Raw genomic sequence first — 58743 nt, forward strand, 5'->3', positions numbered from 1 at the left:
TTTTTTGAGTAAATTATACTATGTAATCACTTTAGAAGAACAATTGTTAAAAATTCCATTCATTTTCAGTGAAAAGGCAAAAATTTATGACGATAAAAATAGAAAATTTTAGCTGTTTATAAACTTCTGCATGCTACTGTACATTACATACATACATACATACATACATACATACATACATACATACATACATACATACATACATACATACATACATACATACATACATACATACATACATACAAGGGAAAGAGAAAGATTCATTTTAAAAAATTGATATTGCACATATGTATACCTTGGCTTTCTTTAAATGAGCTATTCTTCAAATTATGCTCTTTTAATGCTGCGGATAACATTGCTTTTTTACAGTCTTTAGCTCAGTTCATATTTAAAACTAAGAAAAGAGAAATTCATATAATAGCTAAAGTGAAAATTTTTTAAATTGGATTTTAATTAGACTGATGTGATTTATTAACAGGAGTGAAATAAAAATGAATATGACTAAGAATTTTAATCTTTAAGTATAACTTTTTTTAAGATAATATTTTTTAAAAATCTATAGTTAATTCTTTTAATTTGAAATAAAGAACAAAATAATTATAAACAAAAAAAGACATCTCAAAGAGGAGTGCAAAAAAAAACAGAAATACATATCAATTTACAGCTAAAATTTAGTGTCTATACATTAGTTTGTTTAAAGTTGTATATAGTTATATAAATATCTTTATACTTTTAAGTTTATAGTAATCTGTTCTGTTTTATTAAATAATATATTATAAACTTCTTTCTTCATTTAAAATCAGGGTTAAACATGTTTCACTTCCTCTGATGTTATCAGTATTGAAAGCATGATCAGGATTATGCACTTTACCTTCTTGAGAAGTTGTTTCTAAATTACTATTTTTTGATTCAATATTTGAAACAAAATCTTCAGAAGAATTTATTGAGGAATAATCGACATCTGATGTTGTTGAAATATATTTAACATTGGGCATACTATCTATGCTTTGTTCAATGATTTTCCCATCTGTTTCAAAGTTGACTTTGTTATTACACATTTTAATGTTAAAAGGAACATGCTCTAAACAAAAATTTGATTGTTTTTCTGAATTAACAGCTAACTTTTTTAAATTTTCAACTTCACATGTTAGTGCATAAACTGCAGCAACTAAACTTTCTTGATTCATGAGAACAGCTTGTATTGACTTCTGGTGCATGGTATCTTGATAATTTAGACGCTGCTGGAGAATTTTAATGGGAAGTTCATATTTAAACTTTTTGATTACTTTTTTATTAAGATTTCTTACTGAATATCCCCTCCAAACTGCTTGTATCTTAATGGCAGATTTATGCCTTAGTAAAATTACCTTAAACTTTTTTTGTTGCAAATACCTCTTAATATTAACTTGTAGCAAAGATGCTGCAATATTTAAAAGCTTCATTGCTTCTTCTCGAGTCATTGTGATAGGAACAGGCCCAATGTTCTTATTACAAAAATTCTTTTGTCTATCTATCGAGATATCCAAGTGTGAGTTATCGTCATCAACAGAAGTTATGTTAAATTTCGTATCATCATTAGCAGCAAACTCACTGGAAGTTGAGTAATCATGAAACTTAAATTTTGATTCAGAAACGTCAATAAAGACTGAATCAGAAACTAGCAATGAGGAGTTCATTTCAAATTTTGTTAAGCTTGAAGAGGATAGAAACAAAACAGATAATAGACATGTAGATGCGGTTGGCGCGATATATAATTAAAATAACAAAAGTACTTCTCGGTTACAAATCGGCAGCGGTTGCCGTAATTATAGTTACTTACGCTTGTTGTCGGGTAAGCATGTTTATTGCATCAAAAAAGCGCATTTTTAAAAACAAAGCTACATGAGCTTTATTTTTTCTACAAGCTATGAAAGTGGACATAAATTAAAATTAGGGTGATGTTTCCCTAAAAAAAATCTTACTTGATATCATTATGTAAAGTAAATTATTGCAAAGTTTTTTTTGATTTCTTTTGATTTCCGAGAAAAAAGAAAACACTAAAAACAACAACTATTCATACATTTATTTTTAAGGTTTTTTCCCAATACCTATTCGAATTAAAACTGGATCCAAAAAAAATTATAGAGCTTGTCAAATATTTAGAGAGCCCGATTTACTTTATAGGGTAAGGTTGCCAATATTGTACCCCCTAAGACAAAACTAAAAAATGTAGGTAAGCTACTGAGTGAAAACATGGATTTTCAATAGGATTTCATAATTTATGGATTGTTTGTTGTAAAGATGTTAAAAAAACTCAAAATTTAAAAAGCGTTAAGTCTCGAAGAATCAAATTAAAAAAATAGCGCTAAGAATACAATTAAGGAAACTAGATCCTTAATTGTACCATGGTAATCCAATATTGTACCACTTTCTTGATTTCAATTACTTTACAGCTTTGCAAATATTTTATGATTTTAGATTTAAGGGATTTAAAGAACTGATTAAAAGGAATGGTTTTTATAGAATCAGCAATTGGAAATATTCTGATATAACATAACATAACATCTAACTGCCCATAATATAATGAAATGAAGTTTTTTATTTAACAAACTCTATGCAACTTGAATTTTTTTCTCCTGGAAAATGCCGAAAACAGGTATCACCACATATGGTACAATTTTTATTTAAGTTGTATGTTTATCAATGGGTTAGCTAAGATTAGATTAGAGGAGGAAGGTAGGTATTAAAGAAAGTTATACTAAATAATGTAAAACAATATATACTATATCTGTTTTAAAAACAACCACACTAAATGTTGTAAAAAAAACTACATAAAAACATTATTTTTGCCAAAAGTTTCAGATATATTGTGTCTGTTTTTGATTAACACCTGCACAGCCATAATGACACCAGCCTTGACATATTGGTAAAACTGAACTAGAGAGTGCATCTTTTTAAGGACTGCTTGTCAATACAAGAGTAATACTAAAATTTTTATTTTTTTTGTTTAAGTGGTGAAGTTCGTATTGTAAGTATGGATATTTCTCTAATTGAAATCTCAAGAGGGTTTTGTTAAACTTTACACGCGTTTTTTTTAGCGGTAAGAATGGTTGCGTCGGTACAATTTAGGACATGCCTTGAGGTACAATTTACGCAACTAATCTGACATTCAGTTAATTAAAAAATTTGACAACTAAAAATAAAATTTTTTTAAATTCTAAGTATTTATTTTAAATTTAGATAAATTATGCTTTAACATAAGTACACTGAAGAAATCATATCTTCTGCTTCTTTTAGTGAAATACGCTTAGCCATAAAAACCTAAAATAAGAAATCTTCAATAACAAACCAACAAGAGCTTATTCTGGGTTTAATTAAGTTGGATGACAAAAAAAAACAGTTCACTGCTTAATTTCATTCAGCAAAGATAAAAAATAAGTTAAAAAATTTTTTGTGGGTTGTAAAAATAACGAGTTATGTTAAAAGTACAATATAGGCATCGGTACAACATTAGCAACCTTACCCTATGAGTTATGATCATAAAAAAACTAAACAATGAAGAATTTTTCAATCATTTGCAAAAAAACTACAAGTTTGAATTAATAAGTTTGCATTTCTCCACAATTAAAATAAGCTGATGCATATATACTTCAACTTTACTTTTTGCTAATAACATCCTTATGACATAAAACACTTTCACAAAGAAAATCCATTAAATCCTCAATAAATCCATTTAAAAACTTAAAAGATAAAATTGAGCTCGGTAAAATGAACCTAAAAAAAAAAATTAAAAGTTTATCGCCATTCAGTTGAGAAGCCCCAACAAAGGAAAATGGACAATATAAGTTTTAGTTTTGTTAGTAAATTTTTTTTAAATCTTGTTTAAAGCTTCGTTATTGCTGTGTTACATATAAAAGTTATTACTGTCCCTCGCACCTTTTAAAAACTTTTAAGATAATTATAAAACAGCTTTAACTTAAAAACCTTTATCATATATATTATTATATATGATATATTTATCATATATATTATCATATATACTATTTGTTAACAAATGTGGAATATGCTTGTTATTTTGTTCTTATTTTTATGCTATTCTTTTAACTATTTTTTTTATATGAATACAAAGCAGTAAAAAAAATAGTAACATTTCAAAACAAATGGAACTTACATCTAAATACTGTTAAATTGTAGAAATTTATTCGTAATCTAAAAGGACAAACAAAGAAGAGTACTCCTCGTACTAGTTGTAAAATTATTAGATACATGAAAAAGAATCCATTTGCTAATGCTAAAGATACAATTTGCATACTGGAATTCAATATTTCAGAAAAACCTTTACCTCGACATTTAAATGATGCAGGGTAAATTGGATTAACAATAGTTATGTTTTTTTTCAAATGAGGTTTTAAAAACTTGATTATTTACCTACCTACCGAATCGGAATATTTGATATTCCGATTTACAGGTGCATTAGCAGGAGTTCTTGGTGATGTTTTAACTTACTTTATGACAGCAAGAATATTATACTTAGTCAAATTAGCGTTTTAAACACTGAGGATGAACAGGACACCTTCTTCTAGGCATTAGTTATCAAATTTCTTGTAGAAATGAGGTATGCAAGAGAGCATTTTTTAAACAGCTCAAAATTGCCAATAATTAACTTCACAACGGTCGCGTAAAATCTGCAGGGTCTAGAAGCAACGTTGTGCTACCAAAACCTTGTACATCTTTTATACTAATAAGCCGAAAGAAATCTTTTGCTATTTCTTTTTTGAAAAACGAAATGAACAACGAAATCTTTGTTCTGACGAAAAAAAAAAAGATGGCTGTGCAACATTCTTCAAGGATTTTTGGTCTATTCCTCAAAACTTTCAATCGATTCCTTAAAAATGAACACAAAAGTTGAAACAATATATACTAGCAAAGCTTTCTAATAACTGTTGTATAAATCTTTTTTAAAATTTAAAAGAAAATTATTACAAAATTAATAAAATCCTTCTTTTAAAGTTAATATTCTTTAAATACATAACAATTCATTATGAAAAGAATAAAATCTTGAAAGAATAAAAGCTGCGCTCTTATGGTTTATCTGAAATTCTGTTTTTTTGCGTTCACTAAAAAAAAGCTTTAAAAAATCCCTAATTTTTTTAGCTGTTTTTGAAATTCGTAATTTAGTTAAAAAATTACTCTGGCAAGCTCCAGAAAAACCCTTTGGTAGGAGCAATTTTGAAACTTTCCTGATCTCAAAACTATAAAAACTGAAATCATCCATCACCGTCCGTGGAAGAAATTTCATTTTTAAATTTTTGCTTTATAAAAAACAGCAAATGACAGCATTAAAAGTTTTTGGCATTTTTACAGGAGTAGTAACCTTAAATTTTCATATAGTAAACAATTAAAAACATATAATCTGGTTAGAGAAACTAATTAGAGTCTAAAACTGCAAATAATTTCATTTTTACTAAATCTGAGGATGAGCAATTGTTAATGATTTACATAGCTCTTTTGTTACGTTAACTTTAGATATTCAGTATAAAACTTTGCGATCATTAATTGAATATTGTTTGTAACTTCCATGCTGTAAGTTAACCAAAATTAAAAAATAATTTTTAATTTTGAAACTATATTACTTTTACCAAATCCAGGAAACAGCAAGTATCATTTTTAGATTTATGCTGTTACTCAAATTTTGAACTGTGTACTTAAAAAATCTACATTTCAATATTGTTATAGAAAAAAAGAATTTTTTCAGTTTCTAAACCTAAATTGAAGCAAAAAAATGTCAAATCAAGCCAAATTACACAATGACTGCAGAAAAACCGTCTGTTTTCTCTGCATGAGAAAGAGCTCAAGGTATTGTGTTATTTTTCCTTTTTCTTTAATACTTTGATTTATTTATAAAACATTTATTTCTTCACTTGAATATTTAACGTAAAATTCTTTTGATATACATTATCTGATGAGCTTTATGTAATGTTTTCAGAGTTCTCACAAAATCTATGATGGATGAGGTATTGAGCATACTTTCACCAAGTCTTGATTTTGCTGACAAAATAGTGCCTCTTGGAATATGTGATACTTGGCGAATCACCATAGGAAAGAAGAAGAATGGAGCAGAAGTCGGTTTACCACCTCTTTTTGACTTCACATCTGTCAAAGTTCGACCTTCAACAAGAGACAACAACTGTGACTGCCTAATCTGCCAGATTGGTCGAATTTAGAGTTAAAAAAATTTAATAGCATTACTATGAATGTCATACAATCAAGACAATAATGTGATGTAATGATAACTTTCAGATTCATCAAGAGCAAAAAGACTCTTTGGTGATGCTCCTATATTGAGCACTCAGGATCTTGTGCAGTGCAAGTCAACACAGGCCTGTCAAACACAAACATGAAGAAGTTTGCTTCAACCATCAATTATGTGTCCAAGGGTCAGATTTTGGAGCCTAACTTCCATGAAAATCTCCTCTATGATGTTCTGTTGAAAAGACAAATCTATTCATCACACATTTTAAAGCTTGGCCTTGATGGTGGTGGTGGTTTCTTGAAAGTAAGTTTAGGCATTCAAGAGGCAGAGCAGAGCATGGAGGCAGGGTCACCACCAAGCAAGAAAACTTTAGCTACACCAACTGCCAGGGACTGTGGAGTCAAGAAGCAGCTGCTAGTTGCAATTGCTGAGGATGTGCCTGAAAATTACAGTAATATTAAAAAGATCCTCAATCTTCTTGAAATCGAGAAAGTTGACCTCCTTCTCTCAACAGATTTGAAGTTAGCCAACATTGTTTGTGGCGTTCAGTTACATGCCAGCTCTCACCCTTGCAGATGGTATGATGCCTCTCACAAGAATTTAGCCCAATGTGGCAACCCTCGAACATTTGGCTCTTTGAGACGATGCTTTGAGGATTTTATTGCAAGTGGTCAGTATTTGAAGAAAACTAAGCTATTCAAAATGTTGTCAACTTGCCACTTCTAAATGTACCAGACAGCACACTTGTCTTGGACGTCATTCCACCAATGGAACTCCACTTACTACTGGGTGTTGTAAACCATCTTTACAATATTCTAAGGGAGTCTTGGTAAAAGTCTCAGCTTGGCTAAATGATCTACATATCAAACTACAGCCTTTTCATGGTGGGTAGTTTGCTGGAAATGAATGCAGGAAAATGCTGAAGAATGCGGATCTTCTTCAGAGAATGGCAGAACAAGATTGCGCATTTGACATCTTTGATATAATTGAAACACGACGAAAATTTGATTCTGTGGTTTCTGGATGCTTTGGAAACAAATTGGAGCCTGACTATGTAGAAAGAATTGATAAATTTCACACTGCATACTTGTCTCTGACAAGAGGAAGCATCACTCCAAAGGTTCATGCAGTACTTTTCCACGTTAAAGAGTTTATTGAAAAACAAAGGGAACCACTAGGAAAATACAGTGAGCAGGCATTAGAGGCTTTGCACTACAACTTTAAATTACACTGAAGTAGATACAAAAGGCCAATTGATCATACTGAGTATGGGAAGTGGCTGCAAACCTGTTCGGTTGACTACAACAGCAAAAGCTTGTAAGAAAGAGAAAAGTATGAATACTAGAAAATAGTGCACATTTTCTAATACTTCAATGAGAAAAACTGCTTTTTTCACTCTTGGATATCTTGTTGAGTAAAAGCTGTTTACTCAACCATAGCTTAAGGATCATTGATGAAACTTTCAAAGATGCAATTTTCCATTGTAGTTTCTTCTGATTTTGCAGATTATTTTACAGCAACTATTGAATATCTTTTGTTTTAGAAAAAAATAGTATTTAAAAACTTGAGTTGTTATATAATCTTTTGAAATTTTTTGTTAAAAAGTTACCTTTTGTGTTTTTTATGTCAATCTAGAATAAAGAATATTTATAATACTGTAAAAATGCCAAAAAATATTGAATGCTGTTATTTTAAATTTTTTAAGAATTAGCAAAATTTTAAACGCACTTTTCTTCTGCGGACGGTGATAGATGATTTCAGTTTTTATAGTTTTGAGATCAGGAAAGTGTCAAAATTGCTCCAGCCAAAGGGTTTTTCTGGAGCTTGCCAGAGTAATTTTTTTCTTCTACCAATGGGTGTGTGATGTAAACTTTTACAAAATGTCAAAACTTTATCTCACTCTCCTTTATCAACGACAGTCGTGCATTTAGGATATGAGTCTCGTAGCGGGATTTTTTTGTTATTATTCTCGTAACATTTTAATCAATCAAATTATTAGCTTGTTTTTTTTTCTGTCAAACTCCGTTATTAGGATTTACTTAATAACTGAGGTAACATAAGAGTTGCCAGGTTTTAACTAATACTCGTCAACACTAAAACTCGTCAACAGCGAGACTCAGATTGCATCTGAAAATTTTACAAAAATATTATATATAACCTAACCCTAACCCTAACCTTGTTGATTTTTTGTCTAAAATCTTTCTGAAAAAATAGAGAAAAGGGTGCTTCACTTCGCAACAGACAAACAATTAATATATGAACAACTAATTGTTGTCGATAAACATGGCGCTGTCCAACAGCGCCGTTTTTTACTGATTTGTGAAGGATTCAAAATAATTACAGAAAGACTGGGACCAATAACTAGCAAAAAAAAAAACAAACCTAAACTGAGTGTCATAATGTTTTCAATTGTTTGACGGATCAATAGGCACTAAATTTACCTGCATTCACCAATTTTTCAAATGACTTTAAGTAAAATAAGTCTGGAGATTTTTACTACTCAAATAGTTTTTAAATGATACGGAAGAATCATTTAAAAACTCATTCAATTTATGAAATAAATTTTTTTTGAGCAAAGCCTTTTTTCAATAAAATTTAAACATTTAAAACTGGAAACGTGATTGCATCATAGTCTTTTTGAATCCTTTTTCAAAAATATATTGAAAACTAGTGATTAAGTTGTTGAGTAAACTTCTTTTTCTAATCGTTTTTTACTTTGCATATTTGAAATTTACTGTTAGAAATTTATTGCAATTTTATGGTATGTAGCAGTTAGCTGTTAATTTCATCGCTATCTTTTCTATTGTGGTATTTCACAATTTTTCTATTGTGGTATTTCAAAACTTTTAAAATCACTTAAAAGAAATTAATACATCTCATTACAGCAAAGAAAGAAAATAGTTTTTTCAGTCCGAGGAAATTTCCTTAATGAGGAAATCGATGGATAGAGATTTCCTTGGTGAGGAAATCGATGGATATAAACAATGTTTTAAATAAGCATTGGAAATAACGGTGATATGAGTATGCTTTGAAGATTAGAATCGTTATAATGCTAAAAACATAAGAGATGAATTGATCTGTTTAACGATTAACTCCTTGAAGATCAAATTAAAAACAAGTAAAAACAGATCAAGTAAAAAATTCGTATTTCAATTCTTTAGTTCATCTTTTTTGCTGGGAATTTTGATAATTGTTTTACTTTTTCTGATTTAGTAATCAGCATTCTACCTTGCTTAGCCAAAGAAACTTTCTATCTTTAGTGCGACTCAAGATTAAAGAGATTAAGATAAAAAACAGACAACGTCATGCCTATTAAAAAAGCTAAAGAAATTTCCAGCATCATCACAAATACTTAGAATTCGACTGACAGGACGTTGAAAGTACTTTAGTCCATCAGATCTAAACAGCATAAAATATCACTTTTAGAATACATTGTGTGCCTGGATGAATCTGAACCCTGATGAAAACACCCCAAAAAACTTTTTTTTTTGTTGGGAAGTTTTTGAGAAATGGCCCTTTAAAACTCGCAAAAACAAAAAAAAAGCCATAAAAACAGGATAAAAACTACTTTTTTTATCTAGAGTGTTGAATTTTAAAAATATACATTTTTTTCCCTCCATTTTATTACATTTTTTCAGAAATTTACTTCCTTTAATTTATTGTTATAGCTCCGAGTTTCAATAACAGAGCATTTTAAGCCCTAACTAGCAAAAAAATGAGCTATTATTTAATAGTTTGATTTTAAATATATATATTTTAAATTAAAACATAAAAACAATTAAATATATAAAATTTTATTAGGTTAGTAAATATAACTAAAAAATCAAACATTATTTGTGAGCTAATTACAATGCCTCCAAAATCACACGATGAAAACCGTGCACAAGTTTGTGCGATTTGCTTTTGCACAAGGGGAAAAAAAGCAAACAGACAAGTTACTAATACACAAGAGGTTGAATTGAAGGCTCATTTGGTGTCAAACTATTCACTGCAAGATCCAAGGTTTCCATCTAGGCTTTGTATTGACTGCAGATTGGACTTAAACAAGATAAAAAATAGAGATTCTACAGTCAATCTATCAATAGCAGAGAACTATGGCCTAGAGCTAAAAACTATAACAAGGTATTTATATATAAAATTGCAACTTATTTTTTAACATTTACCTTGTTAATTTTTATAGAAAATCTATCTTTAGGTAAGAGGTAGAGGAGGTAGAGGAGGTAGAGGAGTATTTGTTGTTTACTTTGTATTATTTTAAATGAAATGTTACAATTGGTTGTTCAAGTAGGGGAGGTAGGGGAGCATTGGGCAATCCCAAACTGGCTGAACAGAGCAGCTATAAAACAATAAAATAAAGAGAGAATCAGGTAATTCAGTCATCTCCATTACGTCCCCTAATGGTGGAAAACCTTTGATACTATTGCCGGAAGAGAACAAGGAAACAATAGCTGAGGGATTTCTGACTGCAGAGAATGTCTCTATAATACAACAGGAAGCTATGCTGACTGATCGTCAAGTTATTTCAGTTCTGAAAAACTTGAGACTTAAATGAAAAAGAAAATAAATTTCCAAAGATACCTTTCTAATCTCTCATAGCCTCGTATAAAGGAGGCTATGAGAGATTAGAAAGAATAATGTCATATGCATCGAAATATCCATGCTTATACTGTGAGTCTCCAAATGGTGAAGGAAGTGAAGCCTGGTAGACAGATGCTACACTTAGAACATTCGAGAATATTAAAAACCACAAAGAGGATTGGAAACCTCCGGAGGAAAAAAGATCAAAGCAAAAGAGTATACTGTGTGGCGACTCCTTTGCTCTTTCTTGAAGATGATCCTGATGACAGCTTGGTGATCCTTAAGAGCCCACCACCAGCTCTTCATCTTAAGTTGTCCCTAAATCATGTCCTTAAGGAGCTACAAAACATTTGGCCAAGACTTCAGGATTGGTTAGCAGGACATTCTATTCTCTTCGAACCATACGATGGTGACACACTGGAAGGCAATGAGTGTTTTAAGTTTCTAAGACTCCTTGATAAATTGGAGAAAGTACTTCCTATGGAGCTGTCTGATTTTTTGGATTACATGCATGATTTTTCAAAGGTCATTGACTCTACATTTGGTGTGTCTGTAGATCCTGATTATAAAAATGTTTTAAAAAACCTAAGGATGTCTTTTAGGTCTTTACAGGAAGAGTTTGGAGTGTCTAAAACCCCTAAGCTTCATGTAATACACACACATTGAACAGTTCATCAATATAACAGGAAGGGGACTTGGTCAGTTTTCAGAACAGGAGTTGGAAAACTTACATTCAGCATTCTTGGAGGTTTGAGAGCGACACTTGATAAAAGACATTTCTTCACCTAGATATATGGAAAACTACTCAAAGGCTATTCTAAACTTTAATGCTAATAAAATTTAGTTACGTAGTGTGCAATTATGTATTTTATGTTTTTATATCTAATTAAATTGTACTTAACTGTAAACTATACTTTGCATCACCTTAAAAAAAGATTTTATACCTTTTTTTTATATTTGCGGGTTTTTAAGGGCCGTTTCTCAAAATTTTCCCAACAAATGATTTCATCTTTATAATTTTTATAACTAGTATATGTATGTCAAAGAATGACATAATACATCTTTTTGGGTGTTTACATAGAGGTTCGGTTTCCCCCAGGCACACGGTGAATATTGAACCTATCTTTTGATAACGAAGGTGAAGATTGGCAAACTCAATTTAGGCAATGTGATTTTTGTAGGAAACCGATGGTTTTTTTTTGCAGGACGCTTCCCAAATAATCCTGAATCACGCAGATGTCGTTTTACAGTTCCAACATTACGACTGATTCTGTTTTCTTCGCACAATTATTAAAAAGATTCATTAAAGCGTAATGGATGAATTGTTTTAATTCGTGAAGTTCTCTTTAAATGTGTTTTAAAATTGTAAAATAAAAATCAAGTATTAAGAACTACCTACCAAAAAAATTCTAATATTTCTATTATTAAATTAAAACCAAAAAGTGATTAAAAAAGAGCTGGTGTCATCCTTTTGAAACTTTTTATACTGATGCGTCCCCTTTAGATTTCAGAACTTTTTGAATGATAAATATGCATATAGATACACAGAAATACGACTCAACCGAAGCTTGCGGTTAAGGATACATTAAATTTAATTTAATTCATCTTTTTCCTACACAAAAAAAGAAGAGGGGAATACGAAAGAAAAAAGTTTTCAAAGAAGAGAAATACTTCAAACTCATAGATTTAAAACAAAGGTCCCTTCTAAACAGTTATCTTTAAAATAAAACAGCATTAAACGTAGAATATATATGAACATTAGACTCTACATATTATTGACATTATCAGAACATTCATCATGTAGACTTAGTACATCGCATTAAGATTATTACAAGGGCGAGGTTTCTTTATTTTCTCATAGTTCTTTGAAACCAAATCCAATATGAGAAGCTAAGAAGAAAAAAAAGAACTCATTATTTAAAATTAGATTTTTAATTTATCAATTGTTAGAAATTCTATTTTTTTATTTTATCGAATCGACAAAGAATTCTTAGAGGCTTGCAACAAAGAGATCGAAACAGTTCGAATTAGTTGAGGTCTTCAATGTTGATTTTAAGAAACTTTAAATAGTGCCTTTTATCTAGCTTCCATTTTCTCTGTTTACTCAATTCGTGTATACACACTCAATGTAAATAAAGCGAAATATTATAAACGCATACAGACAGAAATATTTTGAAATACAAATACATTACAGATGAATTATTATTATAAAATTACAGATGAATTATAATTATAAAATACATATATATAGACGAAAATATTATAAAATACGTAACATGCATACATATCATAAAATACATATATATAGAGAGACGAAAATAACATCAAAACAAGTACTTACATAATTGCTTTTCAATTCATTTATACCAAATTGAAGGCTCATATATTCTTTATCATCTATTTCTTTAACTGCTCGTCTATAGTCACTCTAAAAAATAAACTCAGCTTTTTTTAAAAAATTTAGATTATCATTTAGACTCGATTTTTAATAGCATTAAAATATATATATATATTCTTGATCAGTTTAACACAGTTTAGTTCCAAAAATCTACAGCACTCCAGCAAATAATTTTTATTTGATAAAGATAATTGATACATCTGTTGCAAAATGTTGTAAAATAAAGATTTCAAAGAATAAAAGAGACTTACAAGGAATGGGTATTTAACAATTTTTGAAGCAATCTTTGCTCTTGTGATATAATAGCTAGAGAATGAATTATTAAACATGTATTGAGAACATTTTTCACAATTTCATTATTTAAAATAACATCTAATTTAAATGAGCAAGAACATAAATTGTTCTTGAATAAAAAAGTTCATCATCAAATAGCTGAAAGAAACAAATCAAGGCTGCATATAAACAGAGCATATATTTCTTTTTACATTTATCATGTATAATTCATTATGTTAAAAAGAAAAAATAATATATTCACCGTGCAATTGAGTCCAAATAAGTTACTGAATCACTTTGTATCCGATGAATTTCATTTAAAACCTCTTCCTATATATATATATATATATATATATATATATATATATATATATATATATATATATATATATATATATATATATATATATATATATATATATATATATATATATATATATATAAACTATTAAAAAATATTTAATAACAAAAAAATATATATATAACTTAAAATATTAGCAAGAAAATTAGAAAAATAATTTAGCAAAAAGAATAAAATAACTTCTATTCATTTACTTGAATAGAAACTCCAAAGTTATTTCCATCTTCAATCCTTGGTATTAAAAGCTGAATCCACATCTGCATCTAAAGAAAAATTTTCTAATTTCATAATAAATAGTTGTTCCTAACTCTTATTTGCTGAGATATTCAAATGGGTGGATAATTTTTTGAAACTTTTAATACCTTTTCACAGATTTCAACCATATCTTGGACTTCTGGTTTTATAAGATCTATTAACTTTAACAGCCTCTAAAATTTAAAATGCTTATTAAAAAAAAAACAGTCCCTAAGATTACATACATACATACATGCATGCATACATGCATGCATGCATACATGCATACATGCATGTATGTATGCATGCATCCATGCATACATACATACATAACATACATACATACATACATACATACATACATACATACATACATACATACATACATACATACATACATAACATACATACATACATACATACATACATACATACATACATACATACATACATACATACATACATACATACATACATACATACATATAAACACATACACAAGGTTTTCACAAGAAGAAAAATTGGTTTGACTACATTAAATTCCAGAAATTTGATATATACACTAAAATGATTGATATACTAAATTTCATAATAGCCTAATATACAACTTCATGACTTGATAACTTTTTGAGTAAATTTTAAACGTTCTACTTTTGCCAAGATGTAATCATATCAGATCATAAAATTGGAATTAATTTACTTATTTAACACTAAGATCTTTTGGAAAAAATAGCTTTACCTTATTGCAAGGAAAATTCTTTTTTATATGGGCAAGGTCTAAAGAGAATAAATGTAAATAAAAAAAAACTTAACAAAATTCTAAAACAAGTGCTATAAGAAAATCTTTGCATGCGAGGAGCAGAGCATTAAGAGAGTGGTGAGAAGTGGGATAGTTCACTTTTTTATCTTTTTGGGGCCAAAGTTATGACATCATTTTGAAACATACTTCTACCAGAACTTCAGTTTTTACTTCATTTTGGTTTCTTTAGATTTGTTTGTATTGAAAAGTTATCAAAAGAAGATTATTTTGCCTTTTCCTATTTGTTAGTCACTTTTTCGATCTTGATTAGTATAGTGTTAAGGTAAGCTTCTCTATTTGCTGATGTAATGAAGTTATTAGTTTTTGATTTGTGCTCATAGAAATGAATTTGTAAAGGATTTAGTATAATGAATTAGTTTTGGTGAGAAGTGGGACAAGCAATTTTTAATGCAAAGTAGTTATGATCAGTGAAAAAATTGTGTTGGTCCTTAATTTCTACGACAATTTTTAGGTTGTCATTGAATATCTTTTTTTCTATGACTGTTCACTTCTCCTCTGACTGTCCCACTTCTTACCACTATATACAAAATGTTTGTTTTGTAAACTATTACAATAAAACATAAGGTAAACTAACATGTAAAACCATAAACAATAACATGTTTAAATTATTAAAGAAGTTAGAGATTATTTCTAAATAGATGGAAGGTAAAAAATGCAGTTTTTGTCGATATACAAGTTCTTTGTCCCACTTCTCACCACTCTCTCCAAAGTTTTAAACCATGAAACATTTTTTTGATCAATATTACCATCTTGATCATCTTCATCTAGCTTTCTTTTTTTGCAGTTCTAAAAATATTTTTAAAAGATTTTTTTTGTCAATCAACATAGATACTTTTGTAAATAAGTCAATAAAAAAAAATCACTATGAATAAAAATAAGAAAAAGAATTATAACCAATAAAAAATCTGTAATAGCTCAATTTAATTAAAACAATAATTTATTAAATAATCACCGAAGTGATGCCATCATTAATATAGTCGCTATGATTTGAGTTTGGGACAAGATTTTCATAAGGATCCAAATCTAAATTTTGTTTCACAATATCTTTCACCACCAAAAATTCTTCCTGCAAAAAATTTTTCATAACAAATCTCTAAAAAGTTTCCATTGCTCTCAATAAAATGTTGTTTTTTTAAATTTGATATTTTGATTGTTAAAACTGTATCTTACCATTATAATTTTATCCAGAGCAAAGATTTTGTCAGGTATAGCATTTGTAACAAGTTTTTCTGTCTTTAAAGAAAATATTAAAGCTTTTAAAAATTTTTAAGGACAGACAACATTAATTTTGATTGTAAGTAATAAAAAAAAAAATTATTCTGAAGGCTAACTATCTAATAATAATAAAATTTCTTTTATCAGCAGCTAAATGTTGAGGCACATTGCATAAAAATAAGCTGATTCAATATAATGAAAAAAAAAGCTGTTTAAGATTCTTGTTCTTTAATAAAAAATTTTAAATACCTTAAATCTATTCATTCAAAACATCCATAACAAATAGGAAAAAAAAACTCACATCAACAACTATCTGTGCTGCGTAGTCAGATACCTAGTTTTAAAAATGCATAATTTTATAATACATGATCAAAATTTATATTTATTTTTAAATATAAATTTTGAATAATGTCTTTATCCATGTTTTTGAATAATTTTTACCTGAAGGTAGACAAGGATTGTTTTTCATATAAAACTAATGCAGTATAAATTATATAAAACATACCTCTTTTGCATTCTTCAGGTTCAAATTTCCAAACTATAGAAATCAGTATATAAGTAGAGATAAATTTAAAAGTTCTTGTCATGACTTGTGGATAGAAAAACAACTTATACCATGATAAATGCTTACAAAATTAAACTCTTCACAATAATTAAATAGAACTTTCTTTCAAAAAAAATTTCAAGTATCAATCAGAAAGTTTGCAGCTGATTTATTACATTTAAAAATAGCTCTTCTAAATTAAACTAATTAAATCGTAGATTTCATAAAAAGCAAACCAACAGCTACAACTTTTAATGGAGCATATGCCCAGAAATATTTTGTTAATTTTTGTACTTTTATTGAGCTAAACATTAAAGTGATAACTTAACTTTAGAAACATTTTTAAAGGGGAGAGGCATGGAGCTCTGTAGTTTTAGAAAGTTCAAAAATTCACCTTAAGCAAAAACATCAACTTTTTACCATATGACTATAAAACTAATTACATCACAAAAATCTTCTAACAAATTTAAATACTTTAAATAATTTACCTTGTAATCGTTTGATGACATGGCATATATTTACAAATATATATGAAAGCAAGTATATATGTACAGACACTTGCTGAATACTAAAAATTGAAAGCTGAAATTAATATTCTGGTTTCTATATATACATCAATAATACAATTATCAACTTCTTTTTTAATCTTATCACCTAGAATTTTAAATGCTTTTAATGACACTAAACTAATAACAATTAATTAAATACAATAATTATACACCAACAAAGTTAAGTTTTATGCTTTGCTGAATAAAAATTTAAAAGTTATATAAAATTTATTTAGATTTTTTCTTAGACAATACTTTGAGAGAATACAGCTGTGTTTGAAAAGAGTTACTTTTTTCCTGGTTAATAGAAAGAAAAGTAAATAAATTATTGTATTTTTGAAATTAACTTAAACAAATAACTTAAGTCGCTTTAAAACTTAGTATTAGTATTTAAAGTATAAGTTCTAGTAACTTTTATGTTAAAAATAAATTGACCTTTTACTACTCAGTTAAGACAACTTACGGTACTTACTATTGCTTATTTTCTCACACTATTTAAAAAAAAACAGAGTTAGTTATTTGCATTCTAAGGTAATATTAAACAACTAAAACCGTTTAGACTCATTAGATGTTATTAAAAGAAACTATTGTTTTTTATAATACTTTATGTCAGAACTAGGCCATGCTTTATTAACGACGCCATTCTTCAGAAAAATGAAAATGAATATTAAACAGAACAGAATCTTATATTTCAACGCGGGATATTCGTTCCTGTTATTCGATGGCTTTATCTAATACTAACCTTTCCCGAGAGAATAGTTAAACGTTTTTTTCCTCTCTATTGATGCCTTTCATGAAAGATCACTAACTGCATAAAACTGAGCATCCTCAAAGAGTATTAAAAAAAAAAACAACTTAAATTGGATTGATTTTCATACGATAAAGCGATAGGTCACAGCTCAGTGTTAATACGTCGAAGTTTTCTCAAAAACGTTATTTTATTAGCGCTAGTGGGGTTTCAATCGCTTACACTTTTATTTTATCAGTAGCAATAATTGCAATAACCTTGTTTAAAATGGAAGGTTATCTACTGATAAGAATAAGTTGATTTGTGTTAGCATTACATATATTAATATAAATTTCGTGCCAATAACGATAATATAATACACAAGTCATTGCGGATAGTAATTATTGTACTAACTGCAAATAAATCATATAATAAAAATAGAAATTTAGCTGATTTACATAAAAGTAACACAAGTAAAATAGGATTTTAAAAGAGATACTAATAGCAATCAAAAATAAATATGAACTTATATATACACGTGTGTATATGCACACAAAAAATTAAAGGTTAGAAATTAACAATCAAGTTAATCGTAACGTTTTGGTGGAAATAATGGGGGTGGCTTTAAGATTCTTGTACTTAAGAACAAAATGTGTTAAAATAGGTTACACTGTATATATTACAGTGTAATGAAGTAATGAAGTTAACTCTTACGTTTAATTATCAACTCAAATGGGATGGTTAAGTTGTTAGGTGATTGATCTCAAGTTATGCCCACATCTAGTCATATTACTAAATTATTTATGAAGAATGGTTGGAAGGAGATTGTGTTGTTGATCCCAGACAAATAAACAATTAATACGTTTGATGCCGACTCCGTGTAAACTGATATCCCAAAATTTATAAGGCAATAGCTACGAGTTAAGTCGTAAAACATCCTTTGCCACATATGGTTAAAACCGTAGAAGTTTATGTTCTTTGAATGTATCAAGCGTCAGGGATGAAAAATAAACACAACAATTAAGCGCAATTTTAGAGATTTATTATAAATTTATAAGTAATTAGAAAATAAGTACTACATAAATTACTTTATTGTAAAAGGTAATAAGGAAGCTATTTATTTATTACAGTTGAAACCAATATATCTTATTTGTAGTAAACTTTAATTTTCGACACACAAGGCTTCTCAGTAAGTATGGATTAATGATATCTTATTTCTCTTTGTATTTTTTAATATTTTAATTCAATAAATTGACGTTGTGGACCAGTTTTTTGAAAACGAGTGTTTTGAATGAAAGTTCCCATCTATTCCAACACCATGATAAGTCTCATTTCTTATAAAGTTCAAATTATTAGAAAGGTTGTTATTAGTTTTCTTAGAAAGGTTAGTAGGGGAGAGGTGGGTAGCACCGAATACTTAAGAATATCAGAGATATTACCCATAAGCAAACGGAAAATATAGTAAACAAATTTTGATTAAAGTAGAAAAAATTTGATTAAAGTAGGAAAATATAGTAAACAAATTTTGATTAAAGTAGAAACACCTATTTATCAAATTAAAAACAATGATAGAGCACTTAACAAAAGCACAAAACTCAAACTAAGTTATATAAGAAAATCAACAACTTTCAAAAATGGAGGTTAGCCCCGGACACAATCTTTATACATAACTTCAACTCTTTTTTTACCAATGGGCATATGTTTATTTATAATTTAAGTTACATAATGTTACTCAGCCATCCCAGTGATTATAATCTGTGGTATTATAATATTAAAACGAATAACTTTTATATAACTTTTATGCCTAATATCTCAGGATTATGGGAATATTTTCAGATTCAGGGTTGAGGGGTTATAAAAGTCATGAATATGCGAAACATTAAGTTTAATCTGTCAAATTTAACGCAATCTGTATCCAAATCTGTAAGAATTATTTCTGACAGTTTTTTACCTTCTTTTTTTTCTCTCAAAAAATCCCCACTCAGTTCTCTGCTAAACATGGTTGGCATATTATTTGGGATGCATTCATTTTCAAACCGCCATCGTTTAGAATTATATATATTAGCCATTTACTAATTAAAAACAAATTGAAAAAAATTGAGCTTGAAGTTTTGTTGTTTATAAGTGAATGCCGCTTTCTAAGTTAACTAAGTAAAAAAAAATGACGAAGTACGATATTCAAGTTGAATGTAGCCCCAGGCATGCACATAAATCCTTCACTTATAAAATCATACTTTATCACTTCATAAATTTCATTATGTGAAAAGTTGTAAATTTTCATCAAAGGATGCGGTAGCGATTTGCAAACATTTTAGAACATTTTTCAAAATGAGTTTTTAAAGCACTAAAAAATTATACTCATGGAATATAAATTAAAGAAAAGTTAAAGATAATACTTTTCACACCTTAACATTCAATCAGGTCTCCTTTTTTTTTTTTTATCACTGCTTCAAGCCTATGGACAAAAGGACTAGCAGGTGCTGATTATATAGTCCCTTAACATTGAGTTCCAAGCACGATTAATTGATCACTTTAGTGACTTGAAACTTGAGTGGGCATTTTTGCAATAAATACGAATCACTTTAGTTGTAGGCCAACCCGCGTGAATCAAATTTAAAACTTCAGTCCTTATGGCTTCCAAACTTTTAACAAAAATATTTTTTGTTCACAACTTTATTCAAATCTATAACGCTCATTGAACATTAACCAACAAAAACAAATTTCAGAAGTTTTTTTATTTACATCACAAAACTTAGCCAAAAATTAGTTCGCGAATCGCTGAGGCACCCTGTATGTGAAAAGGTGTCCGGAGGTAACTTCCAAACATGTGTCCAGTAACACCCAATTATACTTAATTTACAAAAAAAAATTACTTTTATAAAGTATTGTGAATTAAATTTGATCACAAATTAATGAAAAGTTAAAGGTATAAATAAAAATTAGATACAGCATTAAGTAAATCAAATATGATGATACGTAGTTCTTCTGATGGTACCAAACAATATTTCGCACTCCTAAAAGAGTGCTTTGGTGCAGTGGGATAGATATTTTGCATATGCCACAGCTTTATTAAACGAATCTTTTTGTGGTACTTAAGATTAACTAACTTCTTTAGTTTAAGCTATACGTTAAGTGTCTAGTGTTACCCGCCGTCCGGGGTACCCGCCTCTCCCCTAAATTGGGTCTTAAATACTACTATTTCTCTTCTTTTTTTTTAGTATTTAATAAGGTTTTATTTGCTTGAAACCATTCAGCAAGAATGGCCATGTCCTAATTAATGTATTTATTTAGTTTTTGAGAAATTTATTTAAGATTAGCATCACAAGCGCGTTTGATAATAAGAAATAAGAGAATAATGAATAGAGCACTTAAAAACTAAATAAATATGTTGATGACTGGGAAGGTATGGTTTAAATCAATGTAAGGGCAGTAAAGAAATTTTTAAAGTGGTTAATGATAGGTTTAGTTAACTTTGTCGCATTTATTATTAATGAGTTGGGCAGTTAGTTTTATAAAAATTAATGTTATCTCTTTATAAGAATTGATGTCATTATCTCTTAGATTCTTTTTAAGTGTTTTTTATATTATGATAATTTGACTTAAATATTTTTAATATTATGACTAAAAATGTTTGTGTAATATTTCTGTTTCACTAAAATTTTAAAAGATTTGTTTATGCCACTACAATATTGTTTAAATTTTGTAAAAAGTAGATTTTTCTACAGTTTTCGATTTCATAAACTTTTTATGAGTTTTCTTTTTTTGTTATTGACTCCTTTATTTCAATTTCTTCGGCTAATAAATTTAGATTTAAAAATTTTTTTTGAAAGATGTCCGAAGATCCCACTTAATTTAGAATGGGAATCCATAAAAAAGCTCTAAATGTTGAGTATATTTTAAGACGCGGGAGGATATGATTGGCTGGTATAATTAACTTGTGAAAAGCTGATTGGTTAATGATGTAAACAAATGGCTCCTTCCACGAATTCAATTTTGTTAAACCCGCAGACTATTTTAAAATACAAAATGGTGAATATCAAAACGTGTCTCTGTCTACTACTGTTCACTTTGTTTTCCTCCACTCAGTGCGAAGATGTAGCTGGTAGTGAAAAATCTGAGGAAGCAGTAAAAAATATAAAAAATGAATCTGATGAGCCGACAGAAGAAGACCATGTAATTGTTTTAACAGATACCAACTTTGATCGTTTTATTAGTTCTCAGAAATTAACCTTAGTAGAGTTCTATGCACCATGGTAAGCCACCCACTAAGTTTTTTTAAGAATCAAGTTGGTTTTAAGAAATTGATTTCATAATCTATGTAAACAACCTTTAGCAGTAATATATTTGTATATGTATGTACAATTTCATGTTTTAGTTGTGTTTATTACATTATTTAGTTGTGTATTACATTGTCTGTTTAAAAAAGTGGTTTTTAAATTAGGTTTACCACAAATTTGGTTATTTTTGACTAGGTGTGGTCATTGCAAACAGCTAGCACCTGAATATAGTCGAGCTGCTGAAAAATTAAAAAAAAATGACCCTCCAGTATTACTAGGTAAAGTGGATTGTACAAAAGAAAGTGAACTGGCAAATCGATTTAACATACAAGGTTATCCAACCCTAAAAGTTTTCAAAGATGGAGAGCCATCGGATTATGATGGTGAAAGAGATGAAAAAGGTAAATAAAATAAAGCTATTTGAGTTACAATCTAAGATCTCTGAAGTTGTATTCCTTAATGTGAAATTGGCTCTATTTTAGGTATTATAAATTTCATGAGTCAAAGAGCTGATCCAAATTATGTTCCACCCCAAGATTTTGTTGTTGTACTTGGAAAAGATAACTTCACTGAATTAACAGAAAAGGAGGAAATCATGCTTGTTGAATTTTATGCACCTTGGTAAGTTTTCTATTTCAATAGTCATACTAAATATTAACATTCAAATTTGTTTAAGTTATTTTTATTTTTATTTTACAATTTTTGTTTTGTAAAACAAAATCAAAGAGATATAAATTTTTTTCTAAAGGTGTGGTCATTGTAAAAAAATTGCTCCACAACTTGAGAAAGCAGCTTTAAAGTTACAATCAAGAAACCCTCCTATACTAATTGGTAAAGTTGATGCCACTATAGAAAAGGAGCTAGCTGAGCAATATGGTGTTACAGGATACCCTACTATGAAAGTGTTTCGTAATGGAAAAGCAACAGACTACAAAGGGCCCAGAGAAGAACCAGGTATCACTTTAAAATCAAATTATTGCTATAATTTGCTGGTAGTTTCTGCTTCATTTTTAAGTTTCAGTGATAATTTATGTGAATAAGATAATCAGGTTTTTATTTTGTTGTATTTTATTCACTTATCACTTAAAAAGTTAAATAATAAGTATAAATAATATTAGTAGGTTTTTTCTAAATTATCATTTACTATATTCTGTTAAAAGGAATTGCTGAATATATGATAAGTCAAGCTGGTGATCCAACTAAACTTTATGAAACTATGGCTGATGTCAAGAAATTCCTTAAATCTAACTTAGATGAGCCAGTAATATTAGGTGTTTTTGAAAGCAAGGAAGATCCTCTTTTTAAGTTGTACATTGATTCAAACAATGCTGTACGAGATGATTATAGTTTTGGCCATACTTTTGCATCTGATGCTAAGCATTATTTTGGATTAGAAGCTAGCAGTATTTTAATTGCACATCCAGAATACCTTCTTACTCAATATGAGCCTAAATATCAGCTTTTTGATGTAAGCTATATTTTCTTTTTCTTAAATAATATCTTATAGATGGTTTCTCTTAAATGTTATTCAAAAAATGTTTCTTTTTAAAAAACTTTATCTTAGGACGTATCAAAAGGTGAAAGCCAAGTGCAAGCATTTTACAGAGAACACTGTGTGCCTTTAGTTGGTCATTACCAACAGCATACTGAATCAAGATTTTCAAAGCGACCATTGGTTTTAGTATTTTACGATGTAAACTTTCAACCAGAGTACAGATCATGTAAGTAATTTATGCTTAGGTGCAACAGGTAATTTTATTAAATTAACTGTTGCGTCTACCTTATGTTTAATTTGTTTTTAAAATGAAGATTCACATGTTTTAATGGAGCATATTTTTCAGTTTCAGTACTTGTTTAAATTGACTTGTAAAATTTTGAAGCTTTATTTTCATAGTGACACAGTTTTGGAGGAACAAAGTTGTGCCTGTTGCAAGGAAATACCCTAATGCTCTGTTTGCTGTTGCTGACGAAACCATGTTTGAACACAAACTAAAGGAGCTTGGTCTATCTGATTCAGGAGAAAATGTCAATGTTGGCATTTACAATCAGAAAGGGCAGCGTTTTGCAATGAAAGATGAAGAATTCAATGAAGAAACATTAGAGGAATTTGTTAGTGATTTTTTTAAAGGTAACCTTTGGTTTATTCCTTTTTCAGTTTTTCTTGTAAAACTATTTGAATTGTGCTGTTTTTAATCACTAACAATTTTGTGTTACAAGAGCCAAAGTGAAAATTGCTGACCTGTATGCTAAGAAAAGACCTGTTTTTATTAAGGTAAATTAAAACCTGTGATAAAATCTCAAGCTGTTGCAAAGAAGGCACAACCAGGCAAAGTCCAAGTTGTTGTTGGCAAATCATTTGACAATATTGTTATGGATGAATCAAAAGAGGTTTTCATTGAATTTTATGCTCCATGGTGTGGACACTGTAAAAAACTAGTAAGCTATATTTGATGTATAACTATTTTTACTTTAGCAAAACATTACTATGTTAGTTTGATAAATACCTTTTTTAAAGATATGGTTGGGTTTTTTTAAAATTTGTTTGCTAAAATCTGTATACAGCCACAAAATTAAGCATTTCAATTCTTTTTTTTTTTTTTTACAGGAGCCTGTTGTTGAAAAATTAGCAAAGAAATTCAAAAACGAAAAAAATATAGTTATAGCTAAAATTGATGCCACTGAGAACGAAGCACATGCAGCTTATGAAGTGAGTGGTTATCCAACTATTTATTATGCACTTCCTGGTAAAAAAGATAAACCAATTAAAATGGATGGTGGAAGAGAACTTAGTGACTTAGTTAAATTTATTGAAGATAATTCTGTGGTTTTGAAAAAGAAAGATAAGCAAGAACTTTGAACTTTTTATAATCTTTAATTAGAAAGAAATGAAGACCTTACTGGTAAAAATACTTTAGTCACACTGTTATCAAAATGAAATTTAACAAGTCTTAACTGGTTTTTTTAAAAAAATACGAAAGCTTTAAAATACTTTTGTACCTTTTTTAACCAATCCCTCTACAGGCTTTCCCAAAACGGTTTTTTTATGTTAAATGCTTTACGTACTAAGGTCTTCAATTCTTCTTGTTAGACCTTTAACTGCTAATGAGAATATGCAGTACTGCCACAAAGTCAAGGAACAATTTATAATATCTTTATAACTCACTCACAAAAGAAATGTTTTTTTAAATTTATTTCAAAAAGTAATCAATAGCTCGTTAATTAATTAGCTGATTACTGACATGATATTAGGGTAGCAACAAAGTTGTGTGAAATCTGATTGTGTAACTATAGACTAATGTATATAGCTAAACATACAAGGCTAAGGAAGTTCTAAAAAAGGTTTTTTGATTAGTTATATCTTTAGAAAAATAATCGTGTACAACGATAGCAAGTTACATACACGCTCAAATCGGCTTTTTTTGTTGTTTAAAAAGGGAGTTAACAATTTATCGCATTTTCTTGTTTATGAGTGTCCCTTAACTATTTGAAATGTTATTATAAAGGTAAATCTAATTAAAAAAGAAAAGACACTTTCATATCTTATGAGTTAAAAAAATATATAGTTCCGTACTTGAGTTTTAAAGCTTGAAAGTTGATTTTGCAAAAATGAATGCGGCTCTCGTAACAAAGTCTCGCCATCGCTGTAATATTTCGCTCACGTATTCTAAAATTTTACTCGTAATTTTATTCCGAAAAGTACTAATATAACCACATTAGTCCCAACTTAATGTTTACTAAATAACAAATGCTCTAGCAATAATATAGTAGTTTCTTCAGTACACATAATAAACAGGTTTCGTTACTTAGGTACCATTTCTCTTTGTAAGTTATTATGCGTGCATTTTTAAGACCATATGTGAATAATCACAGCTTTTCCTTAAAAGTCATATAATTAGTGGACAGTTGTATGAATAATGCGTTTCATTTTCTTTCAAACGTGCTAGCCATTCAGCTGGTATAGCTTCCCTCCTTCCACTTTAGCAGTAGAAGAAACGGTCATCAATGATTAGTTAAGAGCATGAGATCTTTGCTAATCAAGCTTCCCGCTCAGGAAACCACACTTCAGCTCATCATCATGGCTGTTGTGGTTGTCTTTGTTGAATCACAAAGACGGGACGCATACTATAGAAAAGATCCTAGTAAGTACGGTCTTGTGTAATTAAGGTTTTGTTAATTTTTATATATATCACATATTCTGTTACGCTTGTGGTTTGTTTAAGGTACACTAAACAAATATAAAACACTAAATAAATATAAAAATGAAATAAACCTCCAAAATAAAAATACTTTTAAAAATAGTTTACTCAAAAAATTTAAATAAAAAAAAACAAAAAAAGATTTTTTAAAAAATACCATTAGGACCATAATGGCGGAAAAACTATCAAAAATGGGTTTTTGGACTAACACCAAATAAATATAAAAATGAAATAAACCTCCAAAATAAAAATACTTTTAAATATAGTTTACTCAAAAAGTTTAAATAAAAAAAAAACAAAAAAAGATTTTTTTGAAGATAGCATTAGGACCATAATGGCGGAATATTTCAAAACATAATATCTAAGACTATGCATTATCATATGACCTGATATTTTGTACTCTTAATCTAAACACGATTTTCTTCCATTTAACAGATAGATTTTTTAAATATTAAACTAAATGATGAGTTATTTAGATTTTCCTCATATTTCATTTATTTTTAGACGTTTTAGAGAAATCCAACACTATAAAAAAAAAAAATTACTGATCATAAAAAAAATCTATCTGTTAAATGAATTTTGTAGGTATTTCGAGCAAGTGCTGAAAATTTCAGATCAAATGAACATTGCTAACTCAAGAAACTGTGTTTTGAAGTTTTAGCAAAAACTAAAAAACGCGAACTGAGATAAACAGCTTTGAAAAAGTCTTGATATATTATTTATATAATTTACATTCATTTATATCTTAAGAAAGATAAATTATTTAGCTCTGAAACTTTGGCTAAACGTTCTTGGATTGATTTAACACATATTTTATACAAAATTGAAAAACTCAAAAAAATTCATAGTTTCCTTGTTTTTTTGGTGTTGTAACACCTTAAAATACCAAATATTTGTTTTTCTTTGTTAAGATAATTTGGAAAAACCAAATTCTAAAATTGAATTTTTTTAAGAACTTTTGTTAACAAGAAATACCTCAACAACTATTATAACATGAGGAAATTAACCTAAGTTCACAAACACATCAGTTAGATGATATAGACCTAACCTCCATTACTTCATATAACCCTATATTTTCTGAGATTGTTTTCAAATATCTTAATATTAGGTACTAAACGTCTATTAAATCAATCTTCAAAATTTAGCAGCGTCATCTTGTATTCTTAATTTAAAGCGAGAAAAACAATGATAAATGTTTAGGTAAAAATTAGAGGTTTTTTAAAACAAAATAAGGGAAACTAGAGATTATATAAAGGGTACGGAAAAAGTTCTGGCAACTTTGTATTTTGCTGTTTTTAGTATAAGTATAATGTTTTTTAGTCACACATTTTGATTTCAGTGGATTTTAGTTGAAACTTTGATCCAAAAAAGTATTATTAATCTATTTGTTTTTAGTTGTGATAACGTTAAGGTTCATGAAAATGAATGTATTTCAATCGTGGAGTTGCACAAGGTGGGGATACGGACGGCTGACATTGTTCGAACAACCGGGGTTCAAACAGCGAACCATCAACAACGTTATGAAAATTTACAAGGACACAGGAGAGACTGCGAACCGTCCTTGAAGCGGCCGTCCAATCACAGCGACCACTCGGGAGAACATCAACAAGGTGCAATGCCGAATTCGTCGGAATCCTGAGACGTCAATGCACAAGAAGGTTTAAGATCTCGATGCCTATGAAAAAACGTTCGTCACATCGTCAAAGAGTGGCTGGGACTTCTCAGTTTCAAGGTTGCTTGTGTCCATTTCCTAAACGAAACGATGAAGGCGAAACGGCAGCCGAAATGCTGCCGAATGCGTCGGCTGGTCGTCGGCGGTCGTTTGTCTTGGGTGCTCATCATCGACGAGAAGATCTTCACGATCAAGCTGTTCATAACTGTCAGAATCAAAGGCAGCTTCTCAAGAAGGATTAGTAGAAGACCGTGGAGGCAAAAGTCATTGGCCACAGTCATTTTCCGGCCTCAGTGATGGTGTGGGCTGGGATCGACTACCGGGAAGACGCCGCTGGTCTTCATTGAGAGAAATTTCAAGATCAATGCCGCTAACTACTAACAGCGAGTTTTCCGCGACGTACTGGACTTCTAAGCAAAGACGCACTTTAGCCCAGAAGGTTTTGCGCTTCATCAGGACTGGGCGCAGGTGCATTCTACCAATTCGACAATTGCCATCTGAGAGGAACTGTTTTTCGGCTTTTGAGGTAAAGAGGTCTGGCCGCCTAATTCGCCAGATCATAACCCGATGGACTATTCCGTCTGGTCCATTCTGGTGAAAAAATTCTCGGGAAAACGATACACCACGTGGAAATACTCAAAACGGCTCTGAGCATAGCCTGGACCACATAACGGCCGAACAATACGCGACCATCGACGAAGATTTTCCAAAGCGTGTAAAAAATATATTGAGGTTGACGGAGGCAATTTTGAGTATTTGTTGTGATATTTATCGCTCTAATAAACTTTATTATTTCTTGAATTGAATTATTTCGTTATTTATACAGTATTTTCGTGCTTTTGTAATTTTTGAAAAAATTGTCAGAACTTTTTCCGCACCCTTTAAAAATAAAAAAAGAATCATATCTGTAGTATTAAATGATGAAATTTTCTTCAATTTTTATTTCCCTTTATAGTAATTAAATAGAAATTTTGTTAATCAGGAACCTTGATTCAAAATTTTTTAAAGTTGACAAAAATTTTAAAAGTTGACAAAAGTTTTAAAAGTTTAGAAAAATCGTTTCAGCCAGATCAGAGAAGTTCATTTTCTTACACGCTAATAAATGATGTTGTTGTTAATTAGTTCCAAGAGAGTAGCTAGAAACCGTAATAAATATAGTGTTAATTGTATAACGCTCTTTACCTAATAACAAAATTTTGTTATTAGGTAAAGTCTAAATGTTTTATGACTTAATGTTTAATGACTTAAGTCTAAATGTTTAAATACAAATAAATAATTTTACATAGAAATAAATGCAAATAAAGTTTATCAAACTTCAAAATAATTTGCACCACAATTAACACAAAACTAAAATGAACGTTTCGGAAATTTAAACTATGAGTCAATGTTCTATGCCAAATAATGTTTTTAAACTTTATCTAGCCGGGCGGGTAGCTCGTAAGGGCTGTCTGCCCATGTACCTGAATGGAATAACCTAACCTCTGTAATCCTCACTCACTACCTAAAAAATCATGCGTTTTCAGCTATCACTATTTCTATTAGGAAAAATGTCGTTGTGACCCTACTTTGCATAAGATATAACAGTGATTAATTTTTCGTTAAAATAATTTAGTTGCGACAAATTCAACACAACGAACAACTTGATTTTTAGATGTATGTAGATAAAAACTTCTTAACTCCAGTTTTTCTTCTTAAAGCAATTTTTTAATTTAGTAATAAATTGATTTTTAACTATTTCAAGTACAATTTGGTACAATATTTAATAATAAATAATGTTAAACATTTAAAGCTTCGTAAGCAAAAAAAATATTTAGATCTACAACACCATTTTAAAAGTCTCAAAACGTTTTGTTTTTTTTTGTTGAAATGATCGGTTTATAGAGCAAATGAATTCTGCAATAATTTTAAAGTAATTAAGTTCTTTTCATTTTTTCAAACATAACTGCAACAACTGTATCTAACACCTCTCTATCAGCAAAACAATTCACAAGGAAATCGCAATCAAGATTCACATTGTCACAAAAATGATTTAGAACATTATTACTAGTATTAACCACAGCATCGACATTTCTACTTGAAATTTCAGACGCAGGGTGATTTTTTTCTTTGGTATTTTCTAGCATATTTACTGATTCTTCTAAGTTTTGTAAAAAATCAGACTGTTTGTTTACGGCAGTGTATTTTTCGCACGCATTGTTCCGACATGCTTCGGAGTCTTTTCCTTCAAATACTTGCGTCTCTAATGACTTTACTTTAATAGAAACAAGCCGTTCTTTTAACGCGAATTGTAGTAGCTCCAAACAATCAGAGAAAGTCTTAGGCAATTCCTGTATGACCAAAAATTATTTTATTAGACATAGTTAAACAAATTACAAATTTCAGCTATTTTCTATTTAAAAAAAAGCAATAAGTTCCATTCAAAAAAAAAGGTGACTATTATTCTCGAAAAATATTTATTCATCAGAATCTGCTTTGTACCGATCAAGGTAATCTCCCTCAGATATAATACACTTGTACCGTCGCTTTTTCCAATCCTCGAAACACTTCTAATATGAAATTTTTGGTATGGGCTTCAGTTCTTCCGGCAATTCGGTGTTGTCCTTCCCAAAAAAGGCAAAACGCAGTCCTTTTATGGCTTTTTTCAGTTTTGTTTTTGGCCAAAAAACCACTAACAAGCAATGTTAGAAAGCGGATTGTCATGATGCAAAAGTCATGAACTGTTTTGTCACAAATCCGGGCGTTTTCATCGCATTGCTTCAAACAAACGGCGCATAACTTGAAGGGAATATTCCTTATTGACTGTGTGATCTTCTGGCATATCTCATGATGCACCACACCATAGTACTCGAAGAAATCAGTGAGTGAAACATTTCATGCCCAAAAAAAAGCGAAACATTTCGATAGCAAAAAACATTCGATCGAACATGACGTCATTTTTTCTGTCTTGGTTCTTTTTGACGCTTTCATTGGGATGATTGAGCTTTGATTTTGACGTTATAAACATATACCCTTTTTCGTCAACAGTTACGACCCGTTTGAACGTCCTCTATAACCCATCTTGATCGTCATTGAAGTCATTCGATATACCGACATGCTAAGCAACTTCTCTAATAGTGATTCGACGATTCTCAATAACAATTTTATTTACAGCTTCAATGCTTTCATCGGTCGATGACGTAGTAGGGCGTCCAGGTAGGGCATCATCATTAACATCTTTGTACCACTTAAAAACTCTTCCTTTAAGTAAACTCGCGAAATGCACCAGTCAACATTTTTAGTGCGTTGGAGCACTTAATTTTATTTTTCATACAAAATTCAATACAAATTCTTTGATTCATTTTTTTCGATAGCAAAAAATTGCCGAGCACCTTTATATCTGTCAAAAACAAGCTAAAAATGCAAAATGGCTAATCATGTCAACATATGTTGGGAACATGTCTAGCAACATAACAGCAACAAAAATCGAGAATCGAATGTAAACAGCAACAAAAATCGAGAATCGAATAGTTCGCGAAATTCGAAGTCACCTTTTTTTCTGAACATACCTCAAATGTATGTGTACACAACTCACTTCCTTAGGGTTTAACCACTTATCTAAAGATGTTCCCTCGCATTTTTTCATTGAGAAAACCTAAAAAAAGAGAAAATTATGAACTTATTTTATGCGGGAAGTTCTGTAAGTAAAGAACATAAATGAGTTAAACTTCATTCATTTTTCAAAAAACGTTAGAAGTGTTATACTTGATGTAACTTACCACGAGCTTTACTAGAGCTTCACATATACGATCGTAGCTATCACTCTCCTAAAATAATGACATGAACTCCACGCAGTTACCAAGATTAATATAGACATGACTGTAATGCACAAACATACTTAATAGAAAAACATTTTTCAAAATTGAACACAGACATCAAAAATTATTATTGAAACATAACATTTATAACATAATTTACGAAATATATTTAAAAAATAAAAAAAAAATATATTTATATAGTAGTTAATGAACTATAAAGAAAAATGAACACCTGTTCCAACCATGTGTTTATGCTAATGCTATTTGTTTCATTTTTGACATAATGCCACCAATGCTTTGGTACATACAGGACTTCACCAGGTTGTAGACGAATCTAAATATTTTCCTCAGAAAGTTATTTTTTTAATGCTTATTTTGTTTAATATCAGTATTTAAAATTTTAATGAGATCTTTTTTGTGTTGGTTTTTAAAATTTAATGGGATCTTTTTTATGTTAGTTGGCAACCAAAAAAGGTCACTAGCATTTTATGATGCATGTTCAGTATCAATCAAAACAGTGAATCAACATAGAATCCAAGTACAGTATAATGGAAATGGTATTGAAAATGCTTTAGCAATTTTTAAAAATATTTTTGAATTTTAAAGGGTAACATTAATAATTTAACAGTCCTCAAGTAAATTTTAGTTGAAGCTAAGATCTGAATGCAAAAAACTATAAAATTACATGAAGAACCTGTATAAAAAAGTTGATGCCTGTCTTGAAACTGAACTTCCAATTTAAAGTATTATTATAGTTTTGCTTAAAAGTTAAGTCATTGAAATTCATAAATTTTTTAACAAACAATTTTTTCCTCAAAACATTTTTTCAACCATTATCTTTAACTTTTGGAAATTTCACATTAAATCATAAGTAATATTTTTTATGTTAATCAACTATTTATGCGTTCATATTTACTGAATCATAGCAACTATTTTTATCAAACATACTTTAACACCATATTGTGAATATGATGTAACATCTGTCTTACTAAAGATGGTAGATTCTTCGTAAGGTATACGAGTTGGCTGCAAAAACTTTGAAGAATTTGGAGGAAACAACAACCATTCCTTAATACCCAAAACTTGTGCAACAAGATTTGTTCCGTAAGTATCCTGGTGACAAGGTGTAAACGAACCTATACTGCCAAACCAAAAGGTGGATTGGGAACCATTATATTCAGGATAGCCAAAATTTCCCCAGTTAACACCTTTCAGAACATGAGGGTAGTCTTTGAAAAACTCGATCATGTAGTTATAATCAACATAACCCCAATAATTATTGCTAAATATTCAGTAAAAAGAATCTTCATTAATTATCCCTTTTATTGATTATATATCTAAAAAAAAAACAAAAAACATGTCAATCTGAAAGATTTAAATCATCTTTATTGTATTTTACTCATCATATGATACAGTATATACATGTATACTCCAAATGTAATATTTTACATAAATATCAAAAGAAGTTTACTAGGAGAATGCAGCAAGTTCCCCCTCTACATCTTTCTCCATTATCCAGTGAACAAACTGTCTAATTGAACACTTAACATGAAAACAATCAGTTTCCATTACCACAACAGAATCAAATTTTTGTTTCTTTGAATCAGATTCTGAATTTCTTTTGTAAATTTTAACACTTGTCTCTATATTCCCAAAATCTTCAGCGAATTTTTCAATAGTCCAATTTATCACCGGCCAATTCTCTAACATATTTGTTATCACAACAGGTTTTTTATGAGAACGAAGGAAAGTTTTCATCTGAACTCCTGAAAAACCTGCTCCATTGATATACTGTACAGACATTTTATATATTATTTTACATATTACTAATATTTCTATTCAAAATAAAAACATCTATTAAAAAAAAAATTCTAACATCTTCTTGCATAGGTAATGAATATTAAAAATACACTATTGCAGATAAATAATATTGCAGGCTAAAAAGTGCTCATTTTAAATAAAGTGACAATTTCATATAAAAACAAAAATAAAGCAAAAAACAGCAATATGTAAAAACATATTTAAAAAATAGGGTCTAATTTAAGAAAAAAAAAATTCAGATCTGACTCCACTATTCTATTTTTTAACAATTAACACTAATGGACCATGTTTCATTCAATTATATTAATATCAACTGTACCCTGTTTCAAATATATCAACATTTACTGGTAGGTCAATTAGGTCAAAAGTTGTAAAAAGATATTTGAATTTTTTTCCACGAAAGTAAATTTGATTCATTCTATTTACAAAAAATTAGATATCATTAATATCTTTTTTTATAATTTTAGATCTTTTTTTTTTATGATCTTAGGATTAAATTAGTCACTAAATAGCTATTATAGTTAAGTTGTTGTATTTGCTGCATTGTTGATAGCTCAGTATCAAAATTACCTTTTAGGTTTACACTTGCAATTGTGAAGAGAATTACAGTGATTATAGGATTGTTTATTCTCCATTTTATTCATAACTAATGATATTAGGGATTGTTAAAATTATTGTCATACTAAAATATAATCTTTTGCATGATGCCATACTAAAATGTAAATACCATACTAAAATGCAATCTTCTGCATACTTTCACACCCAGTAGTTGTGCACACTATACTCATTAATCATTTAGTATAGAATATTTTAATGTGACATGGCAAGTAGAAATATGGTCTGTTAAATAAGAATTGTAGACTATAGAAACTAGAGAAATGGTGCCTAGAAGTAAACTTTAACAAGTATTAATGCATTTCTTTTATCATTAGGAACAGATAGATGTTAAGAATGCATCTTGCAGAACTGACTAACTGATGACAGTTAACTGAAAGATTAGAGGATCTGTTTGATAGGGCCCATACAATAATCTTGTTGGGCTCTGACAATAATCTTGTTGCCTTTAGATAGAGCTCCTTGCACAATTTCTCAAAGAGAGAAAAAGAGAGGCATGGTAGCGAGAAGACAGTTGATCAGGTATTGGCACAGAAAAGCCTCTGTACTTTTATGCAAAGTTAATTGGGATGGTATGCATTTAGATGTGCACTTGTTTTGATTACTTCACATAATGATTTATAGCAACACTATGAAATTGAGACCACAAGAAAATTCACAATTAATGTTATTTAAATGAAATCCTTGTCAAATTAATGTCAGCATTACAGCTTTTTAAAATAAAACAATATCAACCTTTGGATAAGTGCTTTTAGCAGCACAAAACAACAGAAAGAATTCTCTGACTTTGTATAATCATGAACCAGCCAGCTTTTGTATTGTTGAATATTTTTCAATATAAAACTCACCATCCAGATAAATGGGCAATGAAAAAAAGCTATGTTGTTGGGAAAGTAAAAAAAAAGTAAAAACTTTGGAAATTGTCATTGATGTAGCTGAGTAAGGAATAGCTTTGATTTACATGATTTATGAAATCAGAGAAACTTGTGCACTATCACACTTTGCCCTCTTTGTTTTGTTTTTTTTACATTTTTCATGTAAAACAAAGGGGAAAAAAATATATATATTTTTAAAACAGGAAAAAAAATATCAAATGTATTAAAAACTATTTCAAACTGTTGCATTATACTGACAAATTTAAGATTACAGATTTAAACATATCTTTTGATTTGAGTAAATACTTTAGGATATTTGGCTTTGTACTTTCTTAACTCTGTTGAAATGGGTCCTTTGATCTTTCCACCAAGTGGTACTAGGTTGTCATCAAGCAAAACTATATTATTTCTGTCATACCTTGGTATCATGTCTTGTTTTTGTTTCCTTGTTGTTACAACCAAAGCTTTGCAAGGTTTTCCTTTCACAGCAACTCTAATTATATCTCCAATATCTGCAGTTCTTCGTTTACGATAAAATCCAATCAAATATGGTTTTCGGTACCGTTTTGTTTGCTGGCCCAGCTCACTGTTGTCAAGACAATTAAATTCTGTGAGTAGAAAAATAGACCTCCTGCTAATAAGAGAATTAATTCCAATTGATTTAATGAATGATGTTAAACAGTTCATTTTGCTTTATCTATAAATATTTAAAAAACACATTTTCATAGATAAAACAAATGTTTATATTCAAAACAGAAGGAAAAAATCATATAGTTTATGATACGGTACTTTATAAATATCTTATCATAAAAAAGATCAGACCCTTAAAATTTTTATTGAACTTACAAATATTTAGTGAAATTTTTTGTTATATTTATAACTATTAATGTCAATCAAAAATGTGCAGATGAAGATAAAACTTTATATCTTTGATTAATCATTATTGCAAACAGTTATTTAAATCAACATAATAAAAATATAGAATATACTAAAATTTAGTTAAAGAAATCCTTTGTTAATACAAATACATAGTTAAATAATTAAAATCTGAGAATCAGTAAAAAAAGATATCTTAAAAAAGATAATTGAAAAAAAAGAGACTTAATTATTTGAAATATATTAGTAGTTTTTATTTCAATGAAATAATGCTAATAAAACCACTTAAAAATCAAACCATGCTTTGTTGTAACTGAAAAATATAACACTTGCTCAATCTTGAAATAATAGATGTAAGCAAACATACAATAGTCAGTCCATTTAAATACAAAACCCACTCATTATCATCTGACACAGCATGTTCATTTATAGGATATTCTTTCATGAGCATTGCTGTAGAATTGTCAAATAAACCTATGACATATTTGTCAGAAGCAAACTCTTCAATTTTAGTGTAAAGCACAGCCAATACATTTGTATCATGGCAGTAATCTAGCGCATGGATAACTTCTGACTGTAATGGTATACAGCCAGAATTGTAACTTTGCTTTAAAACACGACCAAACTTTGAAATATGTGGTAATGAGGTTTTGTTTTTAGCATTTGCAACTTGAATGACAAGGTTAGTTTTAAGTTTAAACTCTTCTTCTTCTATAACTTTGTAAAAGCTGTAAAATAAAAAATGAGCTACCAAGAACTTTATAATGACATTTCTATTGCACACACACAGACACACAAAATTTATATAAAAAGAAATTACACACAAACCCACACATGCATATAAAGAAATAAAAAAAAAGAATACCACACAAAATCTATATGCTAAGTTTAATTTTGACAAAACAATCAAAAATTAGACATTACTTTATACTTTCAGACTGAACATGCAAAATATGACCAGAATTATCCACATGGAAATAGGCAGGTTTTTCGTCTAAAGATCCACTTTTTGTATCATTATTTTCAAAAACTGCACCTAGTTTTCCATCTTCTAACCTAAACACTTTTACTTGGTTTTTATCAAAAAACAAATAAGCCCATGGAAAACCACCAAAAGAAAGGCTATTAAAATTTGAACATGGAATTTTCTTGAGAATTTTTGGGGTGTGCTTGATATGGATATTTATAGGTAGACCATATGGAAAACTACCAACAATGATAGGGTTTGATGTGATACAATCATAAAACTTTGAAATGGAGCTTTCTTGTAAAGTATCACCAATGTTAATGTTTTGAATTTTAAACTCATCTAAAATGTTCTCTAAATCATACAATGTAACCATATTTTTCAAAGAAACATATAAAATCCCATCACTTATAGATGCGTCCAACACTTTTCCAAACACATTTTCAGATACTTCAAAAATACCAACAAACTTAAAAGGAGCAGAATCAAATATGGCAAAATAAAAATGAGCATTACATTTTTGATTAACAGAATGATGTTTTGACTGGGCATAAAACCTATCATTAATTTTATCCCAATTAAGATGCAAAAAACCAAATCGTGAACCCAAATAAATTTGATTAAGAATGTTAAATGTACAATTCTTTATAGAATAACTAACAAGAGTTGATGGCAATGCCAGCAAATACAAAATTTCTTGATGAAAATAGATTTTTAAATTTCCACTTTCTGAATCTTTTCCATATGGAGAACAATGAAATCTTAAAAAGTCAAGAAATCGTATCTTTGAGGTTGATTTTTGAATTTTAGTTTTAACAAAGTGTGGTTTGTTGTTAATATAACAACCAGTAAAACATTTGTTGAAATCAGATAAATATAAATTCCCATCATAAAAAACTTTACGATCATTTTTCTCACAAAATTGGAATTTTAGTTCTCTAACAGGAGATATATATAGCTGCTGTAACAAACTTTTTTCATATGATTTTCCGGACAGCTCTCTTTTTTTTATCAAAGAAGATACTCCGTTTGTCATGATATGTGCTTGTATGTATAACGTACGAATATATTCATTAATACATTTAGGTAGCTTTATAGAGTTTTATAAATTTCTAAAAACTGAAATTTTTATCATGTGTTCATCTTATCAAATTGCAATAATCTACAATAACCGAAGAGTTTTATGCTTCTCCGCAGAATAACGGGATGTCGAATCTTGGACTGCAAACCGCATGTGAAAGAGATTTTTTTAATAGTTAAGTAATTAAGCACAGATATCGATATGACTACAATATCTCGAAACTATATTGATCCCCCACTTTTCAACAAAAACAGAAAAGAAAAAAACTTTTTTTTTAATAACGATAGATATTTACAAGAAGATTACATCATGATGAAATGGTACACCGTTTTCATCACTTATATCTATGATTTTCTATCTATGATATTGCAACTGAAAGAATTATATGCCAATAACATATCTACATTCTTCATTTACTACGAAAAATAGGGTAACGGAGATTTAGGTTCTATAATTGAAGAACTTAAGACCAAAAAAAATCCAAAAAGTTAATGTGTCCAAAATTTCAGTAAATGTTAGTAAAACAAACTTACTGGTTGTAATAAATATTGTAAGAAATATTTTAATAAATGTAATAATAAATATTGTAATAAGTATTCTTAAAACAGTTTTAATTGCATATTGTAAAAATATAGACGGAGTCATAGGCGCCGAGTTCACGGGGGCAACAGGGGTAGTGGCCCCCCTGGAAATTTATACTAATAATATATTATCACAGATTATCATGAAGGCGAGAGTATCTATTCGCCCCCGTAATAATCCGTGATTATATATTATTAGTATAAATTTCTGGGGGAGGGGGGCCCCACCCCTGTTGCCCCCGTGAACTCGGCGCCTATGGACGAAGTGAAATCGAAACTGGTAAGTAGATATTTTCATTATGGAGGAGTACAACTTTGAGACTCATGACAATTCTATAGCGTAAGAAATCAGCTTAAATGAGGCGACCAATTTTTATACTCACCAATTTTGCATCCAAGATAAAGAAAACATGTAATGCTTTCTTTAAAGTGGTGTAATTTTTTTTTTTTTTTTCTGATTAACAAATGTCAATTTATCACAGTTATAACAGAAACTATTACTGAGTAGGGTACTTTTTAGACAGCGTTACTTAATATTTTCTATTACAAACATACAGAAACTTTAAAAAAAAGTTTTATAAAATATATATTGTTTACACTTTATTCACGTTTCAAAAAATATTCAAATTTACAATTATAGAAAATTAATTATTAGGATATCTTAAAATCTTGATTTTCTTGTAAATCTTATTTTTGCTAAAAGCCACCTAGCCCTGCTAGCACACAACGTTGAAAAAACGTTGAAATAACGTTGATCGACGTTGATCAACGTTGTTACAACGTTGTTTCAACGTTGTTTCAACGTTATGTGCTTGCTGGGAGGTGACCTCAACTGATTTAACTCGTCAGCTCATGTGTGTTTGAATGAATATTTTGGTGAAATCTGCTTTTGGACAGGAAACTGGAAGACAAGTGTAATCAGAATATCTACCTCGGTTAAACTTGACTTTCCCTAATTTAATCTATGATGCAATAAACATAAATTATAATTACCGCAATCACAGTATAAAACATTTTTTAGATTTTAATTTTTTTATTGCGATTTTACTAAATATAACTACATAATTACACTAAGCTATTAATAGTATTCGGTTACAAATTAGAACTAATTCTACTTATGCGGAATGTTCCACAAATACCAATAAACCATTTTCTACTATTATTTACGTTTGCTACTAATTATTTTGCTATTCCATGGGTACTTGTGAAACCTGTCGGCAATAATAAGAAACTCATTGTGATTTAATCCAACCCCGATTGCTCCCAATGTCATTTCGCACAATTTTTAAAAATCGAAATTTCCATTTTTTTGCAACATTTGAAATTTCTATTTATTCAATTGCAACATTTCGATTGCAGGTTCTTAGAGAAAGCTACAATACCAAGGTTCATGTTTTTAGGCTTACAAAATTTAAATTGTTTTTCTTGTATTGATAAGTTTAAGTCTTAAGTCCTTGATACGAAAAGCACACGATTTGAATAAAAGCTTATGAAAAGGGAAGAGAGAAAAAGTAAAATCAAAGAATTTAATCATATCATACTTGGGAAGAGATTTAAATGGGCATAATACCCGAGCAATTAGCGTCTTTTGAGTGATATAGCTGTCTAAAGCTATTAAAGCAGCTCTCAATTTAGTTGAAGTTCAAATCTTGTTTCAATAAAATTTTCAAACCTTGAAATTTTTTATAACAAACTTCAATTAGCATTCGTCCTTAAGTTAACAAATCAAAAAAGAGCTAGTTTTATTATTTAATTTGATGAATTCCGTTTTTAACAAAACAATTGTATTGTTTTTCAAGTTTTAATTTTTATTTACAGTCAAGGTTGGCATAAACTCACCGTAAAAAAAACCATTAAATCTACCTTCAACGTCTTTTCTATAAAAGACATAATTATTATATTAATAGAACATCGTAAAAATGTAGTTATGGTTGGGAACAATTACCACAGATCACAATATGCCACGTTGTCGACATATAATAAACCAATAAACAACTAAAGAAAGTTTTAAAACCATTCTTTAGTCAAATCATCAAAGTATTTTAGTAAAAGCGAAAAAAGAAGATTTTAAAACTTGAAACAATCCCTATACACAGACATGCACACGCGCAAAATTATACTGCGAAAAAAGTTCATTTTTCCGTTAATAACTTAATAATAAAAAAAAAAAGAAGTGAAATGTGAAGTTTTGAAGTTCATTATAACAAAACTTTTAATGAGTTAAAACAATTAAAGATTTCGATATGAAAGTTTATGTTCATGCAATAATTTGATTTTGAAAAATAAATCTAACGAACTCCACACGCCAATGCTTACAGTATAATATTTTGTAAACAAGATCTCCTTAAAAATGATATTTGCACGTAAACAGTGATGGAAAACCTTAAGCAAAAAAAGCACATGGTTAGGACCCCATCTAACAATAGGGCACACAAAAAAACATTTTTTATGAGTTTTCTGGTTTGTTTGTTCATATTGAAGTATTACTAAAGTTATCAAACTTATTCTAACTCTTTCACTGACGCAAGTTACTACTAGATAAATATGAAGAAATAAACGCAAGCACTACAAGAGAAATATGAAGAACAACAATGCAGGAAGGATGGCCTATCTCTATTATTCATAAAACAGATCTGCTAAATAAGATTAGTTTTGAGGATTTGAATAATGACTATGCAATAAAAGTGAAAAAAAAAAATCTTGCAACATTCTGCACGTTTTCTATCATTTCGATAAAAATTTTTATGGTTTATTATTTTTTTTTTTTTTAATTATATTTTAATTATATGAGGTACCAAATCTTTTACGTTCTAGGGTTTTCTAAGTGTCTTAACCCTTTAGCGCCCGTGTAGCAGATCTGCTACATAACTTCAGAAACCTTTTATGGCCATCCTGTCAACACAGTGATCTCAAAAACACCTTTTGTAGCATATTTACAACATATTTTTGTTGATCTGATTTAGCTAGGTTAATATAATTAGATAATCAAGACTTAAAAACACATCAAAATTGTCTTTTTAAAAATCGGATGATTGTTGTCAGACAAGGTATTTTCAAAGAGAGTTTTTTCCTGTTTTTTTACGAATATTAAAGCTTATTTGTTTATTTTATTTTAAATTAATAACACGTGTAAGTTTTAGAAGTATTTAAGAGAGTTTCCTCTTTTTGAAACTATCACAAAATGCTATCTGAATTTATATGTATCACATATGCTACAATGACAAAATTGGGTTTGCTAGTGAAATTTTAAAATTTTATTTTTTAATTCATAATCTAGGCCCTAAAACAATTGCTTTTTGAAGTTTTTGGAGTTTTTTGAAAATTTTAAGCCCTGGTGGGCGCTAAAGGGTTAATCCGGTCCTGCATTTATGTAATACATTGAACTGCTAATTGGACGCAATATTAACTAGAACCAACAAAAACAGAAACAAAATTCCTGGGTACAAAGTTTCTGAGTTGATTGATTTGGATAAAAAAAACACGTGCGTGTGCAAAGTGTTAGTATGTTTATTTTCCATTTTGAAATCGTTTTATAAAAATGTAAGCTACCTATTGCAAGAAATTTATTTAAATATTTTAAATATCATAGTTGTATTAAATTTAAATTGTACTTAAGATGTATTTTAGGTCCAATAACCTGCATCTATATAATAGTTCAAAAACGTAGACTGCAGCGCTGCTACGAAAACAAAGTTGATGAACTATTCGAATAGTTGAGGTAAATTTAATCAAATTGCTCAGTAAACTGCATAAATAAGGAATCTCGTACGAAATTTTGACAATTTTTATATATAACTTTGCACATATATATACCATTAAACAACAAAAACAATGATATAAATATTGTTAATATTGCTAATCTTTAAGTTATATTATGTCTATATACAATATTTAATATTTTTTTCAGATCAAATTATCTTAACTAATAACGAAAGATTTAACAGATATGCTAAATTCCTTAATTTCATTCGAGAATTATACTCTGAAATATACAAACTTTTTAACTTTTCACATTTTTTCAAATTAGTATCTGTAATTTATCTACTCTTTTATGTGTATTATGTAGATAGAATGAAATACATTTAAAGTATGAAGTTATGTATCAATAAGGTTCCTAAGATAAAGCTAGCATATTTAGCAGTTTTTATGTCTTCCATTTTTAGTGTGCTACTTGGTTTTATTAGTTCTTTATACAGAATAATAGTAACAATTGGTACCTAGTTAGTTTATAAACAGATAATTAAATGGTCACTACTAGAAAATTCCATTTGATGGTGAAAGATAATTTTATGTGCTCCACTAACTGTTCTTAACCTAATAAAAAATTGAACCTAACATTTTTGGCTAAATTTCTCAGAAATGTAAGTATACATTTTGATGTATATATCTATTTCACCCATGAAAATCAAATCAATTTCAGTGTTCTTTTTCTTATTTTTTAACAACACACTAAAGGCAAAGGTTCATAGAAATTTCTGTTTTAATACCAAAGAATATATTGGCCAACTTTGTATCAAAAGCGATGACATACTCCTGAGTATATTCATGAAGTACAATAATTTTCTTACAATAATAAGTTTAAAGATATTTTTCCAGTTTTTAGTTGTTAATTTCTGGTTTTCTTTGCAAATTTTTAGGGTAGAGATTAAGAAAATAAACATTCAAAACTTATAAAAAACAGAATGATGTTGTTAAGCATTTGTTCAATCAATTATTGGCATACTTTGAAGAAGAATACAATCCAAGAGAAACAGAATCTGAAAAGACAAAACATAATTTTAATGGTATCCTTTCCATTCCAGGACTATTCTCTGTAGGACTGTTTAATGTAAAAAGGGTTATACACAAGTGTAAAAAAGTAAAGAAGCATCTAATGGTGTAAATTCCCATAACAGTGTTTAAGGAATAATTTTTTCAAATTCATTTTTTCACTTTTGTTGTTTTTCTGTTTGGTATACTTGTCATGTCAGCTATGCTCCTCTTATACCTTCTTTATTGTATTGAGTGTTTCTATATGTGTCACATCAAATAGATTTTCAAATGTAAAACTAATCTTCATTAATTGTTTATAAAGGAATATGTTGCTTGCAAGTTTTCTTCAAGCTCTTCCATTTTTTAAATTATACCCTTATTTTACTAATAATATATTTATCAGCTGTGAAAGTCTCAACATAAATAGCAAGATGTTCTTTTGAAATTAAATAACTGCTTTGTGTATTATATATTACTGTGCTCATACAAAAAATGTAAAGGAACCAATTTATTAGATTAAAACATTGAACTAGTAATTCTTGTAAACATGTTTCCTACAGCCAAATACCACACTTACTATTAGTTGCCATAATTTACATTTTTTTTTTGCAATTGTAATGCAGTTATACTATAGTATATAGCCCTAAAACCTCCATAAAAAAGATACATTTACATTATAAGCATTGGTATTTGTTTAACTTAATGCAAATGTAATTTGAGAAAAATTTAGCTTTTAATTAGCCTATAAAAAGCTTATGAAATTGTATATGAATCTGTTGAAAATAAAAAAATTTAAAACAAATTTACTTATAATTTTGAATAATTTTTAAATATTTTATAAAAATTAGATTGTTGCATCTTTTATGTGATTGCAATCCAGCTGGATTCTTTTGAAATGCGAGAATATATTTTTCTTAAAAATATATTTTCATTTACACTCAAATGCATCCAAATCTTTCTGCTCGTTTTAAAATAATCCAGCTTGCACATTAATTAAAAATGCTCTATCAGTCTTAATATTTGTCACTGACCATTAGTTCAAAGGTGATTTGCTCCATTTTTGGAAAACATAATACTGTTTTTGTGTCTCTGAGAAATTTTTGTTTAAAAAAGAAGAAATATTTTTAAAATTTCTTTAATGTAAAGAAATTTTAAAAATATTCTTTTAATGTCATGTTCAAACTTTGTGCCATGACTAACTAATCATATTTGCTGCAAACGTCTCTCTCTCTCTCTCTCAATCTATTTTAAAGTTGATACCAACACCAGGTATATTGTTCTAGTAATGCTAGTATGGAATCTGGATCCATAAACTACTCACAGCCAAATGTTAGTACCAACTTTTAATAAATTTTTTACAACCAGACTGATAATTCAAAACACCTTATATTTACTTAAGTTGATAATTTTTCATATTCAATGGATAATTAAATTAGAAGAATACCAGATGACTGCTATTACTCAACACTGCTCTAAGCCTCTTTCTTGGAATTCTTTACTGAATTTTTTCTCCTGGAAGTGTTTATGATGGTACATTGATTATGATAAAGGTCCAGAAAAAACTTAATTTGATTTCTATTAAACTGGCTTGTTAGTGTCTTCATATTTGTTATACTTCAAAAATATTTTAGTTTTTATAAAAAGAATGCTTCCATTAAATTTTGTGCATTTTCATATTAAGTTGGTTATTAAATTTGCAACAAATATGTTATTAATTTTTATTAATTATATATTATATATATATATATATATATATATATATATATATATATATATATATATATATATAATTTTAATTAAGTTCCTATTCATATTAAGTTTTTAGTATTAACATTATTTTGTGAATTTCTATTTTTTTTTCAGGAATTTATTCTTAAAAGATGGAAAATATATCACTGGTACGTCTTTTGTACTAGTCAAAACATATTTGATATATTTACACAGAAATGACAGTATTGAATAGACACCATGATGAAATGTAGTTCAACTCTTATGTATAATGTGAATAAATCTTTATTAAAATGATAAATACCAAGATTTTATGTTTCAGACTATATATCTAATTGACTAAGCATGTCAAGACCTAAAAGAGCAGTGGGCTTGAATGAATGAGGCCGTATTATTGATCACATGAAGGTGGACAAAAAATATCTGAATACTCTCAATCTCATTTTCTGCTGTTAATAGAGTTAACAGCAGAAAATGAGAAAATGTTATTTGAGTGATTATACAATTTACCAGAGAGGGGAAGGAATGCAAATCAACACACCCAAGACCTCATACATAGCAACAAAAGCTGGTGTCAGTCCCAGAACAGCTGTCAGGTATCTTCATAAGTTAGGCTACTATGGTAGAGCTGCAAGAAAATGCTTTTATCAAGTGCAGAAAGGATTGAGCCTGTGAAATCGCAGAGAGACTTATGGGATTTTGGAACTCCATCATATTCTCTTAGGAATCAAAGTTTGCATTATTTTCAGACAGTGGGATAGTGGGAGACTCTGCAGTTAAGTATTGGACATCAAAGATTTTAACCAACATTAATACATCGTAGCTTTTCAGTTATTGGGGTGCAATATGGAGTGATGTTGAGACTCAAAATTGGTTGAATCAAAATGGGATTTGTCAACCAAGTATTAATTATTCACATTGTAATCATATAAAAAATTTTTTATTTAATCATTTGTCATTTTCAAGTAAAATTTTGGTTTATCAAGTGTCTATTCAATTCTTTCATGTTTGTGTATATGGTTGAGTTGAGTGGGAGAAGATTGATGGAATGGTGATCTTCCTTTCAAATATAATCAATTTTAAAACAGTTTGGCAAAAATGATTGTAGTACTAATTGTAATAGTATTTTTGTAGCAATTGCTATAATAATGAAGAGATGTAAAAAAATAACTGTTAAATCAGAATGTAAAATTAAAATGATATCAACCCTCTTAAGAAATGATGTTGTAAATCCCACATTATTGATAATATATTTTTATCTTATTGCGGCAACACCAATTCCAGTTGTTTTGATCGCCTCTAAAAAATTGTAATGTTTGTCATTGTTATGATTACCAGTCATTGCAATAGGAATTATTGCTACAACAATCTTAGATGTGAATGTCAAAATCACATGTTAGTGATCACCACTGCCACTTAATAACTTACAATCAGTATGTTCACAAATAATCTTACCATGGTCAGAATAACGATTTATGTTTTTACATTAAGTTTTACAATCAAGATTTGAAGTGGTAATGTATAGCTCTGACAATAATTCTTTTTGTTTATAAACATCTTTTTTAGATGCCTGCAATAACTAGAACAGATTCATTTCCAGAAAAAGGAAGGTATTTCTCATTCAACTTTTAATATGTTAAACCCAAGTTGTAAATAAACTGAGAAAACCACATTATAAGTAGATTAAAAAATCTTTCAGATTCATATGCATAAATAGTTTATTGTAGCTTTACAAACTCTAAGTGTATATAATTCTAAGTATAAATAGTTTTGTATCTATGAAATATAAAAACCTAAAGAAGTAAAAAATGTATTAGTAACAATTTCATTATATATATATATATATATATATATATATATATATATATATATATATATATATATATATATATATATATATATATATACTACTGTGATCAAAAAGTAAGGTGAATTTTTAATATAAACGTCCCGCCTTATTCGAATCGTCCAATCTTTTTTATTTTTAAGTTGGTAGGAATGTCATTAACATTTGCGCCAAATTACATGTCAAACTCATAATTATTTTTTTTGTTTACGCTTGTTTCTGAAGTACCAAAAGTGCATTCGGTGATTTTCACGATGTCTAATTTTGTTGAGCAAACAAGTGCTATTAAATTTTGTTTGCGGAATGATATTTCTGCTGCTGAAACGTATCGAATGTTGCAAAAGGCCTTCGGTGAAGAGACTATGTCTCAAAAAAATGTTTACAAGTGGTACAAAGACTTCAAAGAAGGCCGAGAACGTGTTGATGACTTGGAACGCTCCGGACGACCATCGACTTCGATTGATGATCGCCACATCAACAAAATCAAAGAATTGGTGCTTGCAAATCGTCGGTTAATTCGAGACCTTGTTGACATGGTTGGAATATCATTTGGGTCGGTGCAAGCGATTTTGAAGGATCATTTGGGCCTCAGAAGACTCAAATCACGTTTGGTGCCGAAATTTCTCAATTTCTTTGAAAAAGAGCATCGCGTTAAAACGTGTGAAGCAATGCTTTCTGACTATCAAGACGTCTACAAACAAATTATTACTGGCGATGAGACTTGGGTCTACGCATACGACCCTGAAACAACCGACCAATCGAGTGAATACCGTGAAAAAGGCGAGCCGAAACCGAAGCAACCACGTCAAAGTCGCTCAAAAATCAAGGTCATGTTGACTGTTTTCTTTGATTATTGTGGTGTCGTGCACTACGAATTCCTTCCAACTGGCCAAACTGTCAACAAGGAATATTATTTAAGCGTTATGCGACGTTTATGTGAAGCTATTCGCAAAAAGAGACCGGAATTATGGGCCAATAACTCTTGGATGTTGCACCACGATAATGCGCCTTCGCACACAGCACTGGTTCTTCGTGAGTTTTTTGCCAAAAACTCTACCCATGTTGCTCCACAACCACCGTATTCGCCCGACTTAGCACCGTGTGACTTCTGGCTATTCCCAAAGCTCAAGAGACCACTCCGGGGAAATCGTTTTGAGTCCATTGAAGAGATCCAACGTGAATCGGCACGCGCATTGAAGGGTATCCCTACCGAGGACTTTTCGTCATGCTTCGAAGACTGGAAAAAACATTGGCAAAAGTGCATTGGGGCCGGGGGGGATTATTTTGAGGGGGACGATACAGATTTGGAAGAATAAATAAAGATTTTTCATTTTATAAAAAAATTCACCTTACTTTTTGATCACAGTAGTATATATATATATATATATATATATATATATATATATATATATATATATATATATAGTCATTATTTTTCATAGAATTTATGAAGAATAGGATATTTTTATGTCAGTTTACTTATTAGTTAAATTATTGTTTTAGGTTTCAGTTCAATTTGAATTTTAAAGAAGACTCAAAGCCTCCCAGCAAGTCATGTTCTTACACATATTCTCATTTATTAAATAAACTTTATGTGCAGCCTAATCATGTTATTGAAATTCCTTTTTCATCCTTCCATCTTGATTCACACAAAGGTTGGAATATTCAGAGTTTTTTAACATTTAAAAATATAGTTCATCGACATGAAGTGGTAATGAGATGTCCTAATCACCTTGAAAAAGATAAAAGTAGGTCTTTAAACGAAAAAGATAAAAGTAGGTATTTGAATGAAACAAAAAAGATTTTTTGTTTTGCTGGAAAAACAAGTGGCAAAAATGAAGTTTAGAAGTTCATAATAAATATATAATTTTCAAGTAATAAAAATCTTTAATTTTCTTTAGCTAAAGAAATGAGGATTAAAATTACTTGCAATATTATTTTGTTTTCTTTAAGGATTTAAAATGTTCTTTTTTTTAGATACTTATAGGAAGCATTTTGTTCTTCAATGTCAAGAGCCAAATGCTACATTTTGTGAGCCAAAAGAATTAATCTTTCCAGAGACTAAACATTATGTCAATATTCTACCTGTAGAAGGAAACTCCTTTTGTCTTAAATTCACCTTTACTTGTTCCAATGTGTGTCAGGGGGGCATTAGCAGGCGGCCTTTAAGACTCATTTTTAATTTATGTGCAAAGTGAGTAGATGGTGCTATTCTTTTACTAGAATATTGAGCTGTTTTCAATTGTTTATCAATTTAAAAATATTTTGAATATTTTTTTACATTATTTATAAAATGTCAATTACTTATAGATATTTCAAATATAAGAAGAATGAAGAGTTTTTTTTTGTTTTTTTTTTTCTTTTGTTCTTTATAAAAGGTAAACTTATTAATTTCTTTAAATTTTAAAACTTTTTTTCTTTTCTGAATTTACAGAGCGGTTGTAGTTGATCAAGTGATTCTAGATGTCAGTATATGTGCCTGTCCTGGTCGCGATCGGAAAACTCAAGAAGAGAAACACTCAAATTATAAGTTAACTGCTGTAAGTTCTGACTAGAGTTTTTTCTAAGTTTAATTTTTTAAATTTGTTCATAATTTGCTTTAATTCATATTTTAAACAACATTCAAGCTTATTGTTTTCATTTTTTATAAATTGTTTGGGAAGTTAACTTTGTTTATCCACTTTTTAAATTTTATTTTGAATCACAATAAATTATACTAACTACAATAAATTATTCTTCCTTTAACTGCATTATCTTTCTTCAGATAAACAGTATATTTAATGACTGATCAGTTGCGAAATTGTATGTAAACAAAAGAATACCTTTTTCTGGGTAAATATTGGGCTTTTTTTTTTGTGAGAAAAGTGACATGTTCCAATGATTTGAGGCTAGCTTTATCAAATCAATAGAAAAGTTTAAAATAACACCATATAACTCTACAGTTTATATTTTTTGTTTAACTTGATAATAAATAACTATTGATTTGGTATAAATCAAAAATTTATAATTCTTTTTTTGTAGCAATTTAGTTGAAAATCCCCAAATGAACTTCTTGAAAAGATCATTATTAATTCAAAGTTACTTGCTGATTGAAACAGATCAAATCTCTATCATAATTTATTTTACACAAAATAAAAAAGAATTATTATTGTGGAAGGGAAATAGTCATAATATTAAATAGTTTCACAGTTAAATGCAAAATGTAAAATATTTTACTAACAACAAGAATTTAATTTAAAAATGAAATTATACAACAGAGACATAAAAGTAAAGTTTTTGTTGTCATGTTTTCATGTTTATTTGTCACTCATCAGAACTCAATTCAGCTTTCTTCTCCTTGTAATAGAAATATTGATTTTTTGTTGATGGTGATTCAAACAGCAACCTTGAATGTTTGGCTTAATCAGCATTTTTCCTGATGAAAATTATCAGACATCAATCATCACATGTCAAGATGAATGTCATCAGTTTTTGGTTGTTCACCAAGTGCTTAACAAATGCATTATGACTTAGCATTTTTACAGGGTGTGGAACAAGTTCTTTATAAAAAGCATATATTGGCTCATTAGATGTACTGTACTCTTTAGGTTACATTAGTTTTGCTGAATTTTGGCAAAGATGCTTCTCCGTTAGTTAAGTCTTGCAAAGATTTTTCTGGTTTTGCCACATCTCACCTCTATTTTAAAAGATTTAATTTGTAAAAATTGCATAAATGTTGAAAAAAACTCATTTTAAAAAAGTTTTACAAATGCACTTTCTTATCCTAGCATAGTGCAAATCAATAAATAAATTATGTTAAAGTTAACAGAGTTGAAACTACTCCTCGAGTTTGTCTTTGCGTCCAAAAACTAACAATTGTTTATATGTTTCTAATAGAAATGCTGTAAAGTTTTTATGATTAAAGATCTTTATTTTTTTGTTTCTTTTTTTTAGCTTTAGCCTTTTTTTAATTATAAATTTAAATCAAATAAGATTACATTAAGCTCAAAGGATACTGATCAATAAATTGATTTTAAAACTTTGACAATAAAACCAGATTATTTGGTTTCACGTAATTATACAGTATGTTCTCTAAAATAATTTTTATTTTTTATATTTGGTCAGTAGAAATAGCTTTTCACAATATTTTCATTATGAAAATCATTCTTCTAAGTTTTTTAAATTTTTTAGTTATATTTGTTTAAATAATACTTATTATCAAGTAAAAAAGTCTTTATTCTGTTTTTTTTGGTTATATATGAAAATATTTTTTAGATTAAAAAAAATAATAATCAAAGTAAAAAGAGACGTTTCTCTGAAGGTTGTTCAGAAACAGCTAGTGAGTTCTTTTTTTTTTAAACATGGAGTTTTTGACAGATAATTTTATCTTATTATTAAATTTATTTTGACTTCTTACAGATGATTTAAGCAGTAATTTGCAGATTCATGAGAAAGAATTTTTCATAAATCTTGAAAAGTTAATCAGCAATTTTTAGGCCTCTTAATTTGATTATTTTCCACCAGTTTGTTGCACTCATATTAATTATGTTATCCTTGAATAAAGATTGTTGGATCTCTTAGTTTAAATGCATAGTAGCCTGTCATAAATTCTAGATAAATCTCAAACTTCTCCCTTTTTTCAAACAGCTTATTATTCAAATATAAAGTGATTTAATGACTAAAACTTTAAAAGTTAGATAAAAGCATTAAGTCATTCAGATTTCTTCAAACCTTCAAACTTTTGATCAGCCAGGAAAAAAAGTTTAATAAAAATTTCACTTGAATAGTATTAGTCTTATTTATAGAAAATTTAGGTTATGTGTTATACTGAAAGAATGATATTCCTTTTTCAAGAACAGCACAGGTCAGCAGTTGTTCTTTGCTTTTTGTTTTCTTTCAGTTAAAAAGCATGGTGTTTTACATTAAATAAGTTATGTAATAAAACAAAAGTACAGTATCAGCCTATTTACCCCATTTAAAACTACAGTTGAGGTCATATAGAATGGTAGGTTATCCAGAAATGTTGGGTAAAAAGATTAGGGATAATCAAGTTATGCAACCCTTTAATTCATGTTTTTTTCTTGTTTTTTTAGGAAGTAAGGCCACATTTTGTAAAGCATCATGTTTGGGTCCCTCAGATGATATTAATGATGATGAACAAGCCTATGAATTTGATAATGAAGATGATGATGAGGATGAGGATGATGACGAAATATACACAGTAAAAGTATATTAAATTTTTAAATAAGTGTTTGTACTTTTTATTACTGATTTATTATATATTAATTATCTAATTATTAACATTGACAAACTCTCCTGTTTAACTATCCACTTTTTTAAGCTAAAAATTTTTTTTAGATCATTCATTTAAATTCCAAGGTCTGATTCCACAACAAAGAAAATTAAATTAAAAATAAGTAACAAAAAATGTCATGAAATTAACAACTAATATTAACATTTGAATGCTATCAGGCTTAAATAAAATATTAGTGTCAAGTTGAGGCATTGAGTTTAAATTAATGGCTCTTGAATATACTGAGGACAATAGTACAACTTTCATTGCATAAAAATTCAACATCCTAAATATTTACAAGATTAAAAAAATGAAGATTAATTTGTCTCCTGTAAAAGAAAAACTGGTGAAAAAGGTAAGAAAGAAACTATCCAAAGATTGTGAGCAGAATTAAGATTAAAGGTATCTTAGCTTCATTTTTACTTTGTTGTTTAAACCTTATCAGGCTTTAGATACTTATGATTTTAATAATTTCTTTAGTTTAATAATTTCTTTAGTTTAATAATTTATTAATATAAGAAGTTAATTTTTAAAGATATAAATTCTTTTTTTCTTTTATTTTTGACAAAAGTGTAATTAATATAAAAGGATTTGGAAAATAGACTTCAATGTTTTGGTTTTTGCTCCACTAAAAACATCTGTGGCTTAGAAAGATCCTAAAAAGTAGGTCATATAGCTGATATTATTTGCTATGACACTCATATATACTTCTTATGAACAAAGTACCACTATGGTTTAGTAAGGCTTATAAAAGGCTAGTGTCCATATGTCTTTACACTAAGTTTGATTTTCAAAAAATTATTTTTAATGTATTCAGCTTCCTTACAAAATTTTGTGTTAATTTTAAGTTGTTATGAGTCTTAAAAGTAGCACTTTGACAAAGTAATAAAAGATTAAAGAGCATTGAAGTGGATGAATAAAAGAACATTAAAAAGTAGAAAGGTGTATACAAATTTTGCAGAGCAAAAAAACCAGCTGAAAGTATTTATGAATATAAACGAAACCAAAGATAAATTTTGGAGAACAGTCAATAATCATTTAGAAGAAACTTTTTACCAGTTGTGTGATCCCAATTTAGAATTCAAGATCAGATCAACCATTCTTTAAAACATTGGTCTTGCTTGTTTATAAAATCCTTTCATTTTATCTTTAATTACCTAATTGCTTCATTTTTTAGGCTAGCTCAGAGAGAAACTTGGTATTACTAAATGATTTAGCTAGATTAATGGATATAACAATTGAAAAATACCCTTCTGTTTTTGAAGAGATGCAGAAAAGGTTTTGTAAATGCTACATATTTCTTTCTTTTTTTTTTTCATATAACTATTATTTTTTATTGAGAGATCAACTCTGCATTTAAAAATAGTTGTCTACATAACAATACATAATACTAATATCAATTAAAAAATACTGTTTGAGTAAAATTTGAGGAATAATTACCATATGAAGGCAGTTGCTAAGATTTCATTAATTTTATTTTATTCTCGCTACATTTGTTACACTAAAATATGACTTGATTCCAGCTTTTGTTTTTTTTTTTTTAAAACAAAATTTACAAGCTTAACAGGCTGCATCATTCTACAAATCATTATAATTTTTTCAAAATTTTTATTTATTGGTAATGGAATCATAGATTTATTTATTTTGACAAGTAAATTTTTTTTTTTTTTAGAATAAAAAGTAACACTTCAACAAAAGGTTTGTTGCAGCTGATGTTAATATTTTACTATTTATCTTTTTTAAATTTTATTTTCATCATTTGTTTTAGCAACAATAAATTTAATTTGTAAGGATTCAATTTTGAAAAAAATGGAAAAATATTAAAAAACAATGATGGTCACAATTTAAAAAGAAAAGCTTGTGGCGATGTTGACCTTAAAGAGATTAAAAAAATATGTCATCACCTTGATAAACTAAAGGTACTTTGAATTATTATCTTTTTTTTTAATTGAAATTACTCTTGGTAAAAAAAACATTTCAAAAGAAGAATTATTTATACATCCGTTTTTGGTTTTTAACAGGGCTATAAAGCTGCTTTTTGGTGGTCATGGCCTAATTCAGAGCCAAAAAATAAAGACCAATTGCAAGATACACCTAATGTATGTATAGAAATGTTTTTTCTTTAAGTTCTAAAGACTAATTTAAAAAAATCACTATGTAAAGCAGTATACAATAATAAACTATTGAAAATCGTAGTGATTATATTACTTTGAAACGAAGATTGGTGACAGGTATAACATTTTATGTATTTCATCTGTTTCCCTACGTCACAAACCGCTATTCGAATTACTGAGGCTGTATTTATTTTAATTTGTGTGAATAAAAAAGAGAAAAAAAATTGAGTTGTATGCAAATTAACGTGAATAAGCTTTTAAATATTTGGAAATTATTTCATCAAAATTATTTTTGAATACGATAATGTAAAGTAAGATCCAATCAAGAGATAAACTTTTTTGCTTCATCCTTTAAGCTTATTACTGTGTGCGTGTACATATTTAATATATCGTTACAGTTTTGTGTTACATCACATCATCTCAATTTGCTTCATATTTTCTTGGTTTAATTTGCTTCATATTTGTTCGGTTTAATTTCACGAACTTTTTGTATTTAGGACGATAAAAAGGTTGATTTGCTAACAAAATATCTTCAAAAAGCGCACTTCTTTTGCTATTGGTGTGCAACATTTTATAACAGTAGGTTGATAAATCTATTTACAAAATTTTGATATTATTCTAGTTTTGTATTTTGAATCTTTTCTGCCCCTTTGGGTGCATAATTAATTGGCAAAATAAAATTTAAGCCCTGATATGATGATATATAACACCTGCTATGGATTGTATTTGGTATCCGTTCAACATTGATAAAAAATAGAATCAATTTAGTAAATTTGAAGTTAACTGTGCAGAACTTTTTTCGTCCTCTGAAAAAAGTTAGCGGATTTTTCTTTCTAGCGTCAAAATAGAATATCTAGTGAAATTAAACGTTATTCAATAATTGGAGAAATAAATCTTGAGAAATTCGGTTGAAAACAAAAGCAGGTTAAAATATCGTTCTGCTGATTGATCAATTTCAGCATATTTAAATAAAATTCTTGTAATGTATACAATATTGTTGTTATGCATATAGCATCTCTATGGATGCAAATACGTTCTAAATATGGTCCCCTAGCCCTCTTTCTGTTCCCCTCTCCCCATACTGCTACTTTTAAAAATGCTTTCACTGCCACCTTGTACTAGATTTCTTTGTTAAGTTTTTAGTAACTTTTAAAAATCCCGTCTGCATCTTTAAGAATGAAGAATTCATCAGGAAGTTTATTGATGAATTTGCTAAAAAGTTTTAACGTAATATTTTTGAGTATGAACCTATAAATCTTAGAGAATTTACATGTTTGAAAGTTTCAGAAACTCTTGTAAAATTTCTTTTGTTTTGAATGCGAAAACTTGTAAACTTTCTTTTGTAAAATTTGTAAAATTTTTCTTTTGAAAACTTTTAAAATTTCTTTTGTTTTAGATGCAAAAGATTTAAATTGTCACTGTCCTGGCAGTTCAACGATTGCTCACCAAAAAATTGAATCTGTTTCTTAATATCTACACCAGTTTCTTTGTAAATATGTCGTTCGTTTTAATAGAATTAATTTTTACTTTTTTACGTTATAGCTATTTTTTTTGTTATATTTTGTCCTATACTCAAAAAGCTGAAGCTTTTCCTACATAATCCTAACAATTTTCCTGTTTCCTATTGAAATCTAATAAAATGTTAAAACTCACAGTCAACATAGACAACTTTAGTCCTCTAAATATGTTAAAAAAACATTAAAACATTTTAAAAAAAACATAGCCTGAAACATAAAAACAAAAAAAAAATAGTCTGAAACGTAAGAACGTAAAAAAATCATAGTCTGAAATATAAAAACAAAAAAAACATTAAAAAACAAAAAAAAAACATAGACTAAACCAAGAGAGTAGGGTTGTTTTTAGCTTCTTTTTTTTCTTTTTTTTCTTTTTTTTTTTTTTTTTTTTACTTTTCCTGTTAAAGTAAAGTTTCCTAGTTCTTCCTCCTCCTTCCACCCTGGTGGTTTGGGTGGAAGGAAGAAGAAAAAAACTAACGGTTGTTTGTTTCCTTTTCAAATAATTAGAAGCGACTGCATGAGAGTCAACAAATTTAATTTATTTAGTCACAAATTGGAAAGCTTAATAAAGATGATACAATATATTGTACTCTAAAAAACCGTCACACTGTGATCAAAACAAAGCATTTAGACGTGAAAAATGTTTTCACCCAAAAGCATTAATAATACCAAACGGAACTAAAATTTAATATCTTTTGTGACGATTTAATTATTCGTGGTGATTCATACATTAAAACATCGTATGATTATAGAGGTAATTTTATAATTGCATAAAAGTAAAATAATCATACTGTATATCAAAAAGTTAGTTTCTTTAGCAAATTATTTTGAATCGCTTTTATCACTGGTAATATCATCTTCGCTAACCTTAAGTGAAGTAAAAGATTGTGAATGGTTTGGACCATATAATACCAATAGCATTCTCTTACATCTAGTTTTGTAGAGACGATGCAAAAAAAGGTTTTTAAATCCATAAGAAATCCTTTTTAAAATTATTGCAAATCAACATTTAAGTTCTCCCTTTACGCTTCTGATATGGGATGTTATCGACGGGATTTAAAAAAATCCGAGGCACTGTTTCCATTGTTAGTAGTGCTAAAACCAGACTTAGGTGCGTCAACTAGCAATCTCCCATTTTTTTGCAAGACCTGTCTTTTTTTGTTATATCTTTTTACTTGCCAAGACTTTACCTCAAGTTAGTCTGTAAGAAATCTTTATATTGCATTTGAAATTCCGAATGAAAGCATCGATCTGTCTGTACTGAATAATTGAATCATTTTCGATGCTGCTCCACATTTATAACAATTTTGTAATGACGTTTTTTGATAAATTACTACAATTTTTGCCCACCACCATTGTCGGTTCTATTTATGAAAAAAGTTTAATTTCCTGACCTTTTCTTTCAATAACTGTGTACCCTAAATATTCAATATGTTTTTTAATCTTTGTTGTATTTCCTCGCGGAAAAGTATCCTACGTTTCTTTTCTACACATCGCTTTCACAGGCCGGCAGTAGCTTGTAGAAGGATTATGCCGAAGAATCTTTTCTTCGTGGTTCTCACGACATTTGGTTTCATCTAAAGTGGAACTAAGCATACGATAAAAATAGAGGAATTATCAATTTCATTTCCTTCAGTAAATATTTGCTTGAAATATTTGATTGGACTGAAGCCCCACTACACTCTAAATAGTACGATGGAATCAGAACTTATCAGCTTTCAGACTATGGTACTGTACAGAAGCAAGTCTTTTAATAGTATGATTTAATAATGCGTAAAGCCGAATTGAATCTTTACATATAAAAGTTATATTTTAACAGATAGTAATTGTATATTTATATATATATATATATATATATATATATATATATATATATATATATATATATATATATATATATATATATATATATATATATATACAAAATTTAATATATGTTAATAGTTTTATAAGAGTTTCAGGCTTCACTAATACTTTTTGAGGACAGTTCACTTCTTTCCTTGTAAAGTTAAATTTCAATCAAAATAAATGTTAGTGTTATGCGTCTTATTAGATTGTTAAACAGATACTAAATCCTTTTTTTTTTTTTTTTTGGATTTTTTTATTACCTAAAGAGCCAAATCTTTGTTCACACTGCTATGAACTGGTAAGTTTTGTTCAGAGATACTCATACACTTTTTTCCTTCTGTGACAAAAAACAGATAACCTGCTTAACTATTTCTGCAGAAATTCGCTATATTGCATTATTTCCCAATACATACTGCATTAACGAAAAACTGTTCGGATTTGAGATTGTTTCGTGTTATTAATATTTTTTTTAGTTTAGATTTCTAATTCGGTTCGCTTCTTGAAAAATTTGAGTTTGAGTTCGGTTTGTTTTTAATACGTTCGCCGATAAAAAGCTTCAGTATCAACACAAATATTTAATTGTCTTCTGTATCAAAAAACTCAATTGGTTTTTTATTGATAACTCAAATCAAAAATTTCTTCGTTTCTCTTTTGTGTTTTAGAAATACAAGGATCTTTGTCTGCAATCAATTGTGTTTATGATATAAAAAAGTGGAAAAAATTTGAGTGAAAATTCGGGAAATTAGTGCAGTAAGGTAAATTTTTAACAACCGGTTCGCTTACCAGGTGACATCGAGCATTTCGTAAAAGTAGGGTAAAAGACTTTTTAAAACGTAGTTAGTAGGATTAATAGAGGAATTATTTTTGACGATCAAGAAAACAAATAAGAAGTAAATGTCAAGTTAAAAGTTTTTAGTTTAAAGAAATCTTTTAGAAACGTTTTGTTCTCAACACTCAAAAGATATAAAAAGTTGGATCCTCAAA

The 58743-nt window shown here is 28.8% G+C and overlaps 7 protein-coding genes and 1 non-coding gene across 25 annotated transcripts in view; 2 read left to right on the forward strand and 6 right to left on the reverse strand.

Moving 5' to 3' along the window:
* Positions 1 to 429, reverse strand: part of LOC145190221 (biogenesis of lysosome-related organelles complex 1 subunit 1-like) — a 4118-nt gene extending 3689 nt beyond the window's left edge. The window contains exon 1 of the mRNA XM_090091808.1: positions 296 to 429. Within this exon, the coding sequence (XP_089947934.1) occupies positions 296 to 356 (61 nt within the window). The 5' untranslated portion in view covers positions 357 to 429. The remainder of the gene's footprint in view (positions 1 to 295) is intronic.
* A 12079-nt stretch (positions 430 to 12508) lies between these two features.
* On the reverse strand, positions 12509 to 18146 carry LOC149887346 (proteasome activator complex subunit 3-like). Of its 3 annotated transcripts, none has more exons than XM_090090587.1 (14): positions 17946 to 18146; positions 17144 to 17223; positions 16617 to 16649; positions 16413 to 16445; positions 16067 to 16129; positions 15849 to 15962; positions 15643 to 15682; positions 14816 to 14853; positions 14205 to 14270; positions 14037 to 14105; positions 13744 to 13811; positions 13460 to 13514; positions 13152 to 13238; positions 12509 to 12700 (listed from the first exon to the last, which is right to left on the reverse strand). In XM_090090587.1, the coding sequence occupies exons 2-14, from the start codon at positions 17162 to 17164 to the stop codon at positions 12617 to 12619; spliced, it is 771 nt and encodes a 256-aa protein (XP_089946713.1). In that variant the 5' UTR covers positions 17165 to 17223; positions 17946 to 18146; the 3' UTR covers positions 12509 to 12616. The 3 variants fall into 3 exon arrangements, with proteins under 3 accessions (XP_089946713.1, XP_089946711.1, XP_089946712.1); XM_090090585.1 differs by lacking the exon at positions 17946 to 18146 and adding an exon at positions 17676 to 17860; XM_090090586.1 differs by lacking the exon at positions 17946 to 18146 and adding an exon at positions 17807 to 17838.
* A 3763-nt stretch (positions 18147 to 21909) lies between these two features.
* LOC145189777 (protein disulfide-isomerase A4-like) lies at positions 21910 to 25193 on the forward strand. Its single transcript, XM_080066442.2, has 9 exons — positions 21910 to 22183; positions 22403 to 22608; positions 22690 to 22828; positions 22956 to 23161; positions 23368 to 23675; positions 23772 to 23928; positions 24102 to 24335; positions 24480 to 24643; positions 24813 to 25193. Exons 1-9 carry the CDS (start codon positions 21957 to 21959, stop codon positions 25062 to 25064), a joined length of 1893 nt encoding a protein of 630 aa, XP_079922568.2. The 5' UTR covers positions 21910 to 21956; the 3' UTR covers positions 25065 to 25193.
* A 957-nt stretch (positions 25194 to 26150) lies between these two features.
* On the reverse strand, positions 26151 to 26360 carry LOC145190807 (small nucleolar RNA U3). Its single transcript, XR_013847450.2, has one exon. It is a non-coding gene; the product is annotated as a small nucleolar RNA U3 (small nucleolar RNA).
* Positions 26361 to 29719: 3359 nt separating this feature from the next.
* On the reverse strand, positions 29720 to 33672 carry LOC149887347 (HSPB1-associated protein 1-like). 5 transcript variants are annotated; one of them, XM_090090178.1, is made up of 6 exons: positions 33341 to 33672; positions 32818 to 33151; positions 32102 to 32203; positions 31831 to 31878; positions 31647 to 31706; positions 29720 to 30402 (listed from the first exon to the last, which is right to left on the reverse strand). In XM_090090178.1, exons 1-6 carry the CDS (start codon positions 33670 to 33672, stop codon positions 29989 to 29991), a joined length of 1290 nt encoding a protein of 429 aa, XP_089946304.1. In that variant the 3' UTR covers positions 29720 to 29988. The 5 variants fall into 5 exon arrangements, with proteins under 5 accessions (XP_089946304.1, XP_089946307.1, XP_089946308.1 ...); XM_090090181.1 differs by having other exon boundaries at positions 32818 to 33206; positions 33341 to 33472; XM_090090182.1 differs by having other exon boundaries at positions 29922 to 31465; positions 31621 to 31706; positions 32818 to 33206; positions 33341 to 33472.
* Positions 33673 to 35401: 1729 nt separating this feature from the next.
* On the reverse strand, positions 35402 to 35867 carry LOC145190571 (large ribosomal subunit protein uL14m-like). The gene has a single exon (XM_080067454.2). It carries the CDS (start codon positions 35865 to 35867, stop codon positions 35457 to 35459), a length of 411 nt encoding a protein of 136 aa, XP_079923580.2. The 3' UTR covers positions 35402 to 35456.
* LOC145190207 (DDB1- and CUL4-associated factor 17-like) lies at positions 35402 to 38241 on the reverse strand. The gene is made up of 2 exons (XM_090090177.1): positions 36981 to 38241; positions 35402 to 36784 (listed from the first exon to the last, which is right to left on the reverse strand). The coding sequence occupies exons 1-2, from the start codon at positions 38057 to 38059 to the stop codon at positions 36349 to 36351; spliced, it is 1515 nt and encodes a 504-aa protein (XP_089946303.1). The 5' UTR covers positions 38060 to 38241; the 3' UTR covers positions 35402 to 36348.
* Positions 38242 to 42072: 3831 nt separating this feature from the next.
* LOC145190210 (cellular tumor antigen p53-like) lies at positions 42073 to 55931 on the forward strand. Of its 12 annotated transcripts, none has more exons than XM_090090184.1 (15): positions 42075 to 42182; positions 42313 to 42403; positions 45301 to 45335; positions 46732 to 46775; positions 48515 to 48786; positions 48989 to 49205; positions 49446 to 49551; positions 51266 to 51329; positions 52084 to 52217; positions 53461 to 53561; positions 53956 to 53981; positions 54075 to 54202; positions 54305 to 54382; positions 54895 to 54976; positions 55794 to 55931. In XM_090090184.1, exons 3-15 carry the CDS (start codon positions 45318 to 45320, stop codon positions 55865 to 55867), a joined length of 1344 nt encoding a protein of 447 aa, XP_089946310.1. In that variant the 5' UTR covers positions 42075 to 42182; positions 42313 to 42403; positions 45301 to 45317; the 3' UTR covers positions 55868 to 55931. The 12 variants fall into 12 exon arrangements, 10 of the variants coding, with proteins under 10 accessions (XP_089946313.1, XP_089946310.1, XP_089946316.1 ...); XM_090090190.1 differs by having other exon boundaries at positions 42081 to 42182; positions 48515 to 48759; XM_090090183.1 differs by having other exon boundaries at positions 42139 to 42225.
* Positions 55932 to 58743: the final 2812 nt, after the last annotated feature.

This window comes from Hydra viridissima, unplaced genomic scaffold (genome assembly GCF_058129835.1).
Source record: "Hydra viridissima isolate aposymbiotic clone 2 unplaced genomic scaffold, HvirCarnegie_v1 scaffold_6, whole genome shotgun sequence".
Classification (NCBI taxonomy): Eukaryota; Metazoa; Cnidaria; class Hydrozoa; order Anthoathecata; family Hydridae; genus Hydra; species Hydra viridissima.

Coding starts and splice junctions, on each gene's coding strand:
- LOC149887347 (XM_090090178.1), bottom strand. CDS start 33,672: ATGTCTGTACAGTATATCAATGGAGCAGGTTTTTCAGGAGTTCAGATG. Junction 33,152..33,340: donor GAACTTGCTGCATTCTCCTA/GTAAACTTCTTT, acceptor CTGAATATTTAG/CAATAATTATTGGGGTTATG. Junction 31,707..31,830: donor AAGCTCTAGTAAAGCTCGTG/GTAAGTTACATC, acceptor CTCTTTTTTTAG/GTTTTCTCAATGAAAAAATG.
- LOC145190571 (XM_080067454.2), bottom strand. CDS start 35,867: ATGAACTGTTTAACATCATTCATTAAATCAATTGGAATTAATTCTCTT.
- LOC145190210 (XM_090090184.1), top strand. Junction 49,552..51,265: donor CAAATTATAAGTTAACTGCT/GTAAGTTCTGAC, acceptor AATATTTTTTAG/ATTAAAAAAAATAATAATCA. Junction 53,562..53,955: donor TTTGAAGAGATGCAGAAAAG/GTTTTGTAAATG, acceptor TTTTTTTTTTAG/AATAAAAAGTAACACTTCAA.
- LOC145190207 (XM_090090177.1), bottom strand. CDS start 38,059: ATGACAAACGGAGTATCTTCTTTGATAAAAAAAAGAGAGCTGTCCGGA. Junction 36,785..36,980: donor GTTCAGTCTGAAAGTATAAA/GTAATGTCTAAT, acceptor TTTATTTTACAG/CTTTTACAAAGTTATAGAAG.
- LOC149887346 (XM_090090587.1), bottom strand. CDS start 17,164: ATGTCATCAAACGATTACAAG. Junction 16,650..17,143: donor TGTCATCAAACGATTACAAG/GTAAATTATTTA, acceptor TGATTTCTATAG/TTTGGAAATTTGAACCTGAA. Junction 16,446..16,616: donor ACCTGAAGAATGCAAAAGAG/GTATGTTTTATA, acceptor TTTTAAAACTAG/GTATCTGACTACGCAGCACA.
- LOC145189777 (XM_080066442.2), top strand. CDS start 21,957: ATGGTGAATATCAAAACGTGTCTCTGTCTACTACTGTTCACTTTGTTT. Junction 22,184..22,402: donor GTAGAGTTCTATGCACCATG/GTAAGCCACCCA, acceptor ATTTTTGACTAG/GTGTGGTCATTGCAAACAGC. Junction 22,609..22,689: donor TGGTGAAAGAGATGAAAAAG/GTAAATAAAATA, acceptor GCTCTATTTTAG/GTATTATAAATTTCATGAGT.